The sequence below is a fragment of the Saccoglossus kowalevskii genome, chromosome 19 (genome assembly GCF_978046115.1).
Source record: "Saccoglossus kowalevskii chromosome 19, keSacKowa6.1, whole genome shotgun sequence".
Classification (NCBI taxonomy): domain Eukaryota; kingdom Metazoa; phylum Hemichordata; class Enteropneusta; family Harrimaniidae; genus Saccoglossus; species Saccoglossus kowalevskii.
The window spans coordinates 29,508,760-29,580,848 of record NC_140659.1 but is presented as its reverse complement, the minus strand read 5'-3'; the positions used below and the strand labels follow the sequence as shown (position 1 = coordinate 29,580,848).

At 34.7% G+C, this 72,089-nt stretch overlaps 1 protein-coding gene across 1 annotated transcript; it reads right to left on the bottom strand.

Annotated features, from left to right (window-relative positions):
- Positions 1–44,302: 44,302 nt before the first annotated feature.
- Positions 44,303–62,185, bottom strand: LOC146731463 (uncharacterized). Its single transcript, XM_085494107.1, has 3 exons — positions 60,932–62,185; positions 49,159–49,504; positions 44,303–45,307 (listed from the first exon to the last, which is right to left on the bottom strand). The coding sequence occupies exons 1-3, from the start codon at positions 62,004–62,006 to the stop codon at positions 45,118–45,120; spliced, it is 1,611 nt and encodes a 536-aa protein (XP_085350233.1). The 5' UTR covers positions 62,007–62,185; the 3' UTR covers positions 44,303–45,117.
- Positions 62,186–72,089: the final 9,904 nt, after the last annotated feature.

Below are 72,089 nucleotides of genomic sequence, written 5' to 3'. Positions count from 1 at the left end.
TGATTTGGGCTGGGCACGTTTTAAATCCTATGTACAAACCGTTTAGATATATTCTATATATTTCTGTCTGAATCTGAAAGTGCCAAATCAAGCTGTATTTCAATGAAACAAAAAAAACAAAAAAACACTAGACGTCATTCTTTGTACGTCTATGTGTCTTTTCTCTGACAAATTTCACTGTACACTATGTATGTTTAACGTTCTTCGGTTACTTTTGATCTCTGACAAATTAATACATCGTGATCTACTTCATTGTAATTATCACACTATCAATTTGAATGTCTGACTTAAATACAAACATACAGTGCGAGTTATGCAAACATATAGATAAAATGCAATTACCGTGTCTTCTCATATTTCTCGATCATTCTCTGTTTTGAATTCATATCCAGCATTACAGATTACGTCACTAGTTATAAGAGCAATTCCTTATCAATTGAAAAGGTAATAAATCGCATCATGATCACGTATATCAAAGTAAACGAACATATAAAATAGTTTTGTTTCGGAAATTAGAATTAGAATTAGAATTAGAATTAGAATTAGAATTAGAATTAGAATTAGAATTAGAATTAATATATATACTGAGCAACAGAAATGAATTCGTATCAACGTGCCGACATATATCAAAGCCACTATTATGTAACAACTAAACCTGTGTGTTTATTAGATATGTTTTCAATGAATCACTAAACATAAAGCTCCTAATGAGTGAGATACTTATACTTCATGAAACAGTGCTATAGAGTTTCAATATTAATATAGTTATGTCTTAATTCCTCTATTGAGAACTCTTGTTTTGGAATAATATATATATGCTTTTCATTTTAAATAATTGCGTTTTACTGCATTGACGTCAAAGATTATCGTTTTTAATATTTCTCTGTTTAACCTTTATTTCATTCAACCCGAAGGACATGCCGGATGTTAAAATACAATGGAAACTACATTCTCGTTTGCATGCATGTAGTTACGATTCATTAATTGTCCTCTGTAGCAAAATATACAGTTATATTGTTTTCGGTGGTAGATGTTTATTTGAGTAGTTCAATACTATTACGATTATTACTTATAATGGTATTCAACGAGAACAGAGAATTTCCAAATTTGTTTTGAAACTTTGATAGTATATTTCACCAATTTCAATAGACAGAATTAATTTGAGAGTAAATTTCTTGAGACGAAAAACACATTTTTTTTTAATTCACTAAATTCGAATTGTCGCTGAGCGTACATTCAATTATGTCGTAACGAAATATAATTCACAATTGAGAGTTTGCATTCTATTTTCACAGAATATGGCACTTGGGTAATATTGAACATATTATTGGGTATTTCTTGAAGTTGGTTTTAATCTCCTAAAACTATTAAAAGAAGTTGCATGATGAAATAATTATATTATGAGATTTTAACTATTCGTAAGAAACTAGCATACAATTCACTAATTATATAACATGAAGGTAGACAAATATAAGTTTGAATATAAGCTTCCACAAACTTGATATCATGTTTATCTCATATATATGTTTGTCACACACGTCATTTCAAGACTATATCGCGTTAGTCACATTCACCTTTTCGCGACGACACACTTACCATCAATTTACCCTCTTACAATTGAGAATTTATTTGTTTATTTACAGGATCATTATACTATTAATGGTTTTTGAGAATTAATTGGTAAAACCTGCAGCCTTCTCACGTAAAAATCGCGTAATGGTGTACCACGTCCAAATCTAATCTGCGTATGATTACAAATATGACAGGTTATGCTCTCCTTACGTATAGAAGCGGGATTTAGATTCTATGTATGAATACGGATGTGGCGGTTTACAGTCTGCGTATGATTACAAATGTGACAAGTTATGCTTTCCATATGTATACAAGCGAGGTTTAGATTCTATGTATGAATACGAATGTTGTGGTTTACAATTTGCGTATGATTACAAATGTAACGGGTTATGCTTTCCATATGTATACAAGCGGGGTTTAGATTATATGTATGAATACGGATGTGGCGGTTTACAGTCTTCGTATGGTGCCTGTGAAAGAGTAAGATATGTTTAAATTATTGTATTCTCGTTAGTGGGGAACCATTTGTAATTCTAGTTTGAAAACGTCTGCTATTCTCATTTCAAGACCTCCACATAAATGATCTTACTCTAGACTCTTAAATAAAGGCAATATTTCAATTGAAATGTAACGTCATTTCCGTTTTCCTCCTATTATGTTGCCGAGAAAGGTGGCATCAGTTAACAGAATTTGTAGCCAAGGCTTTCTGAATATCCAGCATATGTTTTATGAGCGCAGGCTTTCAATCATACGTTAAACACAAGGTTCACACATACACTTACGAAACTAGGGAAATACAACTGTACATATTTCCTCCACGTAATCTTAGTATTAATACTCTAGCTAATTCACTCCTTTGTCAGACACCAGTGACACATCGAGCACTGTTATACTAGCTAAATATGGCTGCCATGGTATCGCTTCACTAAATGGACCAAGTTGAAAATCAAACACCACATTCCCAAGGTGTGGTTCTGGACGTGTCCAATAATCTGATTTTAGCTTGTTTTTGTCACTAAAACAGTCAGCAGTCGACAATCATATACATATACATATACATGTCTGCCTTGAATGGAACAAAATGGTTACCTGTCGCCTAATTTGACTCGAATCAAATTGGCGTGCATCTTTTAACCATTATGGTCAACACATACACTAGATCTAGTTTCTGACACTTTGAAATTCCTGATTTTAATTTATTTGTACATCCAAATGGCCGACAGTCGGCCATCGAATCACGAAATCACCGGTCATTGCATATGTATTAAATAAAAAACAACTAAAACTGTTTGTAAATATAAGCGAAGTTGAACACGGGAAATTAGATGTTCTTGCTGTATCAAACCGGTGTTCCTTCTTACTAAGGTCTAAAGAAGAACACCCTGAAGGCGACTTATATTTACATTTATGTAAATTTAATGTAGGTTACGCCCCTTTCAGACATCAAGTATGAAACAACCGACACTTTGAGATATTGCTGTATTTCAGATTCTCATTTCATATAAAAATGCTACTGTTTTATTATACGGGAATATTATGGGATAGAAAGTTATATCTCAATCGATCGGGGATAAATTATATTAGTGTATTAGCTTATTTCCCTGAAACATAAATTTGTGTTTTATTACAATGGGGTGTGTGTGAAAATAAAATATTTCAATGAGACATTTATTATTGTAACTATTCACGAGTACCAGCAAGGGTAGCGGTACTTGACTTATGGTTGCCCGGCATCTCGTCATATCGTCCAGTTTATTATACAAGCAATCCATCATAACATTATACATATAGTAATAGTGTTAACAGATGCTTTATCGCTGGGCGCCCGTATTTATATGACTTATAAACAAAAAACAACGAAGTGTGTATCTGTAAAAATTATACACAGCGAACGAAGATTTCAATATGAAATTTTTTACTAATTGTGATTTTAGCTATGTAGCCGCACTAATATTTAATGAGAAATAGTATTCATATTATGGTGAGTTTAACTGAACGAAAATGTTATCAGGTCGATATGCATCAGCTGGTATGTTTTTTAATGCACGTTAATATATAGATACCAGTCATGACAGCCACAAAGAATTTGCGACGTCATTATTTAAAAATACGCTGTTATGTAATGGCTGAACTTTGCCCTCAATGAAACATTTGAGGTAGCTCTGTTGCTTCATGATGTCATTTTTTGTTTTATTAGCTATACTGTAGATCATGGTTTAATTATAGGTCTGTCGGTTTCAGCGATAAGTCCCCACATTAATCATAATTGCAAATAATCTTGTAATTTCTTAGAAAGTAAGGGCCAGTAAAATTCAAATATCTAACAACTAGTTTCTAATTAGTAAATTAGATCGTCATCATTTGAACACAGTTTATCAAAGGAGAAATGTTTACTTTGATAGCGAGGGATTATTTCCGCTCTACCAGCAAATTTAAATAAGATGACTCCACTGTTGTTGGCATGTTAATGTAATATACGGAAACAAACATGTTTCTACTAACAAAGTTCTTTATTCACCTGAAAGGTATTATCAAAATTCCACATAACGAATAAAACTTCTTCTTAAGGTAGAGATGCAGTTTACCTGACAGGTATTTTAATTAGTTAATTAGGAAACCAAGATGACCTCCCTTGTCCACAAAACTATATATTGTCGGAAAAGTTATTGTATGAATTTTAAAGTTTTGTTAGTATTTTATTTTTATGGACACTGTAGTTTGGAATATGCACAAAAATGTGCTTTTTTGGTCAAAAGTGATTTAAAAAAAATAGCTTCTAAACCATGCTTCTGTTTCCTGTCAAAATTGGTTTATGGGTACATATGTTTACTATGAAGAAAGCGCCGTCTTGAAAACTGTCTACCAGTTGTCAATTTTGTAGGGCAGCAGCTCAAATTTCACTACTTCAAGTTTATGCATAAATTAACACCCAGGCTAGTTGTCTGTACGATTGCTGTAAGACTATTCAACTAAAAACAATGCTCCGACGGCGTTTTGAAGATAAACACATTGTCAATCATTTTTGAAAATTTCAAAACAAAAGGTCAAAGCGTCTATAAGCTATTTTTTTACAGTTCTGGAATGTGCACTAAAAAGAAGCTGAGATAATTGCTAATTTGCATAACAATTCACTCAGTAAGAAGTTTGCTAATGCTCATAATTAAAATGGCTGTTACAGTTTCAAATTTAAATGTATTATCGTTTTGTAAAAAGTTAAATACAGTGCATAATATGGAGGTCCCGTCATTTCTTTTTTTCACCATGTTTTTTTTATCATTTATGTACAGCCTTGCTAAGTCTTGCTACGCATTCAAAAGAGATAATTTTGCACTTGTTATCTATATTTTAAAATCGTTTTTTGAGTATGTTCCACTATTTACAATTCTCAAAATTTCAACAGTCTATAGCAAAGACTTTTTGTATAATAAAAAGCAAAAACAAATTTCACTCCCAAGTGCCCACGAACCTGCATCTCTACCTTCAATTTGTTTATTTTTACTGACATGTTGTCAAAACAACAATGCAAATGCGTATACTTCATAGCTCAATGAGCTAAAAATATTCGTGCATTCAGCAGCGCTTGCGCAGATGTTATTGTACATCTAACAATGGTCGCTTTCTCGTTGAGGTTTGTCGGTGTATTCACATTGGGTCACCTCTAGTTCTTGAACAGATCGAACAACAGACTGTAAAATTGTCAGCTCTTCAAAACTATATAATTCACCACACTGTGTACGTGTCTGGCGCTAAAATTTGAATTTCTCGCGGTATTTCATGATTTGTTGATGTCGTATAACAATATTTTGTGATTCTATTTATTTCATCCAAGTTAGGTTATGACTAGTTCATTTGTTTCGAATGTGGTGTTTTATTGCGTTTTATTTTAGTATGTGTGGCCCTAGTTATGACTGCTTGTTTGTGTACATGGATCACGTGTAAACATTGCAGCTTTGGAAATGTCATACGGTAACCCGCATTAGTTTATACGATTGAACATCATAATGTGACAGTAATAAATACAGGGATAAATACAGGCAAACTATTAGAAGAAGGAAATTCTGGACGTTGGCGTTGAAAACTTCACCTCAGTCTGTTTCTGAATCTGTATATCGACTATCGTGACCGGGGTCAATATTTGTAAAGTACTATTTCCTAAATGCAAAAACTAATTGAAATAATAAAAAAAATAAAAACATCATTTATACGTTTTTGCTGCAATACAGATTCATACGAATACTATTGTTCTCGGACAATAATTCTCAATTTAAATAAAGAAGTAAATGAAACACTTTGTCAATACAGTGATATTACATTTTATTCCCCGCTGTTTAAACAGATAGCAGAATATCTGCTTTATTTAATTCAAAATATGTTGAACCTCAGTGTGTCTTCAACTGATATATTAGGATCACATATAACCTTACTGCACACTCTAAAACAGACCATTTTCCGTTCACTACGAAATCCCGCGTTTTTTGTGTGTGAAATAGAACGTAAAACAGGACAAATATAGGTTGTAGCATTAACGTGGTATCAAAGCCTGAGACTAGACCAACGCGAACGTATTTTAGTATCATTTAATTTATACAGCAGACGTTCGGTCAGCGCCTTACACACATTACGCGAGATCTCGCAGTGAGAAGAACATCACCAATTCTTTACATGTTGCCTGTTGCCTATTCGTTTATAATTATATACACGAATTTATAGCCTTGAAATATATTTTCTTTTTCAGTGAATACAATTAATTTCCGAAAAAAATTCTCCAATGATATATTATACCAGTATAAAATAATTATTTGACTATATGGCCTTTGAACATACAAATGATGGTTCATACCAACAATGGCGCCAACACGAACTGCGGAATAACCGTTAAACCAAATGCGCTCAATAAACTTTTGACACAAATGAGACTTCGTTCAGAGTGAGATAGCCACGAGACTCGTTTCTGCTTTAAATACCTCTCCATCCTCTCATGTCATCGCGCTTAATTCGAAGGATGAAAACAATGTTCCATTCAAGATCTCGAGGGTCGTTTGCATATGCAGATTTTACATTTGCTGTGTATTTATCTAAAGATGCATCACAAATATAATCAATTAACAAAATATCAACAAGACGTTATGTAAATTAGGTTAACATTAAGGATATTAACCTCAACCTTGACATACAATGTATAACAATATATGTATAGTGAATATGAAACGGAACAATGCCTATTCATACAGGCTTTTAAAATCCGCATGCCGTCTATTTTATGATTTACTGCTGGTATCAATGGTGATGATTGAAAATAATAAAAAAAGAACCGAAGTTGAAATCGAGGAATCTCTATACTGACAAAACAACGCTTTATTTTTACATCATTAGGTGCAAACCGATTAAAATCTGGTGTATTGTGAATTTAATTCTATTTGTAATGTCTATTTATTATTTGTTAATTGTTTATTATTACGAAATCTTTTGTTGTATTACTTTGACGCCACATTCATCCGAGTCGACACATATATAGATCACGTGATCCTTTCGGACAGGTTTAGTCAAACAATCATATCCCCTCTTCTATGATGCGCCTGGTGACGTCACCGGTAACAAAGACACTCAAATGTAATAAAGGATTCTACCGATGTTTGCAATAAAAAGGATTGAGAACAACTTATCGGCAACTTTTTGCGGTCGCGTGCAATGGAAACTGGGAGATGTTTTGTTTTTATGGCATTACGGTTCTAACTGTAAAAGGCAATTGCTCATCTGAAATTATTAAAACTATGTACAATAACTTTTTCTTCTGGCATCAATGGTGATGATTGAAAATAATAAAAAAAGAACCGAAGTTGAAATCGAGGAATCTCTATACTGACAAAACAACGCTTTATTTTTACAGCATTTTCCCCTCTTCTATGATGCGCCTGGTGACGTCACCGGTAACAAAGACACTCAAATGTAATAAAGGATTCTACCGATGTTTGCAATAAAAAGGATTGAGAACAACTTATCGGCAACTTTTTGCGGTCGCGTGCAATGGAAACTGGGAGATGTTTTGTTTTTATGGCATTACGGTTCTAACTGTAAAAGGCAATTGCTCATCTGAAATTATTAAAACTATGTACAATAACTTTTTCTTCTGGCATCAATGGTGATGATTGAAAATAATAAAAAAAGAACCGAAGTTGAAATCGAGGAATCTCTATACTGACAAAACAACGCTTTATTTTTACAGCATTAGGTGCAATCCGATTAAAATCTGGTGTATTGTGAATTTAATTCTATTTGTAATGTCTATTTATTATTTGTTAATTGTTTATTATTACGAAATCTTATGTTGTATTACTTTGACGCCACATTCATCCGAGTCGACACATATATAGATCACGTGATCCTTTCGGACAGGTTTAGTCAAACAATCATATCCCCTCTTCTATGATGCACCTGGTGACGTCACCGGTAACAAAGACACTCAAATGTAATAAAGGATTCTACCGATGTCTGCAATAAAAAGGATTGAGAACAACTTATCGGCAACTTTTTGCGGTCGCGTGCAATGGAAACTGGGAGATGTTTTGTTTTTATGGCATTACGGTTCTAACTGTAAAAGGCAATTGCTCATCTGAAATTATTAAATCTATGTACAATAACTTTTTCTTCTTTTTCTGTTTCTTCAATCAAGACAAAACGATTGATCAGGAAATGTTTATATTTTAGTTCGATTATTCAGCTTAAGGTAGCGGGACTATTATTTGCTTACTTGCTTTCATCTTCTAATTGTGACCAAATGAATACAAATAGACCTAGGAAAGTATATATTTTTAGAATCGCCAGACTTCAAGCTTTGCAAAAGTGTGTTTGCCATGCCCGTATCTGCATTCTATGACCCGTTACTTAATCAAAGGCGAAAAATTACTTTTTCTGTAAAAAAAATAATTACGCATTTATGCTGGCGATAAGAAGTATTTTTTTCACTTTTCCTAGTTGTTCAATAGTCTGGTAAATTTAATGTGTCTGGTCAGTTTTATGCAAGCAACGCGTTTTAAAAAATAGTGTGCTGAATTTCAATTACTGTTTTAGTCGCATTGCCCCCAACTCAAACCACAACTCGTTGGTAAATAATCGATGAAATAGTTTGTCTGGACACATTCAAGTTCCTCTCACTGTCACCTTAAAGCTGTGAAAATTTGCTGTTAATCCGACGACAATAAGTATACGTTATTTTTTGTTAAAGACCTTGTATTGTGAAAAACATAAACTCCTAGAAAGTGGCTGTGTGACCTTGTGTCTGACACATTCATATGCAAATGACTAATCTGTGAAACAAACAGGGGCGGAGACAAACCACTCAAATGTTTGGAAACACTCATTGTGTGTCAGATAGCTACTGATAACACATCCTAACATTGCTTTGTCTTGAGTTTATCTTTGAAACTTATAGGCACACAGATTAAACCTGTGTTATTGATTTTGGAAAACACTACTGCCTTGCTTCCCTTCAGAAAATCTACATTTTAACCAACTTACATGACATTCTATGTTATGTTGACTTTATCACATGAAAGTTTATAGTGCATTTCATCAATTAATAAATAAATGTGAAAATCGTAATTTTCAACACAAATAATAGTCTCGCTACATTAAAGCTGTTGGGGTAAAATCAGTTTGAGATTTGATTGTTAGGGGATATATAATACTAGGTGTTCACAGTTTCCTAATAATTGTGATTTACCTATGTGTTTGTTTCCATTCAGTGTTTGGTGTAAGATTAAATCCTAAACATCAGCAAGGCGATGGGTATTTAAACGAACCTTGGCTGTTGAAGATACAGCATATGTACGTATTTGTTGGAAACGAAAATATTCAACGTAATTCCAAGAATTGTTAAATGTTGTAGAATTTCATTTGTAAATAAAAAAAATAGAATTTTCTAGTAATGGTTTATGCAAGTTAATTTATTGAGCTGTACATGAATTGGTGGAAGAAATATATAATATACAGAAGACTGCCCGTAGAGTGTTGCTACTCTGAATTTATGAACTGTTGGCCAACCATTGTGACACTAGAGTAAGAACCTGGCACTTTCTCGCAGCTCAGCTACATTTTATATCATTGAAATATAACCTGTAAACTCAAAACACATTGTGATTTCTAATAACGAGAATCCAAATTCTCGCGACTCGAATTTCCCACTGATCAATGGAGTATTAATCAGAGCCCAACATATTAAGTTGGCAAGTAAAATATATTTACATGGCAGAAATCAGCAAATTATCACCTATGCCGATGACAACATAACGTCTCGCCAAACTAGAAGAAGTATCCCTCATTGCGAGTGGAAGTACTAATACTGTGAATATTGAAGAGCAAGAATTGTGTTACTAATGAGTCAATATAATACAATGATAATCAATAACGTGGTATTGATTTTAAAGCCTGTGTGACAAACGTATTTCATGTGAAGGGTCGTCTTAGAACTCACACAACATTAATTGCACAAATGACATTTTATTCATAATGTTGAAATGCCTCACTTTCTATTTAACAAGCAGCATTATTTAGGCTAATGATTCAAAAAGTCCCATGGTACATTTTCAGTTTAAGGGCTTCATTTGATGGTTATTATAATTATCCCTTTTATATGGCATCTGGGCGCTCATCGGATACAATCAGATACACGTTAATGTCGCAAAAAATATCAATTACCGTTCTTTTGCAATGTATTAAATTTTTAACAAAAACATCATTGCTTATGAAAAGAACATCAATGCCAATTCCAAATGTGTATACAAATTCACACCAGTTAGCAAATCATCTAATTTGAACATTATACACACTTTATGCGTTTAGAGATATAATGCTATTAAACCGGCAGAATAGTTTTACAGTTATAGCACATAATGGTGGGAGGGGATATAATTAATCAATCATGCCACAAGTAAATAATGCTTTTCAAAAGTGACGTAAATATCCGCCATTTGACCTAGCAAATACTACAGCTAGTGTACGAATAACGATTTCCAGATCGTCCGGATATTTCGAATGGGACCACAATATGCAATTTAAAAGTAATTAATCATGGTTTTTGCGAGATACACAATCATCAATATAAAAAAGGAATGGAGGTGAAAAGATCGATCAATGTGAAGTAAAATCAATTTTCTCCGTAAAAGCCAGGGGTAATTGAAGCTAGCTACGTACAATAATTGCTTCAAACAATGATTGGTTGGAATATTGACTGAAAGAAAAAAAAACATCGCCATTTTTTATACACTAGACCTACTAGCAAGTTATATATGAAATATGCTGTGCTTTGTTATTACAACAGAAGAGACGTATTCACTCCTATGTTTACTACAAGAATAGAATGTGTGTTTAATCTGTTACTATGCTAAATATTTATTCATTGCATTTATATTTAGATACGCTTGCGTTTCATTATAATAATGAAAAGGCAGTGTATTAGCAGAATTATGTGCTTCCTGTCATCTTTTAGGATAAAAATCGAAAATAACCCTCGCATTGAACGGGAATGGAATGGACCTACGTCGAACTGACACATCGGATGCTCATTTTTTATTTCCGTATGGTAAATGTGACATCATGGGACAATGGCATTGTCGTCGTGTGTGTATGTGTGTCTTTATTCTTGAACATTAAGTTGGGATATTCGAACGTTCCAATTTCCCATGATTAGTGTATTTCATTTTCAGTTAAAAAACGTTATTGTGTCTGAAGTGCACACTACTGCGATAATTTGCTGAGACCAGACACGCGCTTTCTTCATGTGTATTTTTGTTTTGTGATTGGTCTTACGCAGCATATTTATGTAACGTAGTATGTTGGGTTATGAATATTTATCATAATATATAATAATGTGACATACAAACTACAAACACGTGAACAAAAATAAAATGAGAGAGGTCTTACTACCGCCGTGTTTAAACACAAATGCGGCGTGTTAGCGACAAAACTTGCTAGTTCAGACAAACGTCCGGTACTTTTACTGTGGTGCCGATGATGTTATATACGAACACGATAAACGCATTACGTCGATAACGTGTAATTATATACTAGACACTGGACTCTGCAATACAAACTATTAATATTGAATATGTTTTCACAGAATGGCCAGCGCTCAGGACAGGTTATAGGCAGTGACATAACTTTGTTTTTGTTTTTTTTGAGAGGTATCTATCTCCGGGTCTTACCAACCTTGCCTATAAACACGCAAATGTGTATAGAATATTCCACTGGACGTACACTGTATTATGGGGAAACAGTTTGTGAAAATTGTATTAGAAACAATTCATACAGGGAACATGTTTCGTACGTTGTAATCGATTTCCAAGAGGCTGTCACAGTGGTGGATTACACCTCAAAATAATGGTATCTTATATATAACTGATTAGCAAATTGGCTTGCTAACGCGCTGCATTTGTGTTCGAACTCGACAGTAGCAATACCATTATTACAGTAACATATAACCATATAATCAATTTTTTAGGTTTTAATTGCCTTAATTGCTGCCGCGTTACCTTGTGTATGCCAAATATGTTTTGACATGTTATTAAAATTGTAAAAACGCCACTGTCAACATATTTTGAAAATTAAATTTTTATTAATATTTGAACATGGTACTTGCGAATAATACATATATATATAATCATATACTATAATCACGTGACAACCATCCTCACACCAAACAATGCAGCATGTTCATACATAAAGCAAGTGTATATAATGTAACGACCTAGACCATATGGTATAGATGTAATGCAACGTTATCTTTGTTTAGTTGAGAAGGCAGAGAAAAAACGGGAGTAATTCACTCAAGTGTCATTTCACGTCAAACTAACACTGATGGATACATACGGTATGGTTTAAGTACGACAGATCAGAACTAAAGTGTCATCAATTTACAAAAAGCCTCAAATCTAGCAATCACAACAGAATTAATTCAGTTCACCCTTTCTCAATTACCATGACTATACTCATTGATGATCGAATGAACCCGTTTGCTTTAAATTCACGTACAGAGTCTGGACATTAATGCACACTGCTCAATATTACATGGTTGAACAAATTCAAAATCGCTCGTGTCACGATAAGCGGCAAAGCGTATCACAGTTTTATACAAATATTTAATTACATTAAAATGAAGATATATACAGTCTCGCCAGAAGAACTATTATGAACGCATGATCAGTATGAATTTAATTATCGTCTTAGTAGTGGGCTCAGCAAAGCTGAAAATATGACTTGCGTATGATTTATGCGCAACTCACGGATCGTTCGTTCTGCCGTGGTGCCCTGTACATGTTTCAATGGTTTACAAAAGCATGCGCCTGTTGAGTCACTGTGTATATGTTTTTTTTATTTCCCTTCAAATGTGTCCTATTTTTTGTTTATTGCGGCTCTTCACAAACCGATTCATTAAAAAAAACTGTTAGCTGCCTGATTTACGCTATTTTTATGAATATGAACTGTGTTTATCAAATATGAAGAGGTAGTACTGTCACATCCCATCAGAATGTATCGATTTCTCAGTCTGAATATCTTTAACCGTCTTATTCTCTTACTGACCTTAAGAACTGCATTCGATTATTGAGACAAACACGCATGTGAAAAAGCTCAGTGTGTATATGGGTGTAACAATCCAATCCTGACTTCGAGACAAAATAGCAAAATGTGTTGATTCAGACATTTCAAACATTTACTTGCTTCTTGCACTGATCTGTGTTCTGTTGCGATATATTCAACTTCCTACGTGCCCTTGAAGACTCGGCACCCCAGGCACTCTATATAATAGCCGAGCTGCACGCCGCCGTAAAGGCAGACAGAAATCACCACAGATAATTACTTCAGACGTCTCAATCAATATTAGACACGGTCAAACATATTCCCTGTATGTCGGTAGGTTATTGACATCAACTAATTAGGGGGACTGGTTTGCAAAGCAATCTCACTACTAATCCCTATGTATGCAACGACCGGCAAGCACTAGTCGCATGAGAACGCATGTTGGTAGGACACAATGTTCCTGATTGCTATATTGTTCACGCAATACACGTAAACAAAGACAGTGTTCTTAAATGGATTTCTTGCTATACACTAAATTCTTCCCTTATTGATACTGTAAACATATAGACAACGGCGCCGAATGAATCAATAGGATAAATTCAAACATTGTTTTTGTTATTATACAATATAAGCTAAATATTGGTTGATATTCTTATATTGTGCTCAAATGCGACATTACTTGTACTGTTGTTGAGGAAATTAGATTAATAACATTAACTTCAGTAAGTACCCAAACTTACACACATTTAATTGCAAGCAAAGTAAGATGTTTATTTGACCTCAATTGCATGCCGAGTCACGTGTTAAACCTTTTAGCTTATCACATTTTACTATTTGCCCAGGGCCGCGAGACAATACCAATATGAGGACAAAATATTTTTTAGTTTTTTAACTCGCAAACAATGATACGAATGGAAAATGTTATTTACGATGGTAGGAATGCCATAGATTGACCAAGACAGGCAGTGTGTCGTGTGCAAAATATTTAGATACAATCAAGGTCTAGTAGTAGCGCAATCATTTGCCAACATAGGAAATGAACCTGGCAAGTTTACTTATCGATGTATTATGTGCAGTCGTGCATTAAATGTTGGAGTAATACGTATCAAGTACCTAGACTTACGACGTCATTCACCATCAAATTGAATTTGGCCAGTGTGAATTTTAGTTTTTCTAATCTTTTATTTGTACAAGTTTGAACATGAAGTATTCATAATATTACTGTATCCGTCACATTAAAACGTCAGGCACTGTGACCATGAATTACGATTAGGTCCAGGTATATGAACAACTCATATTGACAAAAAAAACAAAACAAAAAAAACTCACAGAAATGTTGTATATGCTGAGATAAAAAAAGAATTTTAAACATTATGGTATATAAATAGTTTTGATAAAAGGAAATGAAAAAAAAAATCAACAAAACTATGAAGTTTTCAACTGACTGCACTCGTTGACTCGAATGAGCATTACGGCTGTCATCAAAATTGCCCAGACTGTACGATGCAGTGAAGCGCACGCTAACGTTCAGCAACTGGTATTTTTGCATAAATAGATTTAATGTGATGCTATCTACTAAATAATTACGACTACATCCAGGGTCCTTTTTATTCTGGTGCGCCCAGAATACATCGATGTAATTTTATTTCCTGAATGTGAGCTTTCTGTGTTGTTTTCATACCAAAGCTTTACGTTTAAATTACCTGGATATAGTTATAACACCCCCCGCGCCGAAAACAAATTATTATATTATGTTGAGTATGTGTTGTTATTTGACCTCATATGCTCTATAGCAGACCATGTAGATGGATTTAAGGTTTTCCCTCCCAGCACTGATTGCGCATTACTAATCTGATTATAGTCAAATAGATCTATCACGCAATGTTTAATAATATTTGCCAGCTTTACATTATTGTATTATTGGGTTAGAGTGGCCAACAAAAAGTGGGAATATAATTACTTTGCATATACACATATAGTACGCGTAAGGTGAACAGTACTCTATTCATCTGCAGTCACGCACATGATATTTCAGAATCAAATTGGTAAAACGAGACAAGCTAATGTAGTGAATCAATAAATAATTACACACTGTAATTGAAGTGTACTTAAATAAAGATAGCATTACATGGATTTAACCGTTATCTGAACCGTATATAGAGGGGTACATTAAAACAGTCAAAAGTCCATTCACGGGAATCAGGTCATCCGAGCTTGGGTCAGTCTAGGTGTGAATATGTTTCTCCTTCTATCTTATGCATGGCACAATAGTTTACTACAAGTAAAGTTAACACGTTTAATCACGTTGCAAGATGACAGAGTGAGGATATCGAATTTTGGACGATCGCAAATAGAGCATGGCTATTGTGTTAATATGAGTCAAAATCATTCTAGAAACTCCTCTTAACTGAATACATCATACTAAATAATATTATCTTATTTACACAGCATGGTCCACGACGGTAATTATTGTACACAGGTACACACGTGCTATTTACTTATTGAGTGTAATTCGGCGTTGATAGACGTATATAGTTCTCTTCAGAACAGGCAGACAATTAATTTTGACTAGGAGAAATATAAAGTTTGATACGGTATATGCACATTTTGGTTTATTATTAGCTCAAGAAGCTTTCCAATGAATGAAGCTTTAGTAGACGAGTGCTGTTTCCGGCGAATGTCAGTTAAGACTGCGTGCTGATAATGTCTTCCCATATATCACGATACTTGCGTAAGATACAAACATATGATAATGTTCGATATCACCATGGCAATAACATGAATGTAACCTTCCAGGTAATTTGAAATAATCCAACTCCAAAGACGCAGTAATTTGATAATACGTCGAATAATTATTTAAATAAATCTCAATATTTGTATTAGCTGAAATATCAGGAAAAGAGACATCTAAGGCCTGCGTTATATTTGATTGTTCCATTCTAAACTTAATTGTACAATTCATAATTACTAAACATTAAACTTATGTCTCTATCTGTTGACTAAACGTCGACGTCGAACATTATTCGAATAGTGAACGCGCTAGATCTGGTTACGCGCTTATATTTTCAATGTCAGTTTCAAACTACACAATCCGTGAAAATAAATGTGTGATATCTCCAGAGTGGCCATACAATAACCAAATTTATTAAATATGTTTTCATATTACCCCAAGCTGTTAAATAACTAACAAAAGATCACATATGATATATTCTCCAATGACCCTATAAGTGACAAAATAATTTTAATCCACATTCCCTTGAATGATTGATTTAAAATAACGATGCTGTTTTACAAAAAAAATAAAAAAAAATAGCAGAGATACTAGGTCATGAAATAAATGAGGTTACTATTTTGATTTTAGTGTTGTTCATTCTAATACAATTTATATCATAAGACTGCTAAATGATGTGACGTAGTCTTTTTAATTGCATTGCTTGAAGTCACGACCGGTGATGTGACACCTGTAGAACTTTTAGTGGCACGTTTGGTGTCACGTAAAGACAACATTTGTTGTTTATTAACATTATAATTAGACTGATATGCATTTGTTTGTCTAGATCAGTGCTTGGTATATTTTCAAGCCAACAGTACGCGAGTAATAACCATATGATTGACAAAAAATATTTATATTATTCTGATTGTAACATTTGTATCATTTGTATCATTTGTATCTGAAATACAGGAAATTCTCTTGGTGTGTTTCGATGTGAGGGAACTCTGCTAACACAGTATACAAATGCGAAAACGCGGACATAAATAACAAAGTGATACATGAGATTCGAACTTGCGATCACCTAGCTAACACTCCACAAACTGCCCGTAACGCTTTATGATAGGGTACGTTTTTCACCTTATACTATTCAGATGCGAATGCAAGCGGTAATGATTTATGTATAATATAGAACTTGAAATATACAACTTTAATGTATACGAAAATTCTAATAAGTTTTTAATGATTGGTATTTTAGAATTAAAGCGGGAGAGTCGTCACCTGCGTGTCATTGTTTACAAACAAGCATATACCCTTGAGCCTTTGCGTTTTATCGTGTGTTGTTATCGTCGCTTGAGACTCAATTCCCGCGCGTGCGCAGGTGACGACCCTCCCGCTCTAAAACATATCTCAGTTGCAATAAATATATCTTGCTATCCCTAAATCATGTTTGTGTCTACTAATATTCTATTTGTGATGTGTATTTAAATGCATTCATATATATATTTGGTTGATGAATTCAATAATACACTTCAATAATTTAAATTTTGTTTGATGTTTTTTAGTTCTTCCGCGATGAACTCGTGTAACCCTTTAACCCCTAGCATCATACATTCATAGCGAATTTCATTTCAAACTCTCCGCCTGACGAAGCTAACTATGGATGGACAAGAAGGAAGCAGTTCACACCCCGCTGCAAAATACATTATACCAATACAATGAAATAAGGGTACCGTGATGCAAGGACATCGACGTATTGTTTTGCATGTGAAGTTCTTTGTATGATGAAGAAAATGAATGGCTTGATAGAAATGATTTCTAGCTCATTAAACTAATACACGACTTGACGTGGTCAATTTTAAATTGCCATAATTATTATGGAGGCACATTCCCTTTATGTACACTGGACAATAATAGCCAATAGATGGAAAACTAGCGTAATTCAAAATGAGACTACGTGTAAAAAGTGTAAGGGAAAAAGCTAGTATCGCGGCTTTTCTGGCTCTAGCCCAGCTTATACAATAGTGAATGACCACAACGTACAAAATTAATAAGAATTGTATAATTCAATTTCACCAGCATATAAAAGACAATCTTACCACTTTTAGATTCATTTTCAATTAAAAAATGTAATATGCTTCCACATAAAAAATCAAACACGTCGGATGTAGCAGTACTCACAAGTCAATGTATCAAGACTTGACGCATTTAAAGAAAGCTTTAAATCTACATCATTAGTAGAGTCATATGACTGAAAACTAATTTACTGCCAATCAAGAACTAATCTACATTTAATTTCATCTCAGCAGGTTTTCTTAACTGAAAAGACATTGACATTATTGTTCACTTGAGTATTTCACATATATGTATGTTTCTAAATGTACAAATAATATACGCAAATCACCAATAAATTACCTTTATCTTATTACAGCGGTGAATTGCTATGACTGTACGTATCGTATACCGCAGTATGCACATATATAACCTAAGGGGAATCGTTTTACGGGTTTACTGAACAGTCAAATCAATTGAACCGAACTTAAAGAGACTTGGTACAATTTTGACTGTTTTCTAATATATAATATAAGTTAGTTATTACATGCTCATTTACTGATTACGTCAAATGTATCGTTAGATGAATATCTGTGAACAATTACGAAAACATACGAAACATATATAAAAAAAAAAAACTAAAAATAAATTATAAAAATACATAGAATCACAAATAGTAGTAATATTAATTAAGTTCAAACATAAATTCAAATGACTTATTGGAGGTTTCAGTATATTGAAAAGAATATTCATTTTATGACATATTTATTAATAGAAAAATACATTCATGTTATATATTTTAAAAATTATATATTTACGATTGTTTAATAAATGTTACCAAGACGTTTTTGAAACAGACATTCTTTTCTTTAATTTGTTTAATTATAATTTATTTGGTGGCCCTCAATAAAGATTGGTCCATAATTCTTGACATGGCATTACATGTCAGGTTTCGAAATACTGTTCCGCATTAATTGTATGACAGAGATGACGCGTAATGCTCATGGTTGTTGTGCATGTCTTCAGTTGGACACGTTTTAATTCATTAAACTGCGTCTACATATAATCAGCATTAATATAGCTTAAATCACTTTCTTTGAACAAATTTTATTCCGAACCGTATCCGGAACCGGAACTGCCAAGCCTGATATGATTACATAATCGTACACAAAAACGAATTGTACTGCATTCGTGAAGTTTTTAGGCTATGGTATCTTGACGAAGATAGCAATACAATTATGTTGCTTATTTTTGTTCCTATTAACCCTTACTGATCCAGAGTATGAGTACGAGCAGAACTGCATTATGACGTTACTCGCGTACGGCCTCCTCAATATGTATAAGAATAAAATGTCACATTCAAAGGATGTTGTATTCGAATTTGTTGTGCATCAAGTCGAGGAATTATTAACATTATCATCTGCAACTGATGGGTATATGAAGATTCCTGATGTGACAAATATTCGTCAAGACGATTTCGTTAAACTCCTGTAAGGGTTTGAAAGCCCGTGGTCTCAGTGACAGGCGCCGCAACTCGACGCACAACAGTCTGGCACAACATAACTTGGGCAACAGTACTGTACGAGGCAATATTTATTCTATTTTCAATGACATTAGCGCGAACGCCATCCGGCCAGTTGCTCGCGCCTCACAACTGAAATATCGCTGTGGTTTTCTGCATCAATGTTGACAACAATTTCCTAATTGTCGTAGTAAACGAGTCGTATACAAATTATGGCAAAAATATGTCCATTATTTAACTGTGAAATCACAGAAAAAGAAAACGTGCTGAAATATCGTTTCTTATTTTTAAAGATAATAGTACACTGACATTGGAATTATTTGGATACTCTACTGAAATGATTTTGTCGGAATTGTGTTCTCAACACATGCAATATAACCCATTTACATGTATTCATGTATTCGACGCTGCTTTGAAAGAGCAGGTTTTATGTGGATTATAAGTGCATTCAACAGACGTGGCTCGAAACTATCAAACGCCACCAATATAACCAATCTGAGTATCTGAAGAAAACACATTTAAGAGGACACAGAGCTAGCAATTTGTGGAATATAAGATTTCAACATTGCAACAATATATTCTGTAGATTGACCGAACAAGATTTTTAATTCAATCCCTCATTTGATAAGCGTCAACAGTATAAGTAGATGAGGTTTGATTTGATCGTATCTTTCTTCTCGAAAATAGCCCTGTCGCAACATTTTGGATAGTAATTGAAATGCCGTTAACATTGCCATTGAGCTACAATTAAGCCTATTTTCTTTCATTCAGGTTTGCAAATCACAAATGCATTTTTTAAACTTATCGTTCGAGTGACTTACCAGCATACATATGATAGGATAAATCATGACGTTTAATAATACTCGCTAATGGAAACGTATATATACAAAACAAACCCCATGGGAAGCCACTGTCTTCAAAACACACATATGCACTTTCGTTGCAATTTTAACAACAAATAATTGTTGTAGTATTCTACGCAAGAACAATTGCCCTTCATTTTTTTTACTAATATTTCAATACTAATAGTAACGCATTTGTAGGCGATGTTATTTTGAATGGAATTTGTGATATGATATTGTCATAAGAATAGCATAAAAGAACCCGCCGAATCCGCACACATCCTGTGCAAGCCATGTGCGTGACGTATTCTTTGTCACTGTTTCTGGTAATGTGTTTTTTTCGCAGCATATTATAAGGTAACATTGGTGACGTTTACCACCCACCATTTAAACCGTGATATTTAACGTTAAATGTCAGAAATGTGATGATATGAAATTGGGATTGAATATACTATATCATGTATCAGTATTTCAAGAGGAAAGATTTTGCTCCATTGTTGGTTTATTTATTTCTCTGTTTGAATTTTTCATTTAAATTAGTTAAAACAAAAGGTAAAAAGCAGCCAAATCTCAAATGGCATCAATGTTATTGTCTGATATAAACACCAGTTTTCAAACAGAAACCAATTGATTATGCCTCAAAAATATATATGACGGGTGTCAAACGTAGAGCAGGATGTACTCACTCACTCACTCACTCACTTCATGGATACAAAGGAATACAAATATCTTTCTTTTACTGATTTGACTATGTAATGTAGTGTTTCTGTTTGTTGTTTTTCGTTTTGTGTATTGTTTCGTTGAGTGTATCAGTCTTTCTTTTTGTGTTCTTGGACTTGTAATTTGTTCTATACAGCATTTGTTTAAGAGTCTATGGCTGGATATGATTCTATACTCTAGAACGAGGCCATGGGTGTTCTGTCGTGTTATGTGGAAATACATGCGCGCAAAACAGCCGCTTTTACATATCGACTCTAGATGTCACAATGTGTGGTCTGGTATGCAAAACACAATACCGTACTGATAACTGCTGCATATGTATTATCGTAATGAGTGATATTGTCACACATACTGGAAACGTATCTATTGAATTCCAGATACACGGCATCTTATGGTAGCATACGCTTTGCTTTACAACCTAAAAAGAATGCATTATCGTATGCGAAAAAGATATTCGCCCAACTTGTATAACACAACATATGGCGCATTTCAATATGATTCCAATATTACTGTCGAGCAGTAATCATTTGATGTTTGGCGTCTAGGGTTACCGAGGTCGTCTAGTTATACAAGTAAATGAATCATACAATGTTATTGCATTTAAAAAAATATCTTCATTGATAGACCTATCATTAAATAGGCAAAATCGCCGGTAATGTAGTGATTATTGAATCGCACTGATGGTCAATGTATCCGAATTCAAATCCTACATTCGGTCGATCGACGAGATGGTGTTGACCCCCTACCCCGAGCGAGTGCGCGACAGATTGGGCAAGATCAGTCGGCCGAGATTCTTCAACGACTTTGGGGATCCATCCCTGCCTGGATGTCGCCGGAAAAACGTGTTAAATTGCCATGCTTTTGGTTGCAAAATTGCTTTATATATTATTGTCAGTAGTTGCAAACTTGTATAATGATATTCAATGAACTGTTGCCTGCCACACAATAAATTTAAACCTTCTTAGGGAGCCTTTGTCAATCAGAATGCTCCATTGCAGACTTTATTTACAATATACATTCTGTTCCCGAGTCTGACACGTTTCCACATTTCCACTCGTCACATTTCCTTGTTTTCATGATCTAACCTAGAACATTTATATAGACTGTACTAATAAATGGAAACAACTAAGCCTGGGTTCGAATTAAGTGTTCCCCTAAGAGCCCATGTGATAGATACTATCAGCTGTTTATCTATATAATGTTTCGAGTTAGATCAAGAATATTCACAAATTTGGCATTATGCAGATTATAGGGATTATCTATTGTGTAATAAATGTTCTAGATTATTTTATAGTATAAATTCGTGCATAATTTTTGACTATTGACAGGACAGGACTGAGACTTTCCTCACAATAACCATCTTTGGATGGTTTGGGGGGTACTGCGGACCCCAATTTGGCCACAGCATATTATCTCGGATCGGACTTTATTTCACAGAAAAGTCATATTGTATTAAAAATAATAACGTGAACGATTGCCGTGAAGTTAGCATATGTGCTTAATCAGTGCATTTAAGTGTGTATATAATGGTTACAAACACGCAATATTAAGTGTTTATGTTTGTGTCAATTATTCGATACAGACCAGTAGTAGTGTTTTGTTATATGTACAAAACACTTACAATTTATATCGCGATCTGGGGGCAACATAGAGAAATTATTTAGTTTCAAGGTTACTACTAATTTCCTGTTATATGCCAGGCATGAGTTCTGAAGATGTATGTTACTCAAAATAATGAATATTTCAGCAACGTAATATTTTATTCAAGATCATCGATTGTGACCATTTCATTTACAAAAGTTTAAGATTTGACCTGTTTAACACTCAACTATCAATAAATTTCACAGCCTTTGATTATGCATAGTTGAACTCGTCATAGTATTTTCTGTGCATTGGTGCTGAATTATGGTTTATGGCTTACTACAAACTGAGCAAATAAGACAAATACTTAATCCCTTCCTCAATCGTGTCCAGCCAGACAACACAAATGAACAGATTGGAACACGTTTAAAACAATGCAATATGACGCGCATGTTAGGAGATTCAGTCCAAAAGCAAGCAAGATTCAGAATCTGATCATGGACAACAAACTAGTAAAGAAGCCAATACATATACTTATCCACGCAAACATTCCTCTGTGCATGTACATTATGACCCCAACAATCTACAAGAAAAGCATTATACAATGCAGAGAATTGGGTCTTTAACGCATTTTTTAATAATTATAATCTGTTAACTATGCTTCAAGGTAATTTGTTACGTATGCGTAACATAATAATATATTCGATAACACTTTACACTGTGTGCAATGTTATTTATGTAAAATTTGTAGTATTAAAACAAGACCTGATCGACACGCGCCATGACGTTCTGTGACGTTATTGGTTATTGTCAGATCAAATCCGGATTACAAAAGCATGAAACTAGTCACTCAAGATGACATCTTAATCGAATATCACCATACATGTTTATGAAATTTACGCTCCGTCATGCGATGAATCCTTGATATCATTCGGGAAAACAGGTGGTCTATTGATTTGATTATGTTCGATTTTACTGAATGCCTTAAAGCTAAATCTAGTCACTGACTCACGTTGTCAACATGTAGACATGTAATTGGGCAAAGACGTGAAACTGGCGCCGATGTGCATTTATTAGTTCAATATAGGATAGTAAACTATATTTCCAAGAAACAATGTATTAGGGTTTCTGGACTCCTATGTGAAATATTCAACAATCTAAATTCTTGGAAATTTTGGGAAATATACGCTAAGCAATTTTCAGCGCGCCTGGTTTTATAAACATTTTGTTTCATTTAATATTTGTGACAATTCGAGAACTTTCATACCACCACAGGTTTAATTACATAAAAGTTTGTGGCACCTTGTGACAACTATTTTTTCTCTGTCTACATACTAATGAAATGTGTGAGTCTGTTAAAGAATGGTTCAGTATATCCCTTAAATTTTGTTTATCTAGTGTCCTCGTGTTCGCATAGCGTGTATTAGGTGTTTTCCTTCATGAATACGACGCTGACTTCGCTCATTTCTGTTTTATCAATACAACTATTGAATGTTGACCTGATCGACATGCGTCCATGGTGTTCTGTGATGTTATTGGTTAGATCAAGTCAGGATAAAATAAACTCGGAACTCACCAGGCATGATGGAATATTCATCGCATATCACTCCACAAGGTCATGAAAGTTACGTTCCATTATGTTATAAATCCTTGATATCAGTCACTTTGATTAGAGAATACATGAGGTCGATTGATTTGATTATGTTCGATTTTACTGAGAGTCTTAAACAGCTACAAGCTAAACTTAGCCGCCAACTCACGTTGTCAACATGTAACATGTAATTGGGTACAGACGCAAAACTGGCGCCAATGTGCATTTACCAGTTCAATATAGGACAATGTACTTTATTTCTTATAACGTAACCTTTCAATGTTGGCGATATGGCACTATGCAGCCATTCATTATTCTATCCTGTATATAAGGTGAACACGTTATAAAATTTTGACATTACGCTTTGTCCTACCAGATCTGATGTATTTATCAAATGTAATTTGTATTTCACTTTGATAAATTACAATTTTAAAATATAATAAGTAAAAGTTTGCAATTATCTACACCCATTTTGAATTTTGCATATTGTATAATGAGTGACCGCAAGGTGTTTCGGATTTCTTAAAATATATAACTGGCATGTGAAAATTTAATTGTTGAGAAATTATTTGCACATTACATAATAATAGCATGTCCAACTAATACGTGAGCTCGCTTAGAGCCGTTAGCATATCAATGCATGACGTTGTGCACAATTTAGTGTACGTAGTTTCTATATAGTTTTATTATTAGCTTTTTCTCTGTGATTCCGAATAGAATATAAAAATGCAACGTTACACTTCTGGTAACGGTTGTACAAACATCAATTAATCACTTTACGTTTCAAATATTCATAGACTGATGTTTATCATACATCGACAATGTGTGTTTAGTATCAAGTCATTTCTACATTCAGTGCTGTGCAGTTTATGATTTGATAACGTTGCGTCTTCTGATAGTAAACATACGAGTAGTTTTTAAATTCGTTTTCACCAGTTTTAGGTGATTTTCTACAAACCTCATTCTGGCTGCTGCGTACGTGTGTTATGTAACATTCTTTTACACAGATGAACAATGCCTGGATGAAAACATGACACGGCGCTCCTGATATAATGCATGTTCCATATTTCCTCATCAATCACCTCTTTAGCTACGTTGGTTTAGGAGCTACTCCCCAACTTGACTGATTTAAAGAAACACGGTTCATGTTCCGATATATGGAAATATATCTGTCTTTCAAAAGATAAGGAGTATGTTGCACTCTGATGCACGTTCATCACGAAATAACAAGTTCCGTTTGAAACTGTCTGATTGGCCAGTAAATGTGAACACTTTTGAACAAATGAACTATCGGAGTATCGCTTAAAAAAATAATAGGCATACTTACACTAATAGTGCGAGGCAAAGAGTCGTATAGTAATACTATTTTTGGACGCATTGGTGCTCATACGCTTAGTAGAACCCACCGTTAGCCGTCCTTCCTTAACAATCATTTAACCGTTTTATTGACGAACAAACAAACGTACACAATTATTATATTTCTACCTGCACATTAGAGTCGATACATACCCCATCGACAACTGTAATGACGAATGTTGATTCAGCTGAGTTTGAAATCGACAAAACACTGTCACATTGTGCAAACACGTGGAGTGTTGGTTGGAATACTCTGAATATATTCTGCAAAACAAATGTATCGATGGCTTATATATCGTAGTGACAATTGTGTGGACGTTAAGTAAACAACAATATGGCCAAAATAAATTTTGCTATGCGCTCGTAAACTCAATTGAGATCTGACATATTTGTAAATTGCGTAGCAACTTTGCGTGGACCTTCTAATGGCAATAACGGTGTTGGTTTCCTTTAGAATGTGTATATTATCTTTGAGATTGTATTTCAAGTACATTTCGTATCACAATAGATACATGATTGATAGTTTATTTTCTTCTGTCAGATCTTTAAATTATTCAACTTATTTGACGAATAGCGATTACGCCGTTACATTGAATGCAGCTAATGGAATATCTAATAGGATCTCCCCCGTGGCTTTTCAAAATACAAATAATAATCATTCCAAATCGAAACGTCCATAATCGCAGCACGTCGTTTGAGAAATTAAAGTTCTAGCATCTGTTAATGAACACACGGAATATTAAATCAGAAACATATAATTACACAAGGCGATGCAAATACATTTTTTTTCGCAGCCACGACATGGATGAAATGCAAAGCGGCATCCACGGTACGTGTATACACGTGACAATTACTCAGCACCCACTCCTCTATTCGTCCTTAGCGCTCCCAGCTTTTCTTTAAGATAATTTGTGTAAATATCAAATTCTTTATAACATTCTTAACACACATTTTAAACACATACCAGGTGCAAAGGTCCCACCTTCAATTAATGAACAATACATACTCGTCGATGTGCAGTCAATACAATATATTTACATTACTCTTGGGAAGGTGATTATTTAGTTTAGCATTTGACATCTGAGGTTAGTGATAACCGGGTATCAGGATCTTTTCTATTTCAGATAACCCACTTTAGGGCGCCACAATCTTTAATTTCTTCAGCTAAATATTCCTTTAAATTATTAATAGTATTACGTTAACAGTGTGAGGGAAAACGTGAAGAACTCATCATGTCGATGTTATAATATAGTGAATCAGTTAACAACCCATGGTGCATGTATCTAAATTACACATTGTATACGTCTCACTAATACACGAAGGGAGGTCTTGTAATATACCATGTATTGCCCATATTCGTAATGTTATGAGAACCCCGATGAGCGTCCCATGTAATATTTTTCATTATGACACACGGAACTGAAACACGCAAATTTGTCTCATACTTGACAGTATGAAATTATGATGCAGGATTCGATTTTATAAAATATCGATCACATTAGCTACAAATACACATAGCTGTCGAAAGACATTTAAGGCTTAATTGCGCTGCAAATTACGCATTCTGTTTGGGGTTCGGTTTTGAACGAGTTACGAAATTAATGTAATTGAGACATAGTTTTAAAAAAATGGACGGACTATCAGCAGTAGTGTATAAATGTCAACAACAATTTTAATATAAAAGGAAAATATAGAAACGGATTAATCATTGTGAAAACCCTCAGGGTCTCTGGAGCCTACCTTCTCTATCAGCGAAACAAGTTAATCCAGGCAGAGGCTTAGCGCATTGTTTCCGTTTAGTCATTTCAACAGATAAACGACATAAATATTACTTCAACCCGTGGTGTTCTAAAAGTTCCAATACGTAACTCCGATTTTTTAACATTGTTAACTGTTTTGTGACGAAAACGCACATTATCGTGTCAAACTGTTGGCAGTACTATTAACCTCAAATAATCATGTATAGAAACGACATATATAATCTGAAATAAGCAAAAGAAGCGCATGTCATTTATATGTACAGCCACATTTAATTGTGACAGGATGAGAAAAAAACCCACTCGACTCTACTGCCGATTAATATGATGGTAAACGAATGTCATGCTCTATTTTTAAATATTTAATGTACACATACTAATGAACCCAATAATTGTAAACATTAAAGATATCCACGCATACTTAACAATGGAAGTACAAAACGTCCTTTGCTCACTGCTGTTCGAAACGAATGAACATCGGGGTAAATAGACAACATAACATCTGGTTGATTGACAGAGTGATGCGTAGTGATAATGAATGTTGAATTCATTGATGCGAACAATGTAATGAACGTAATTATTAGATTTCTTCAATGCCGATTGCAACGCATTTGTGGTTATCCATTAGGGAAAGATAACCGTGAATTGCACCATTCATTTTGATGAAGTGCCATTATAAAGTGTACGAAACTGTTATGACTCTGGGTGTAGGATTATGTCAATATGTTTCTGAGAAGAATTCATAATAAGCGGATGGTATTAGAATTAAAAAAAAACCTAACAAGTTAACTGACTAAATTTAATATTGATCTTCGTGTCAATCTCTCATTTTTCTGCTAGCCTATACTTATACAATTCATTCGTCTATGCCTATATGTATATTGATACGTACAGTACTGGACCACACCTTTTCTATGTTATCAAACAACCGTGTTTGACCATGTGCCATAACACATTCCAGTTACTAAGCTGAATGCCTCTGGAGGTAGATGTGTAAACCCTATCTAGTCATCCACGTATGCATATATGTCACATCGGCATTGAAGTTTGTTCGTCACATTGCACTGTCAAAATTTAACATTGATAACTTTACTGAAATGATGTCACACATGTAAGATAGCCGGTCCAGAATATGAAAAGTTGATCTTTAACATACTAGAATCTTCGTCAATAAGCCTCACTACTAATACAACTAAAATTAAGAATAGTCTGATATTAGTGGTTGAAATGTTCGAAAAAACAATATATAATAGCTTTCTATCATAATGCCAGTGTGGTAGACTCAACTATTAAATCACTATGTCTATTTTGAAATTTCTTGACAACAAATTTGACTGAAAATGAAAATGTCCTCTGTTCACATCGCCGGAAATTAAAGTCTAACAAAAGCTGGATATGTGACTTCATCGCTAAGATATTAACAAATCACCAAGGCAATTTTGTCTCGAATTATGTAAGAGAGTGTCAGGTGATGAATGGAGACATTTCATCAGAAACTTGATGGATAGTAGTCCTTGCAAATAACCATGGTGTTATCTGAATGGATGGCGTGGCGACTGTTCATTCCTTAGCTAATTTGCTGAAGGGAATGATGGTGATAGTGTGTGGGAAGGGAAGATGCGAGGGATGGATGAGTGACCTTCTACAATTCAAACATCAGCAATCAGAGACGAGCTTATGCTTGTTACAGCCTTGTAATTCATCGCACTTGTTTTCTTAAATATAAACTCAAAATGTGTTACAAAACAACAGGAAATGTGTAGGTTTGATCGAGCTCACTCGCCATAGCGTTTTGCTTTTGCATGATTGGGAATAGCGGGATTAACTAGAAAGTAAGGTTATGTTGTAATTTACGTTCGCCTCAGGATTAATTTCAAGCAACATCAGTCATGGTGTACATACTTTCTAGGCAGTTCACACAAACGATAAGATAGTTTGAATAATCACACATCTAATATTACCGCGGGTATGGAACTGTATGCAATCATTGGGAATAATTAATTTACTCAATTTAATATACAAAATGATCAAAATGCGGGGTTTATATTTATTCTTCGTAACTTACTTTCCGAACATATTGTCAATCCTGGACTGACCAAACCGATTCGTTACAAGAATTCAATGTATGAATCACTATGACTGATACAATTAATATTATGACCACTATGACTGACACAATGAATATTATGACCACTATGACTAACACAATTAATATTATGACCACTATGACTGACACAATGAATATTATGACCACTATGACTGACACAATTAATATTATGACCACTATGACTAACACAATTAATATTATGACCACTATGACTAACACAATTAATATTATGACCACTATGACTGACACAATTAATATTATGACCACTATGACTGACACAATTAATATTATGACCACTATGACTAACACAATTAATATTATGACCACTATGACTGACACAATTATTATGACCACTATGACTGACACAATTAATATTATGACCACTATGACTGACACAATTAATATTATGACCACTATGACTGACACAATTAATATTATGACCACTATGACTGACACAATTAATATTATGACCACTATGACTGATACAATGAATATTATGACCACTATGACTGACACAATTAATATTATGACCACTATGACTAACACAATTAATATTATGACCACTATGACTGACACAATTAATATTATGACCACTATGACTGACACAATTAATATTATGACCACTATGACTGACACAATTAATATTATGACCACTATGACTGATACAATGAATATTATGACCACTATGACTGACACAATTAATATTATGACCACTATGACTAACACAATTAATATTATGACCACTATGACTGACACAATTAATATTATGACCACTATGACTGACACAATTAATATTATGACCACTATGACTAACACAATTAATATTATGACCACTATGACTGACACAATTAATATTATGACCACTATGACTGACACAATTAATATTATGACCACTATGACTGACACAATTAATATTATGACCATTATGACTGACACAATTAATATTATGACCACTATGACTGACACAATAAATATTATGATCACTATGACTATGACGTTGCCTCGGATTATCATATAACCCGTAAGAACATTAAGATACAATTGTTGGCAATCATAATCCATCACGTGGTAACATACTCTTCATCAATAGTAGAGCTGTAGGGTAATCACGACAAACTGAATTTAGACCATGACGCCATTAGTGCAATGACGTCACCCAAGATTTACATCACTCGTGTTGACCAGCTTTACGAACACTTGATCGTTATTCCTAACATTATACAACACGTATATGTTATGCGATTAGTAGGAGTGCATATAAATCGATATATTTTTTTGCAAAACATGTTTAATCTTCAAACACGTCACAAAATAACTATTGCCATGCCAACAACATCTCAACATATTCCAACGAAATTATTATTATTATAGTAAATATATCTATCTGACCGAGGCTTTTCAAAATCACAAACAATTTGAAAATATTCTCATATTCATAATTATATTTGTTCAGCTGTTGCTTTCACAAGGGGTACCGTTGTGCATCGGTGATATAATCAATACTACTAATAATTAATTGTCGGCCAATCTTTTAATACGACCATGAGCCGAGGTCAATAATGCTCTCTGATGGCCCGCATACCTGTATATCGACCGAAGCTGGGGTCAATATTTGTATTATTATATCAAATAAAACTAACGTTTTGTAAAAGAATGCATTGCAAGATTTCTTCTGCCCAAGTTTCCTATGACAACATCCAGAATCTTCCCTATTTCACTAATAGCTGTGTTATCACACTTCCAATAATTCATATGGATTTATATTCCATAATAACTACCAAAATTACGTGTGGTTGTTCGACATTTCAAAAGCCGCGACGTTTACACATAACGTGTGCGCACATAGACAAATCAGCACTGAACGCGTGCCACTCACTCGGACACGAATAACACGAAATATAACAACACATTTCCGGTCAAATGAACAATTTAATGAAACCCATGATGGGTGTACAATACGCAATGAGTAATAACGTTACCTTGATAAAAACAGAAACACTATACGTCGGTATACGACGTCAACAAATCCTAGAATACCGTTATTTAATAAGTTATCAGCGCTAGCTACGTTCACGGTGCGGCGACTACGGTCGGACCGACCGATGCAGTCGTGTTGTTCGATGATTATCTTCCGATTACAAGTATCCACACAGAACATAACTCGTCCACGTAATGCAAGATACCTTGTCGAGAAGATAAAGTTACAGGTATTCGACCTGTTCATAAATTATAGGTGATTTTCCGAGAAAACGCCGACAGACCTCGACGATGAATCAGCATTTTAAATCATAACGTCCACTCAAGCGCAGAAGCCTAGTATTATGTCTTTGATCGCTGAGAAACCAATATGCAAATATATCGACAATCAAATGCGTGAATCTGATTGGCTATGAGTTATAATAATATATTATGCTTGTGTTATTTGGCGTATTTGGAAGCTGTGGTTTTTTATACATTATATATCCAGTAGCAACTAAGTGATAGCTCAGAAAATACAATCTACTCTCACAGATACTGCGATTATATTATAGATCATGTGCTCGAACATTTTAGGAATGTTTTATACTGAATTAATTAGTAATACTTTGTTAGTCAGTTTCAATTGATATCTCCTTCCAGAAATTCGGTTACCGTATATCAACATTTGCAATATTTTTGCACTCTGCATAGCTCAGCAACCAATTTCAATTTTTAATAATGTCAAATTACGGCGGCGGTAATTACTCTAGTTTTAAATATGCATGTTCCTGTCAATAAACATCTAATGGGCAACGTTGTCACAACAAATCGCGAACCACCGTTGATATGAGAACGTCATTTATTATCAGACTTTCGCATGCCGGCCAAACAATGCGACTGCCTATAGTAAGATTAACTGAATATACAAATTTACAATTTGTGATTTGAACTTAATACTAATGTTATGTTGTTAACATATTGCTATAAAAGGTATTTAAAAACCTGTTTAATCTCTATGTTGTGTCACAGATAGATAACTTTAGATGGATACCATCCCTTTCGCTTTACATTCATAGTCATAACTGATTTTTTTTCTTTTGTGTTTACTGTACTAATCTTTCTTTGCAGTTCCTTGCATGTAAAGATTGATATTGTCTCAAAATATGTATATTTGTTGGATTTACTGCCTCTTACCGTTTTAAATAATTAATAGATCTATGATACCTGAATCGTTTCCTCGATAATCAGTTATTCTTCTGTAAATTGGAAATGTGTGAATGTGTTCTGTTTTTGAATTAGTGATATGTTTTTTTTAATGCAATCACTTCTTTTATTGACAAATAGCAGAGAACGAGAATACAGAAGATTGTACATTTTTAAATATCCCTAACAGTTCAAAACATTTGATCAACCGGTAGCAAATGGAAATGTCGTAATAACATACCCAACACAAAAAAGTCGGATAAGAACATTTACAATTCCAAGAACACAAAACAAAACCCACAAAAGCAATTATTTGTCAAATATACACAGCATAGTTAAATCAGTACGAGACTGATATATAGACTCAATGGTATAAATTGTGATGTCAGGTGTTTTGATGAGAGTGATCACATCCTACACATGTGGCACCCGCCATATATCTATGACAGGGTTTTGTTTAATGTAGAAACTACTCATACAATTTGAGAAAGTTTGTCATAAATTACATGACAATGTTCATTGGTTTATTATGTACAAGCATAAAACTATTGTCCCATGGTACAATGAAATAGCATTACGTTTTATGTTACAGTCGTCTATTTTAAGGGAATTGTCTTACTAATTTTCAAAAATTGTTATTTTTAGAACAACTCCATGGAACACAATGTTAAAGAGTACTTGCATTTGTAACACTTTATTAAATCCAGATAAAATAATTTAGGACAACAAAAGGTAAACCATCATTAACAATATGTGATTGTTTCCACCTTATGTCATAAGCCTACAATTTGAGATATGGCATAATATCTCTGCTATAGGAACTTATGGTATAATCGTTATAATAGTGCCAAAATAGTCACTAATATACAACTATTGTTTTCTCGAAAAAAGAGCAGGTGACCCCAACTTTACAAAGTCAATATCCTTATATTGCTATGAAGTACTATTATAAAATGAATAAATACTGTTATTTTTCATTTAGTAGGCAACATCGAAAAAGTGGCATTTATGCCATCATTCGTGTAACATTGTTACTGTATTTAACACCAAGCTCATTATTTCAATTTGATTCAAACATCAATTACAGAAAAATGTGTAAGACGTTACATCAAAATTTTGGGAGGCTTTCTGACCATAATGAACCTAGAACAAGGACGATTACTAATGCATTCAATAATAGTACAGGCAACAATTTGACGAGAGATCAAATAAACCTGCATACCTGTTATGATATCGAAAGCCCTTCAATTGTTGGCAAGTATGAATATTATATTACTGACTGTATGTCAAATTTAGATTGACTGCTTGGTCAGAATTGTTGAAAACTAGTTAGATTCAGAGCAGAAAAGATCACGGTTATGTAACAGTGAGATTAGATAATCTTCCCCTTTGTTATCTGTTTTTGTAACCTGGCTTTCCGTTTTTACTCATATACTATATACTCATCCACTATTTGAATGGCCATGACTCCATGATTCTGCCCAAGGCGTTTCGGGTTGTGAGGCACTTTTTACGAGCACATTTACTTTACGGTGAAAAACTCACATAAACTATCAATATATTATTTTGAGTCGTTATATAGAGTTAGAGTTACAACCCATATATAATTCTCATTAAAAGCTACTAAGTCCAGAAACTATAACACGATACACATTAAATGAATATAGTGACATGATCAGAATGCATAAACAATGCTGTATGCGTGTACCCCAATATATTGAATGTTATAATATGACATGTTCGGGGAGTATTGAGTGAGATACGTTGTAATAAATCCCATTATCGTGAACCGAAACTGTTAAAATCATGATGATATTAATAATATAGCAACACTATGGCATTACCAGCGTGTACATCCAAGCATTAAGCATCAGGGTAAGAAAACACAGTTTAACATGCAGTGTATACGTCGAACGGACGCGTCGCGTAAATATATCAACAAAATCATCTGGTCGATACCTTGATATATTTCTCCCTCCCTCCACCATCATCTTGCATCATTTGAAACACAGACAATGTTTTTCATTTTTTTACATTTTTACATTTGTCACGCATGTCTCCGATTGCATTGAAATATACGAATCGTGGGTGGTGACACGCCACCTCATACACTTTCTAATGCAGATGTTCCCAATTCTCAAATCTACTCAATGAGAGATTGCTCATTGAAAAGGCTTACCTTGAAGCCTTTTAATGTTAAAATGCAATTAGTTTTGTCTTCGTTGCTTGTAATTTCTTTATGCTCACAGAGAATGTGAATTGCTGCTTTAATACAAGTGCTTCCTAATTTACCTGAGGTGGACATCAGGCAGGAAGTGCTTACTTATTTTAAAATTAATGCCGTTCCTGTGTGTTGACCTTCATTCATGATTGTCACATCTGCCGCCAAGCTCCTTCGTGATGCGTGGCTTGCAAATCCGGCAATTATTCCAAGATTTTTCACTGAGTAGTACAATGTACGGATTATGTGACGTTCTTATAAACGTAGCTACATGGATTATATACAGTCTAAAAATGACTATTTCAAAATCAGTGACAGCAGCTGTCAGACGATGAGATGTATTTGCAAGGTCAAATCGAACATGATGTTGATCGATATGTTTTCTCATGTAACAATGTTTTTCTTCAAATTTTCAATAACATTAGAAACAACATATTTTTCGCAGTTCAACTTAAATGATGACTCTGAAACCAATGTCTTGAAAATATTATCATTTTATTTTTCACGACGTAACTCTCTGTCTTCTACTTTACTATGGCAATGTACACATATTTTGATATAGGTGGAAAGGTACGGCCTTGTTTTCTAACAGTGTATGCAAGCGTGAGTTCATCGACCAAATATAAGAACACACCATAACGATGCGATGGCAAATACATTTGTAGTTTGATGTCACCACTGTATATAATATTCTCAGGGTTTCCACATTCTTTTTCTATTATTGCCTAGCTTTCAGTTATTGTATATATTGCGAATGATAGATAGAAAATAGCTTACATAGCAAGATTTAATTAAAGATCAATTCACTGTGTAAGTTACCCGGAAATACTGGTCACAGTAATCCTTAAATTATGTCCCTGTATCAATATTCTCTTCTGAAACGCCGTTGTACCATATATTACTAAAACAATTATGATATCCTTCATTCTGAATTAGTATGCAATGATTAAAATCGTGTCATTTGTATGCCATTAAAATATCCTAGTCATAGCTAGCTTTGATTAATATCATAAACATCAAATAAATATGTTGTACAATGTATGAACCACGACAACGTCTAATACTAAATATACTCCAAGATTTACTTGAAAAAAACAAAAAACAAAAAACAAAATAGAATATTTAACATTATTAGATTTAACCATGAACAATTATGCATTTAACAAGGCCAATGCAACAGGAAAAAACATGACTTCTGTTGTACTGAATTGACGACATAAAATGACCAAAATTGGAACAACTGTATATTACATTATATCATAAATGTACCATGCACGTCACAAATAATATTTTATTTCATTTAATATTAAAAATGAAGACACTCAATATACCGTAGTTCACATTTATTCAGTCCCACACACGGAAATTGTATTTGTATTTTTATATAATTTAAAACGTATATATATATAATGATATTTCACTATACACAATTGCTTGCCTGTCATGAACTATTATTAAATAGTCTAGAATATACCGGTTCGCAAATTGGCAAGTTTCACAGTAAGTGGCACACTATTAGACTTTTTCTTCATTTGATTTTATCAAAAAACTCTAATCCTGAATGACTGGACATCAAAATACAAAGATTAAATCACAACAAACCGGACTTAATAAAAGCGTGGCCTTGTTAATCTGCCTTCTTATGATACGAATTTATGTACATCTTAAGTTAACATATCTACGTTATTTTGTTATTAGGAAAACTAGTTTTAAATGCTAGCTTAGTGTGCTGAAATACATGCAAAAATCGAATTACATACGTGAATGAATATTTCTGACATTTATAGCCTGCGATGTGCTAAGTGCATTTGTGTGATCTCTATCTCGTAATTAAACGAATCTGTAAACTTAGTTAAACCAGTATAAATAGATTTTACTCGGATGTAGACGCATTTATGGAATTCTTGAAACATTATAGAGTAGAAAATTTATGCTACGAAAGAACAGTGGTAATGTAACTTTATGCTGCATTTTAACATGTTTTTTGTTATAAATTAGTTAGGTATCAAAGTATATAGAAGACTGGAATTAGAGAAAATATCAAAATATGCATCTTCACTGAAACTGTATAGCTTGTTTTGCGCTATGGAAAATTTTAAAAACCAATTCGACAGATGTTTAGATGTTACACCAGATTGCTGACAACTGCATTAAATATTCATGAGACAAAAAAAAACTGTGAAGTACAATGCCAAATGAAAGCTCCACAATTTGGGAAAGACGATTATTGATAACAGGTCATTGCGTGTAACATTCTGAAAAGCTGTTGTCAGTACAGATGCTATTGGAGCTTGCATGTGGCTGTGTAAAGCGGGTGGATTCGTGTTAACATTTGTAATGCACAACAGAGTGCTTTGAAGAGATTTTATCAATTTGGCAGACAGCTACTTACCTGCATTCTGTGGTAATTTAAACACTCCGTGAAATGAACAATCTGAAATATGCTGATGCTACTGTGCTGGTGGCCGCATGTTTGTAGCTTAACCCAGTAAATTCAAAACAAAAACATATTGAAATAAAACACAAAATGCATGTATATATCATAATCAAAAGCCTATCAATATTTGTTATTTAAAATGTAAATAATAAAATTAGAAATTTCTACACTCCCTATTTGGTTTTCATTACAGTAGCATTGTACACTTGACGCAAAACGTTGAAACGGGTGGGGGGGGGGTGCACAAATCTCTGATGCATCATTCATACTGAAAATGTACCCAGGTTGTAATACCAATTGTATTTCAAATAACGTTGAATAATCGAGGCCAGACACTTGATCACGTGACATTATTAACACGTGGATGTGTAGGTTTAATTAAATTAGATTTCACTCATACTTCCAACCCACGCCTAATAGCCATAACAACTAATCCGCGTGTTTCATTTGTTATATATTGGGACTTAAATGACTTAGCATGTTCAAGTTGATAGATTTATTTTTTAACGTGATCGTTTTATTTTTGACATGGCACGAGAGAACACCATTATACAAAACATATAGACTTTGATCATTTTTAGCACAGGTACTGGAAAAAAAGTGAAAGTAAACGAGGTCACAGAAATATTGATTCAAATATATCAATACGAGTATGAAACAATATAAAATGAATTATATATTTCAAACATTATGAAAGAGGAAGACCCTGATTTATATAGATTGGTCTCGACATACTGAAATGATCGTTGTATATAACTGACAATCTCTCACACTAGTCAAACAAGCAACATCAAATTCGAGTTAACAGCCAACTAATTTTGACCATCCAAAAACATGTTTGTTGGGAAATATCTGCACCACCGAATAAATTTGACACAATGGAATTACAACACTTCAGAAACGTCGACTTAAAAGTTTATTTTTACAAGAAAATTATCAAATAAAGATAAAAGTATGCCTAAATTGTTGCATTTATGTCAATAAATACATATAATAGAAGAAATACTTGGTAAGAAAAAAACTTGCAAATATTGCAATTGTTTTATCTAAACAGCTTATTACATGCGTAAGCTAGATTCATTCCAAATGTTTTAAGAGTAGGTATGTGTATAGAAATCAATATTTCGTGCAAAACGACAGTACCGTACAAGTCGTACATGTTGCACTGAAAAAAATATATAGTGTTATTTAGGACATTCAAATCGTAGACGTAATACATCATAATTCGGATTGTTATTACGCACATTGTCAGTACGTGAATTAATATTATACTACTTCGCTGATAAGCGTCATCACAAAAGCATATAGTCGTAAAACGGGATATCCTGGAGGAGGCATGCGAAGATAAAGGGCCAGAAATAATGCATGACACTTCCAGCTATATCCATGTTTAAGAGGTTCTTATCTTTGATTGTGAATATTTAATACTTTGCTGTTCGCAATTGTCATGTTTACCGATAACAATTTTAAATTTCAACAATCTACTGGTGTGATAATTTGTATTTCTCGGCAAATTCATGTATCGTAAAATGCACAAATCTAGTACATGTATAATTTAATACGTCATCGGTTAGCTGACCACATTCTGAATCAAGCTTCTGAAAACGTACATAAACCATCTCGATACTTCAAGTTTAACATCGAGTTGTGATTTGGTGAATACTATTGTCATGATTATTTCATTATTTCAGTGGTTTGAACAGAAACTAAACAGAACAAAATGATTTTTTTTATTGTATGACCTACTTCAACAAAAATGTTGTATATCAGCGAGAACGCATCATGTCACATGACTTAGAGACTTGTAAATGAACACATAATATAAACATATATGTTAACTAACACATCTATCTTATACTGCATGGTGCGTACTACCCAATCCAGTCTTGAGACGTTCTGCCTTTTCATGGTTCGCGCCACTGGATGATTTTGTTTACGTTGTACTTCGACAAATTATCACAATAGGTAGGTAACATTCTTTAATGTTGCTTGATTAATTATTTATAATTGACATTCAGAAAGAAAATCCATGGTAAAGCAATTATTTTACAATTGTGAAATTGCCACGGCGGTAATACAGATTAAGTTCTTATATGTGCTTTCTTAAAAAGGTTCAACACGCATGACTGATACGGAATTACAGCAGACTTGCTAAATCCTTTGACGTGCCAACTTAGGTTAATATATATTAGAATAATTACGTTGTGCATATATAATCGAGTGAACAATATTTTACAGTGAAAACATTCTGTTACCTGTCAGTCAAATGATATGTGTGTGTTAGTCAATATGGCGATGAAATTATGTGGTAAAATTACTGATATGACCTGCAATTAAACGGTAAGCTATGAAATATTTTCAACTGACATGTCACTAATACCCAGTACCGACAGGTGTTGAAAGCAGAAAGAGCGTTTACGCATAACAAATCATATAATACCCATACTTAATGAGAACAGTGCAGCCAACATATATGAACAAAAGTGAAAGGGTATATGTATGCCGTTGTCATAGTCAATCATATAATATAAACCTGTTGATTTCTTACTAAAATTATTATAAATAATGTCACTAGAATATGCCTATATACTAATAGAATCGTGAATAAAATTTTAGTAATGCCAACCTGTTTTGAAGTGTTTGATTGACACATTTAGAAAGATTAATCGTCCTGGTCAAATTGTTTAATGTGTTGTAAATAACCGGCTACAATAACTGATGCAATGGTGTTTTTGAAATATTCTGAAACAAACATTGGGTTTTAGGCCCATTGACTTAATTATCTTTGATTTTCAAGCTGTTATTGGAAGTTTAACTGAATTGAAAGACTACATTTACATAAATCATTTTCCGGGTTTTCCTGTAACGAGATATCCACAAATACATATCATGAGTATTCGTCATTTTGGCGTCCTTCGTTGTTATAAAACTACTAACATAATAATACCAAGTATTCGATTTATAGTATCTTCAACTCCTGAAAATGTTCGCTTGAATCTTACAAATTGGGGTAAGCACAAGAGGTTGTGGGTACTTAAACGTGCGTGTAGAAATACGAAACCCTCAAATCATCCGCGCTTGGTGTAGTACATGTATGATGTAAATTCAGTAAAACATGTGGCGTGGTGATTGCAATTATGTCCAGCAATATGTCAGTTAATGTCCTAAATGAATGCTGTGAAACAGACGGGAGATAATTGTATATAACTTGATGAATTGACTGTGATTCAAGTAGTCTCATTAAACTGATGGAATTATGCATAAATCAGTTATAGACTCTCGACGTTAATACATGCATTTAAAGTACGATTGTCAAATTCTGAGTTGAAGATTTCCAAGACAAATATGGATGTACTCATGCTCCTGTATTTTTATTTAGGTCGCAACTTATGGCGTCTGTTAAAAAAGACTGATTAATCATTGGTGACATACGACAGAAATACATATGATATTCAAGAGAATATAGAATATACACATATAATATAATATGTTATATCTTGCTTGACACATTGTGTTGGTTTAATATTTGTATTGACATATGCTTTGGCTGTTATCCATGTCTGTAAATAAATAGATAAATGAATTTAGTATTATTACTTTACTGTATTGCGTGACAAATAATCTTATGCTATGTAGGCTTTCAATTAAAAATAATAAATAAAATGCTACAACCCTGGAACGAAACATGGTTTAATCCACCATGATTTCATGCAAGAGTTGTTTCCATGGCGGCTTAATACAGACATTCGTGCACTATGCTTTGCTACTGTATTTATATATTATACGATATTTATGCAAGAAATCAAAGACCTAGAAATCCGGAGATAAAAAAAGCAATTCATATTTTTTGTCAGGAGTATCACACGACATGGTGTAATTATTCATTGTACATGTATCAGTTCGCACATCAATCAATTTTAATTCAGCGTTAGGATGATGTTAGCATTGATCATGAAGTGTCAAGTAATTTTTTCAAAACATCCATTGATATCGCAATTGTACATTATTTATTACAGTGAATGCTTTGTATGACAAAATAGTCATTTTCTGACATCTAAATTATTTGTTTCGGTTTGTGTGATTAATCCGTTTGCCATGGGAATCCATCACGGAAACAAAAAAAGAATCGTACAAACCGAACACGGGGCCTATAGCGCATGCGTATATGAGAATAATTGTAACAGGGAAATGCCTTCAATTGAAACGAGAAACACATTAGTTTCTGAAAGTGGTAAACTGCGGGTAATATTCTGAAATTGACTAGCCTCAGTTTGTCTCGGAATATTAGCATGTGTATGATGTATTTGCATACAAATTCCACATTATCTGTATGATTTTCATGTTAGATACATGTACAAGTTTGCTTGACACACTCCATGTGGTTGGATATGATATGATTGTCGTGGCATTCCCTGTTACAGTTACATGTTTAAGTTAGTTTATAAGAAGCCATTGCACTTATCTGTTTCGCTGTTTACAGGAGGTAAACTCCATTGATTTCATCCAAAGACACATTTTGAGACTGTTGCGGCACCTCAAATATAAATTATATTATTTCTTGTAAAAGAGGCTTCTAATGGTATTGAACAAACTAGTACGTATGTGTTGCGTTTACCAGGATTGTCAGTAGCCCACCTATATGTATGTCAATAAAACTTCCAAATTTGTAAATTGTATGCACGTTGCAAACTCACGACCACAACAATCGCGCCTTCCCATAGTAAATATACGCACATTCCACTACGTCACTCACAACTAACTATAATGAACGCGTCCCTACAGCGACTAAATGGACGTGAGTAATCTGAATCACATCTTAGTAAACTATAATGATTTGGGACAGTTTGACACCCAATGTCTAATAGACTAATGTTAGGAATGCAAATGCATTGAAATACAAATTCAGCGTACATGTCAGAGATGCCTAATGGCATTTGTTGATTACAACCTCAGAAGATATTCTGCATATGACGGATACACATGTATCTCGCACATGCGCACTCCGCCGTCGTTGTTTATCAGGTCTGGCAATAATAGAAATCATATATATCATATATATATGATACTCCTCGTAGCAATAACATCATTATCTTCAATGTATAATTATTTTGATCAACACCTATTCTATATTTGAAAAAGGTTGTTCCAATCTCAGCTAGAGTGATTGAGGTGCCAATTTAAAATATAAGCTGTGAAAAACCATTCACGTGATTACACCAAGCATTTCATTAATTTGAGGCACATGTGGGTGATTTATAACTATTGAACACAAAATACACACAAGTGCCCCACATAAGTGTATCATGGTCAAGGTGTTACAGATAGCGTGTATTTACGTTATTCAACATGTTGTTGTTGTTGTTGTTGTTGTTATTGTTGCTGTTGCAAAGATAGTTAAGTGCTACAATTTAGAATGATTGAAGTGAATATTCTAATTAAACTGCCAGCAAATTAATTAGTAAAATAATTTATGAATATTCCTACCTTCCTGAATATTCACATTCGAAATGTTTTTATCGAAGTCTATCAAGCCAGGGACACACACGACTGACTATCATCCATCAATGAAGTAATTCATTCAACAATTTGTTTAAACAAATATAAATAATACACAACAAAAGCCACTCGCTACAAACAAGGTATGTTGTTCACGAGTACATACGCATTCTTTCATAAAGACAAAGCTAATTTACATAATTATAAACTAATCAAAGGTCATACATATAATTGAAACGTTTCAAGCAGTCTTAGCAATAGCGGAACTATTTAAATACCACAAAATACATCATCTGTTGTCAATCTTATATCGCTAGGCGTTTTCCAAGACTGTATACCCGATTAGAATTAAATTGGTAGATACCTAGTTGGAGTTTGTCATCATAAACAGTCAATATTGCCCTGCCTTAGCAACTATGGGACCAGTATTTCATCTGTTGTTATATACATGTATTTCTGTATAGCTCCACTGACTAATGACAATGATGCTACAATGCACATAGCTGGGCACTGCCCATGACCATTATCCCCATGATTTAAATGTCTGTCACACCGATACGTCCTATTATCATGTTCACAGTCGATCCCTCATTTCAGCCGGATATTAGACTTTCTCATGTATGTCCCCTCAACAAGTATGTAATCGTCATTCCGCACTGTTGCCTAGCAACACGTGGTCAATATGGTTGTATGCTGCACATGCGAATTTATGGGGGGAAATTGAAATCAGATGTAGATGCTATTCGGATGTTAGTATGGTTGAGATGAAGTGTTCTTGTCGGTTATAATGAAGTGCACTCAATATTTTCCATGATAATCGTGTCGATCTGTATTGCGGGCATCGCGGTGAATGTACTTAAAGGTCACGATCTTTCACGTTTATCAAGTAGTTGGCAACTAATTATAGTAAGCGAACAAGAGCAGGGTTGTGATGAAACGGATGCTCTGAGTGAGTAAAGTTGATCTCGTATAATGTAACAGAACTCCATATTTCCGTATTCCGGTTATCAAAGCCTAATATCCTTCACATTATCATGGTATACGTAGGATACGACGATGACCCTCTATAGAAGATTACCATTATGAATCTGGCATTTAAGTTCCGACTGTTTTACCATTCACCATTTCTAAATCTGACGGTTCGCGTGAATGTTCTGCCATCTGACTATACTATCACTAAACTGTGATTGTTTGATCATTTGACTGCTCTGTCACTTGACTGATCTTGCACTTGGCTGTTCTATCACCTGACTATTCTACTGCCTATGTATTTATTTATTTGTTTGTGTATTTGTTTGTTTATTTGTTTGCTTTTTAGAATCAGCAACGTTGTGTGTCGTTAGCAACTAATAATTCTGTCACAGTAGTCGCTCCGTGTTTTGTTCGCATCGCGTCCTGTGTGATGTATATACAGCGAGTGTAAAAACATTACGGACGTACACTGTGCGAAGATTACGGTAAATAACCACATTACGTTTGTAAATCTGGGAATGAAACATGTGACGTCACTGCAAATCACCACAACGTAATGGGACGTCTATTTTAGAGACCCTAGAACAGAAACAACAACGAAAACATATACAAATAAATCAAACAAGCAACACATTATTTTCAAAAAGTAAAAAGTGTCATTCCCCTTTTTATTGAAAGAAGTAAAAAGGGACTGTAAATACAGTGTGTCAATGGTTTAAGCGACGTTATGCCTCTATCCCAAAGCTTTTCCCAACTCTAAAGGCCCTCTAAACTGGTGAAATTTAAATGCTTATCTGACACATACAAGTAGATTCAAATTCTGTGTCATACCACTGAAACATACGAACCCTTCACTCTGCTTGGCGCATTGCTATGTGCATAGAAATAATACAGACAGGACATGATCATCGATTTGGGTCCGCATCTATCCACGGGTTTGCTCATTTGATATGGATGAATAAACAGTAAACTGCGTTCCACTGAGCGGGTTTCCTTGTCTGAATACTGCTAATTATGTATGAATGCATTCCGATACATGGGCACATTTACAGCGTCTGCATAACACAGCAATTCCCTTCATCGAAGAAGATGAAGAGGCTCGAGGTAGGAGATACACACAATGCTCTAAATCAATTCAAGGAAAAGAAGCACCCCAGATATTGTGTGGCACCGACCACGTGGCTTTAAGGAAGTCAATCGAGTAGTAACATTATTATATACAACCACAAGCAGATCCAATTAAATCCTAGAGGCACCAGTAGAATTATATACATTCTGAAATTATATATAAAATTTCGTAAGCACCAATAATCATTCCACAAATTGAATCAATGACGTCACGGTGCAGATCGGCACGTGTTATGTCTGAGTTGCGATGTTCATTCACTTTCATCTGACTATTTCCGCAATTTGGTGACCTTCTGATTGCATGTACCAGTCACCGTATATCATAGTCTTGTCATTTGTGATTCGGTAACTTCGTCGCTCAAATCTTCCCCAAAATAGTATGCGAGAGGTTTCTGCCTTGTGTGATTAGTTCGAAGTAGTTGTCGATGACTAAGCGGCGCATGCGTGATGTGACTACAGGAACAATTGCATTTGCAGCCTGGATAAAGCTGGTGACGACGGTTAACGGATCTGTAGCCAAAGAAATACAAACAAATATTTAATAGTGCTTTCTCAAAGGCAGGTGTAGGTTATGTAATTTGTTGGCCTCTTTATGCCCGTAATGGTCAAAATTCGCAACATAAATGTTTATCAAACCTGCAACACACAGGAAATATGCATCAGGCGTATATCGCAACCGAAATCTCGTTTATAGCGAGAGTCTCGTAGACTTATATTTTGTCTCTCAAATAGTGTATCATTGACTCGCGCCTACTGCTCGACTAACCATTGTATTTAGGTCACTGAACGGGGTGACAGAAGACAATAGAACACTAAATCTCGCATTGGTCTCTCGCTCTCAGCGAGACCTTTGCGGCCATTTGCATTGAAGGTATATGTCCAACATTACATGTAACAACTTAGAGAACAATACAGACCACAATTTTGGTTGGAAATATTATGGCGTTCAAATTTTAATTAATAACAACAACTTGCAACCAACCATACAAGTTCTTAATTTATGAAGGACAGCATAATAAGAACGATACACTTTACGTATTTGATTACGGATACTGACTATATTGAACATTGACCGAAGCACACGTTCGTTATTACAAATTACATGTTTGTTTCCAAAACACGTTCGTCTAATAATATTAGCTATGTTTAATTTCATTTTCTGCAATAGCTCGTAATGAATGTGGACAGTTGACTCATTACAAGTGCTAATACTGTTTATATCGACCTCTTATTTGTATCACTAATGCGGCTTAGACAGCTTCACTCACAGCATCCAGCTATACTGCTACCAAGATATAACTAACGGGTTGATACCTACAATTGTGTTTCAGCTTGCTTGCATTGCCAAGAAATAAAATACAACTTAAATTTTCAACACATGCCTTACCATATTTTATATGCATTAATTTTTCAATTTAAATATAATAGTAATATAAATAATTTAATCGACATGACGACGATCACGTAATTTATATAATTTGTTGCGGACTATTTTCTCTGTGATAGCCATATGCGTACAATCTAGATAGTAGGTACTCCACATATTCGAATAATAGTGCTATTTGCATAAATAAGTGCAGAAAATTATTCAATTTTGTATTCTTTTCAATGGGACAATTTTTACATAATCAACTCTGAATTAACATCACTGTACAACTGTAGACTTTCGTCTTCAAATACTAGCATGCGTGAGAATATGTAATTGACGAGCGTGTGGCCGAATCTTTACACGCGTTAACTCACGTGGACGCCGCGCCATTTTAGATTTCCTGCACCTGATTTTTGAATTATTTCAGAATAGTTGAGATTTAGCAGTTCTAAAAACTTTATTTACTATTTAGATTAGCACTATGTACCAGCACTTTCAGATTACGTCATTTATTTCCGCTATCCATCAAAATAATCAAGAAATAGGTTATGTTCAATAATTCACGAACAATCATCTGACAAGTCGCGAATATAAAACTGGTCAACCACTGACACTGACACTTCGTTGGGACATAGGTATCCCTAACACTACGCTGCGTGAGGAGTTCTTTGATGAATCTTTCATTTATGTTTATTATTACACATCCCAGAAAATGACAGTTAATAATGTTAAAATGATTGACATTTAATTTAGTGAGTTTCCAGTGTTATAATATTTGTCATTATATATTCAAATTAGAAGTTACCTACCATAATGTATTGCATATAAACTCAACAACATTGACAGTTGCGAAATATTTAAATCTGTTACCCCCTGTTAAGCTACATTGTCACAATTTACAAAAAAAAACGTCCTAACTGGGCAACAACTGCTTTCCGCTCCGAAAAATAATAGAGTCTGGCACATTTTGTAAATCTGTCTACAAGTGTCTAGTGTGTCTAGTTACATTCAATATTGCCATGAATATATATGTGAGTTATGACACAGATCGCTATGACCAAAATTAATGGGAGTATAAAGCACAAATGAACTCAAAACAGCCCAATAATGCTTCAAATAAACAGAGAGCATTTTAATAAAATAAACGAGTATACCTTGGAGCGAATCAAACATATATAATTTCTTTTGATAGCATATATTTGAATACATGTTTTAAAAAAATTGAAGTATATTATTGTAGATTTAACCTTCTACCCTGCATATATACAATGCCCAATAAGTTGCAAGAGCGTTGGACGGCATGAATGATAATAATATATGACGTCACATATTGAATGCGCATGCGCGTCATTTGCCTTTCCGCTTTAATATTATGTATATAGTTGTATCGCTGTGTCATGTTATTTAAAATCCGTATAACGTTTTACCTCTAGCTATAACAAGCCAACTTCAATTATGGCATTATTCCATGTGACATATACGATATACAATTAATATATATTTTTATAATAAATGAGTATTGAATCACATATTCTGAAGTATCTTGAGACTCGTAAATATATTTGCTCGACGATTGAGTGTCTTTACAAGATTGCGTTCACATGCGACGTAATCCAATCAACAAAAGAACCGTACTTCCATGGAAAGATCGGTGATTAAAATCTCTGAAGTAAGCATCAATGGATAAGGCAATATACAGAAGAACTGCGTCACAATCAACACTTCTAGAAGTACTGAATTAAAGACGTGGGTTTCAGTCAGACTCCAATTTCCTGTGACAATGTACAGCGCGTTGCTTTTTGTTAGAATGACAATTGTTTGATGAAACTTCGACAAAAACTAACTTACTTTGTCAGTAAGAAAAGGATTATGTAATACTCATTTTGAATGTGTTCATCTGAAACACCAATTGAATGGCGGTTGTCGGAATTTTCTATGATGATTACGCCCGAAGACAGTGGATTTGTAATTGAAAAAGCAAGACTACGTGGCTTCATACTATTTCAACGAAACTAAAAGCCCTAGAAATGTTTTCTTCAGACGCATGTTTAGGTTTAATAGGTCTTCGGTGGAATAAGAATATTAAACTAATATGTAAATGTGTCTCAGCATGCAACACGAAATCCTTGAAATCTCCGGATGTATGCATTGATACAATCGAGTCTCTCTTTTCCGGTTGATTGCTTGAATTCTAATTTCCTCACGACAGTGACTTCGCATTGCACGCGTTCGAACTTTTACATTTACAACTGTCTATTGTTTTCGTTAATTTACAGAAAAAAACTGACTAAGCGTGGACGTGTTTATAACTTCCGATTCTCTGATGTGCTCGAAAGCCGCTTAGACTCGGAACTCTGAAGTAACGTGCAATTATCAATTCTACACACGTATCATATTTGGTACAGTAGGACGACTAGATTTGGCAAGCTTTAGATAATGTCGCGCACACGAGTTTGCATGTTTGGTTCTCATAATATAACTCTTGGTGCAGAAAAGATACATTGGTCAGTTTATGAACACTTTTGGTGCCTGCCTCTAGATTATTACCGTTTTTTATTATTGTCAAAGCTAATAGTAGTTTTATCTATTAGTGTGAACAACATAAACAAATCTGAATGTTTTGTGAGACTGTATATCCTCAATTGATACGTTCCATAACTGGATACACCAACAATGATGGCGCTTTACACTGCAATTAATTTTAATTTGTATTTATGTTTGTTCTTTTCTTGTGACTGAGTAGAAATTCCTGAACTAGTTTTTGAATTATTAAAAACACTGTATGAATTTGAAAATGTAAGATTAGGTTTCAATGTCATGAAGGTGATGACAGTGTTATTGTGTTCATAAAAATATCTGGCACCCCTTCTTTCTTTGCTTATTGTCATTTATTTAATTGCACCTTTCAATCAGTAAAGTATCAGGAATATGTCGTTCTTTTAAAATGTACACATTTTTAATTGCTAGGCGCGACCATTATTATAACCCTCACCTCATTTCGCCAGGAGAATCCTTCACATCATGCAGTTCGATACTCCCAAGTGTTGATGAAGCTTGACTGTCTGGCTTTTGCTCTCGCCGGTTGGCGGGGTGTTTGTTTTGCCGCTGTTTCCTGCGATTCCGTTTTGTCCCAGCTTGTGTTTGGGGGTCTTGAGATGGCGGCTGTTGCAATTCAACGTTTCGGGAACTTGTGCAACAGCGGTGGATTAATTTGCCAACTACAGCAAGTAGCGACACAAACACAAGTATTGGCATTAGGATGTTGATAGAGTCTGGTGTTTTTTCCTCACTAATGACAATATATGGGTATCCTGGCTTTCTGTGAGATGTACTTCCACCTACAAAAAAGGTAAAACCAAATGAAATATGTACATAGAATTAGATATTAACATATAAACGGGCAGAACACGTGATTCAAGCTCACGATCATGGCAAAGCGTCTCCCCACTAATATGAGGTTATAACGAGTTTATTATTATTTCCTCCCAGGGATACATCATGGGAATACCGAAAACCATGATGTTTAGAACAGATTTATCTAACTTATTTTGAGGAGTACGGTCAAACCCTAGGGCTGCCATGTTTGATATTATTGTTAGAGGACGCTCACGCGCGTAATCGCTCCGTATTTGGTATTCGCATTTCTTAGGATGAAAATACCCAGTGAAATACCGCACGTCATTCGCGAAGACCATACACGTCATTCGCGAAGACCAGCAACGTCATTCGCAAAGACCACACACGTCATTCGCGAAGACCACCCACGTCATTCGCGAAGACCACACACGTCATTCGCAAACACCACCCACATCATTCGTGAAGACCACACACGTCATTCGCGAAAACCACACACGTCATTTGCGAAGACCACACACGTCATTCGCGAAGACCATTCACGTCATTCGCGAAGACCACCCACGTCATTCGCAAAGACCACTCACGTCATTCGCGAAGACCACCCACGTCATTCGCGAAGACCACCCCGTCATTCGCGAAGACCACCCACGTCATTCGCGGAGACTATCCACGTCATTCCCAAAGACCACCCACGTCATTTGCGTAGATCACCCACGTCATTCGCGAAGACCACCCCCGTCATTCGCGAAGACTACCTACGTCATTCTCGAAGACCATCCACGTCATTCGCGAAGACCACCCACATCATTCGCCAAGACCACCCACGTCATTCGCGAAGACCACCCACGTCATTAGCAAAGACCACCCCGTCATTCACGAAGACCACCCCCGTAATTCGCGAAGACCATCCACGTCATTCGCGAAGACCACCCACGTCATTCGCGAAGACCACTCACGTAATTCGCGAAGACCACCCACGTCATTCGCGAAGACCACCCACGTCATTCGCGAAGACCACCCCGTCATTCGCGAAGACCACCCACGTCATTCGTGGAGACCATCCACGTCATTCCCAAAGACCACCCACGTCATTTGCGTAGATCACCCACGTCATTCGCGAAGACCATCCACGTCATTCGCGAAGACTACCTACGTCATTCTCGAAGACCATCCACGTCATTCGCGAAGACCATCCACGTCATTCCCGAAGACCAGCCACGTCATTTGCGTAGATCACCCACGTCATTCGCGAAGACCACCCCCGTCATTCGCGAAGACTATCCACGTCATTCTCGAAGACCATCCACGTTATTCGCGAAGACCACCCACGTCATTCGCGAAGACCACCCCGTCATTCGATAAGACCACCTACGTCATTCGTGAAGATCACCCACGTCATTCGCGAAGACCATCCCGTCATTCGCGAAGACCACCCACGTCATTCGCGAAGACCACCCACGTCATTCGATAAGACCACCCATGTCATTCGCGAAGACCCCCACATCCTTCGCGACGTGGGAGGTGTAGAACTACAAGTTAATGTGATCACCATGAACAATACAAAAATCAGTTTGCTCAATGTTTAGTATTTGCATGACTTTTATTTTAGAATGATCTTACAATCCAACGAATAAATAATTGAATCAATCAATTGATCGATTGATCGATCAAATGACCGACGGTCGGTGGCTCTTGCAGAATAATTCGGTGTACCTTAACACTGTAAACGTGACTTTTCCTAAACTTGTATATATAATAATAATACAATAACCGTCGTTTTAGTTTAAAATAATAAACTTGCTAAAACAATATCAGAAAGAGCACATATGTCCGCAACGTAATTTAAAGTGTGCTTCCGAGTTAGTCAAGGGGTTCTCTCATACTATGGATGCGGTGTAACCTGACAATGTTATTATGTGTGGTCGAGTTATTCAAACTTTCGTCACGTTCACGCTCGCCGTGAAACTTGCAGCATACTGAGCAATTAAATAATTACCACTGATGGTTTTTTGGTCTTGATAGCACGTACCATGCGCTAACCATTGTCCAAAACATGTAAGATTTTGTTTGGCGACAGCTGAATCTGTTATAGCACATATATGCGGATGTTTTGTTGTTATGCCGATTAATGTGTTTGATCACGATCGACAATTTTTATCACGATCGAATATTTCATAAAAACGCAATTAATTTGTTTCATCCATAGCAAACAAGACTGATATTCACATATATGGACGTACACTTCGATCCATAGCAAACATGACTGATATGCACATATATGGACGTACACTTCGATTCATAGCAAACAAGACTGATATGCACATATATGGACGCACACTTCGATCCATAGCAAATATGACTGATATGCACATATATGGACGTACACTTCGATCCATAGCAAACATGACTGATATGCACATATATGGACGTACACTTCGATCCATAGCAAACATGACTGATATGCACATAAATGGACGTACACTTCGTTCCATAGCAAACAAGACTGATATGTACATATATGGATGTACACTTCGATCCATAGCAAACATGACTGATATGCACATATATGGACGTACACTTCGATTCATAGCAAACAAGACTGATATGCACATATATGGACGTACACTTCGATCCATAGCAAACATGACTGATATGCACATATATGGACGTACACTTCGATCCATAGCAAACATGACTGATATGCACATATATGGACGTACACTTCGATCCATTGCAAACAAAACTGATATGCACATATATGGACGTACACTTCGATACATAGCAATCAAGACTGATATGCACATATATGGACGTACACTTCGATCCATAGCAAACAAGACTGATATGCACATGTATGGACGTACACTTCGATCCATAGCAAACATGACTGATATGCACATATATGGACGTACACTTCGATCCATAGCAAACATGACTGATATGCACATATATGGACGTACACTTCGATCCATAGCAAACATGACTGATATGCACATATATGGACGTACACTTCGATTCATAGCAAACAAGACTGATATGCACATATATATGGACGTACACATCGATCCATAGCAAACAAGAATGATATGCACATATATGGACGTACACTTCGATCCATAGCAAACATGACTGATATGCACATATATGGACGTACACTTCGATCCATAGCAAACATGACTGATATGCACATATATATGGACGTACACTTCGATCCATAGCAAACAAGAATGATATGCACATATATGGACGTACACTTCAATCCATAGCAAACATGACTGATATTCACATATATGGACGTACACTTCGATCCATAGCAAACATGACTGATATGCACATATATGGACGTACACTTCGATCCATAGCAAACATGACTGATATGCACATATATGGACGTACACTTCGATCCATAGCAAACAAGACTGATATGCACATATACATGGACGTACACTTCGATCCATAGCAAACATGACTGATATGCACATATATGGACGTACACTTCGATCCATAGCAAACATGACTGATATGCACATATATGGACGTACACTTCGATCCATAGCAAACAAGACTGATATGCACATATACATGGACGTACACTTCGATTCATAGCAAACAAGACTGATATGCACATATATGGACGTACACTTCGATCCATAGCAAACATGACTGATATGCACATATATGGACGTACACTTCGATCCATAGCAAACAAGACTGATATGCACATATATGGACGTACACTTCGATTCATAGCAAACAGGACTGATATGCACATATATGGACGTACACTTCGATTCATAGCAAACAAGACTGATATGCACATATATGGACGTACACTTCGATCCATAGCAAACAAGACTGATATGCACATATATAGACGTACACTTCGATCCATAGCAAACAAGACTGATATGCACATATATGGACGTACACTTCGATCCATAGCAAACAAGACTGATATGCACATATATGGACGTACACTTCGATCCATAGCAAACATGACTGATATGCACATATATGGACGTACACTTCGATCCATAGCAAACAAGACTGATATGCACATATATGGACGTACACTTCGAAATCGACATGTTATATAATGTGTACGCAGTAGAAAAAGCTCAGTAGACTTGTATATTATTAAGGAATATGGTTTCAATATTTAAAGAATCACACTACACTACACTACACTACACTACACTACACTACACTACACTACACTACACTACACTACACTACACTACACTACACTACACTACACTACACTACACTACACTACACTACACTACACTACACTACACTACACTACACTACACTACACTACACTACACTACACTACACTGCACTGCACTGCACTATTTTATGCCAGTGTGTCACTCGTTTTAATTAACGTATTAGCTAAGAAATTGATCGCGGAATGTTCGTATGTCATATTGGTGGTTCGTATGTCACACTTATGTATGCAAACTAGCTTTATAAACACTTTCATAGATCCGCGGCAATAATTACAACACAATAATGTCACGGTATGTTGTTGATATTTAAGTATACACGGAAGATCAATATACATGGTATTGTATACAAGAAATGTTAGATGTGTAATTCAATCTTAAATATAATGATTCTTATATGGTATATTACATTGCAATATACTGTATTTTAACAATGGACGGATAACCAGATGTGCACCTTTCATCTTTGTTGATATATATATATATTTAGTTGTGTATTGTTTGGAAAGCTCATCAAAGGCAAAGTGGTCGGCGACAGCCTGTGTCAGAATGACAAGGTCCCAACCTATATACACTCACGAATTGTATTCCCTCTTTAGCACCGCAATTTAAAAGCACCCTCATCTGGGTGAAATTGACAACCTCGACCACTTGACGCTATACTAGGATGGTTAATGTAACTTTTGTGATTATTGATTACGTAATATCCCGTTTGGAAACTGACTGACATGTTTATTGCGTCATCGGAGGAAATAATTATATGACATCGTATTACCTAACACTTATTATCTATTTCTAATCACAATCGTTTTATTATTTCCCAATAGATGTGGCACGCATATGTTATAATGACACGACTCTACGACCATGACGAGGACTTGAAAACTCTGAAAAATCCTTATTAACAAACAATGTACAGTGGGCGATGGCAATATGCCAGTTACTAAGTGGTTTATCTGTTTGAATTAAACTACAATTATCGCTTACGCACACTACTCAATCCCTGTGTTTATCTGCCCTATTGTGTCGTATTTTGCGTTTAATTTGTGGCTAGTATTTTCAATTTAGCTTGCCTCATCCACTAAGTTACACACAACAACAGTACTATACGAATTGCTCTGACCAGACACTGTTGATCTCAAAATACACCATTGATTAACAATTCCCAATGGCTCAAATATATTATATATCAATATATATTTGAGCCAGAAGAAATTTTATTGGCAACCCATATCTATGGTTGAAGTGGTGGGAGAACCCGTTGTACGCTTTCCTCTACATTGATATTATAAAAAGTTCAAAATAATGGAGCCGGTAAAATGCGTTTAAGCGTCCAAAATCTATGATTGAGTCTCTGTTGGAGATCGATTTTTTTTCAGATATAGCAGCTTGAAAAAGTTTGCTTAATATAATTTAAAGCAACTACAGAGCCAGACGCAATAAAATGTGTACCAACTTCACTAAGCGCTACCAAATGGTGAACAGTGTTTCATATATTATATGGAAAGTGTTTGCATAGTTATGTTTCTGTTACTAATCGCCGTGTTAATGAACATAAAACAAATTGCTATTTAGAATGAAACGCACCCGACTGTAAATTCTGAAAGATATGACCCTGAAAACAAAACCAAACTTTGCATCTTAATAAATTAAAGCGGGGGGGGGGTCGTCACCTACGCATGCGCCAGATGGCCATAGCGTGTCATTGTCTACAAACAAGCGTCTACCCATGAGCCTTTGCGTTTTTAGCGTGTTTTGTTATTGCTTGGGACACAATTCCCGAGCGTGCGCAGGTGACGACCCTCCCGCTTTAATACTTAAAAGCACAGCATCGGCGCCGCGGGTCACCCTTGTCTGGCGTTCACGATTACGACTATGTATAGTCTTTGCCCGTAAGTAAGGAGAAGTGGGAGAATCAGGGGAAAACAACTACGGGATCCTCACTAGAAGCTAATATACATGCATCAAGATTACTTAAAATGCTCATTACATGGAAATGTTGTTTAAAATAAAATTGGGTGAATTTCGAAACAAAATCGCAACAAAACTCCTTTTATAACTCCTTTCCTGGTATATACTAAAATGATACAAATAAAATCAGGTCCGAGTGGGTTTGAACCAACCTACACTCTAACAAAGCCCACGGAGTGTCACTTTATGAAATAGGAAATGCTACATAAGATATTGTACATGTGTAATGCAACGCGTTGAAAGAGTAATTATACACAAATTTCGAAAACACGTAATCTGGGATTCGAACTGAAGACCGCGTCTTAGTACACCACACTAACCGTCCTCAAACAAGGCTTGAGATGAGCTCAGACAAACAGTGACATGGCAAGTTGAATTCCTGATGTGAAGCAATTGCACAGACAACATGTTACATATTACCAACTGTTGATAAAAACGCTGACAATGTATATGTATTTTAGCGCTAGGCGGTCAATTTATGAAAAATGCTGTTTTTGAAAATGTTAACAGAATATATTGAAATGTTATGTTATTTATCAATACACAAATCGAATCTTTCCAAAAATCACTAAGCTAATATTGCCTTAGGCAGGTTTTGGAGTACGCCCCTGGGTCATTACATAATATTCCATTAACCATCACTGTTAATGGATTTAAAATAACCCTACTTGTCGATTAAAAATTGAATACGCCAGTAAGACTTTAAAAGCCTTCCTGAATTCGAAAATCGTATGTCATGTAGATAACCCTGGGGGCAGCACTATAAATACACATCTGTCGGGGGTCACTGATCCCATCGACCTCAATCAATAGTAGTATAAGCCAAAGTACCATAGCTGGTTTCAAACGGGTCTTTTCAAATTTGTTGCAACTCGTTTACTTAATAGCCTGCAAATAGTATGTGTTTTTAAAACTAAGACGAAAGCGTGACTCAGGCACCGATTCCAGTGATCTATATTATTTGATATTTATATATTATTTACATTCAATCAGAATAAATGACATTTATACTATAATAGTTTCTGGATTGACGTCATATAGTTATTGGCGCAAGATACGCTTTCTGTAACACCAAGAACAAACCATAATTATGTTGCTGGAGGCAGATCGTAAGTAGATATTGAGATATCATTGGTGTCTCTGTGGTATAAGACTGCTTGTTTGTATTAAATTTGTATTACCAAACATTGAATTTCTTGTTTTCTTTGAAATATTGCATACAATTTGTTTACATATTTCTATTCTAGTGTTTGTAACAATATACATATATGCAATAACGGTTATATTTGAAGATTACATATAAAATGCTAGGAAGTAATTGTAGATTTTGGAGATTATTCAATATAACCAGACGTTTAATTTCAGATAAACGATTGTTCTGAATTGATTAAGACTGCCAATTATTAGAGACTACAATACCATGATTGATTGCAGCTTTAAAACAAGGGACAGGAATTATTATATTCATAATATTATTGAGAAAGTATACTTCGTTCGAAACGTTTGTTAATATTGATTAACTACCAAGGTCAAAGATTACCTACTACAATTTTGTATTAATGGTTCTATTAGCTTGTTTATATTTAAAGATCAATTGATATATCTAACGTCACGCGTTTTTTTTGTTGAGAGAAGAATACCACTATGCTACCCACGTAAATAGCAATATTAGTTTGAATACCACTACAATTGCACGATTGATGTCAGCTTTAAAACACAGGGAATAATTTAACCTTGACGCAATATATATTATTATATATATATATTAGCTATTAATGTATTATCTTATATACTATCAAGATAAAAACGACTGAGGATTATGATTGTCTATAGGGAATTCACTGCCGATAATGTATAGGTGAGCACTGATGAGCACTGGATCAGGTCTATTATTGTATTGGAGTATCATTCACTCACACGGTCTCGTGGTTACATCAATATTGCAATCAACATGCGTCTCACTGTAATCTGTAGGAATTATCATTTTCGCATTTATTAGTCCTTAGTTCAGTTGTAATAAAATTCTTCAATAAATTATTTATTTTACATCAATTATTTATAATGTGAATGTTTGTAGGTTACCGTCCTTACGTTTTAAATAAATAATATACAGAGCGCTCGAGACTTAAGTCATCCAAACAAGTACATTCTTGTTGAATAATTTTAAATGACATACTGTTAAATAACCGGTGAAGATTTTAAACATATTCTGTAAAATTAAAATTGCAATTCATTCGTAGGTTCGTTGTTTTTCAAAAGTTTAACAAAATGATCTGACTTCAATTTATTAAATCCTAGCCTTAGTTTCTACTCACATATCATATATAGATACTGATCATCTTTATAAAATTTAGCTGTGGTCCATAATTGTGCATGTATTGTGCACATGATAATTTAAATAATACTGAACGTATAATAACGTATTCGACATTTTACACAACTAAATGAATATAAAAAAATAATATTTGAGAATATCAAAACTATTTATATATAATATGGAAAAAAATTATATATACATATATTTGCGCAACATTTTCTTGAAAAATAATAAACATGTTTTTGTAGGTTGTGCACATTTACCGAACAGTTTCGAACATAACTATTGAAGAAATACATTCAATTGCATTTCCGGCAATTTATACTGAGCGTATGGTGTATAGAACAGCCAAATGAAAAATAAATTTTATAGTGTTAACAATTTATTGATGTCTATGCTTGTTATTGTGTTGATGTGTGGAAAAACGTTGCATTTGATTTATGAGTTCACAAGGAATCACTTATGATATGCCTATTTACATATCACAGTGGCTCCCAGAATAATCACTAATATTTTCAACCATATGGCTATGTCAAGATTACGAGAGTGTATCATTTGTTTATGTTTTTGTGTAGCATAACATTTGCGGGTGTCAATATGTGTTTTCGTTCTAATACCCAATCACATATTTGACACGCATCAGGTGGTTGCAAATAAAAATTACAGGCATAATCCCCCGTTTAAACCAAAGGAAATGTTCAGTATAAAATACAGTATTTTCACTTGGAGGAAATTGTAGTATGCATGGGCCGTTGAGTGATTCGAATCAACTTATAACGCTGATGCGAGTTACTGTATGTAACAGAACAAAGTATATTAACGCGCACCTGACACCTGCAAATGCTGCATTAATATTGTTCAAGCTAGGTTGGCGACGTCAATTAAACCAATTTAAACACAAAAGGGTACCCTTTCTATTCATGTTACATAAGCTGCTATTAGCGTACATGTTTCGGTACAATTAGTGTGCTCGTACTTATTTGTTGACACGCATACTTAAATGAAAGAAACATAAAATCAAAGAAAAAAGATGGTTTGCAAATTTATTTAAAAAAATGATTTGTGCGTTCATAGTTGTGCACAATCGAAGCAAACTAGAAAGCCACTTCAATCCAGTAGAAATACATCGTTGTTATGAATTAGCATACGCAAACAAAATTAATATTATACCACATATTGCAAGGCGACATGTAAGACAACAAACACAGAAACACCTGTGTCAACTCAAACCATGCTAGACAATTACTGACGATATAGCTTATCGATTGACTCCCTGCGTTCACTTTCATAAAAATAGACTATTATAATTTCACAACCTGACATGCATTCATAACCTTAGATATCTATATAGAAAGAATATAAAATATAGAATAAATAGAATATATAGTAGAACATATATTATATGCATCTATATATGCAGAGTTTATTATGAAAATATTCTCATGGTAAAGTTATGTAGCAGGTGATAGACATAATGACAATTAAATATGTACAACCGTCCCATGTGATATGTCAAACCCTTTGTGTCCAATGTGACATGTCGACAATGTATCTTGTCAACATTAACGTGTCCTTGGTGATATAGATCCCTTTATGAGGCAGACCTACACAATATACACTCAATAAAGTGATATCCGAAATAATATATGGGAATGTTTTTCTTTTTCGTATGACCCCTGACATACATGTTTTTAATAAATGGAAATGTATGTCATTTCATCATGTGTTTTGTCAGATAATGTTATATGCCGTTAATAGAGATTACAAGAGCTTGATGATTACGTAACGTCGTTACTGTGAGTCACATTTGGGATTCTATGATTGATAGGGCGGATTTATTTTTGTACGATTCTGTTTTATCAGGCCTCTAATGACAGTTGTGTGAATCCTGAATGCGCAATCCACACAAGTCGCTCAATGGCATTCTTAATAATAAAGAGTTATATACGCCGTTTATCACCTTTGGGGAGCATAAATTGTTCAAGAACTAGTACCCGGAACGCGAATTACTAAGAAAATACGCGACTGCTACCAAGATATTGTCATTCAATAACAAAAAAAGCACCATACTATTAATCACATTGTCGTGATGACTCACCACATGATCATGGTGCTAATTTGATGAAAACAACCACACAATCGATTTACCGGGTTTTACATGCAATCTTCCGCACTTCCATAAGCTATGTCTCGTTACAGAGTGCACATAGTAGTTTATTTTGTAGTCGTGCTATACATTGGCTATGCTGCCTAAGACCGCTCACTGCCCGCAAAGGCCTTGTTTGCATGAGAATTACATGGAAGCTGTTTCGTGAATGCCCCGGCGTGCCCTGTTTCCCAGCAAATTGTGTTTCATAAAAAAAAAAACATAGCGACTTGTTACTTTCCTCGTATAGCCTAATTTGAATGAGTAATTATTACGTCAGAAATGATATAAAGCAATATTTCTGACTTACTCACGAGTCAGATGTTTGATCACTATATATGTATATAATATTTATTCTACACAGTAGTCATATGGGATATGGCATCATTCGCTATGTGTGTTTTATGACAAAGGTATTTTTTGTCATAATTGTTTACTTCATACTGTTTGATAGCGGGACAGTCGTTACGATGTGAGCTGGCTTCGAAAATGGCTGTAAAATGGCTCAAATTCTACCACACTATGAATGGTGAATTGCTTAAAAGTGTGTGTCATATTCTAATACGTTCATGTTATACGAGTACCAGCAACGTACGTTGTAAATGTCAAGGGCTCGTCTAACAGCCTTAGAAAAAAACGAACGTTAGGATATTTGAGGGAAATAGAACTTAGTAATGTTACCGGAAGTGACGCAAATGATTAACAAACTAACAGGCATAATTGACAATAACTGAAAGCAACTTACTAGTTGAATTGTGTTCTACGATCGATGTACCATCGCCGTTGTTCATGGCCGTAGGCTCAATAGAGCTCGTTTTTAATTCCCCCAACAAAGTTGAAGCCGTAATGCTGGCTGTGCTTAATCTAGCTTCTAAATTGATTGTTGGAAAAATACGCGTTTTTGAAATGAGATCGCTGTTGGGTGTATTGCTAACGTGGAGTGTGGTTGCCGACGAGGTGCCAAGGTTGACGTTTAAGCTGGCCGCTGAATTAATACCTGGCGAAGAAGACAAATTGTTCGGTGTTATGGCCTCGGACGTTTTATTTATTTGCATATTGCTGTTTATATTCCCAATCCGTGCCACAAGCGTTAAACTGTCTGCTATCAAAGATGTAAATGTATTTCCATTACGAGTACTATGAATTTCCGACGTAGTCACTTCCAGGGCGGTACCCACAGTTTGCTTGTGCGTCGTCAACGCCGGGGTCGGTACTACAGTTCTCGAGAAAGATAGACTAGAGACCACAGACGACGAGGGCTCAAGATTTAAGGAAGGGACGTAATTTGAAGAATAAATGCAGGAAGAGCAAAGTGTATCGACATCTCTGTTAGATCTGTGTAAGTTGTTAGTTACTGTTGAACGTACAGTTGATGCTGTAAACATTGTATTGATATTCCGTGTCTGTGAGGTCGATAAATACATATGTGATTGAGTAGGAGATATGAAATTTATAACACTACGAGCGTCGTTTTCACGGAAAACTGAGCTCTCATGCAGCACATCTCTTGGCGGATCCGTATCGCCTGATATTGAATCACCAAGAACGGGCATTGCACCACCTGTTAAAGCTACAGTTGTATGGGCAATATTTCCCGTCTGAGTCGTTGACATGACAACTGGCGATCGAGATGCATTTTCCTCCCCTTCGTATATTCGTGAACTTGCAGTCGGCAGCGCTTCTGTAGATGTTGTAAGCCGGTAATGTTTTCGGTGATTTGAAGTAGGGGGAGCACGTGCCGAAGCAAAGAAGGTTGCAAGCCAAACGGTTACAATCAACATCCTCCACTGTGTACAACGCAGCCTTCTACCAACGGACATCTCTCACAGAGCCGTAACAGTACCATATAGCACACATGAAGATACCTGTGACTGACGCTGACGGCCACTTCAATGCATTGTATGTCTAGTAATCGATGTACTGCGAGCGGCAGCGCCGACTGCTACACGAAGGACTGACACAAAATTGTGACCGCCTCCGCTACGAAAGAGTGTCCACTTTTCCTATTTGTGTAAGCAGAAATTATAACAGACTCCCTAGCTTAGTAAAAAAACATCTCCTACACTGCGTTATCGACCTTTGGTGTACATTCTATATAATGTTAACATGAGCACATCTGTTGCTGAACTAATTGCCGGCAATTGTTCTCATTGTTGCACGGCGTGCAATATTTTGGTTGTTCGAAATGCGGGTATTTATAACACACGACAAACTATCGTATAATGGCATAGCGTAATGCACATACATTATAATGCGTTTATTTTATATTTCATATCTCCACGCGGACCGACTAAACTCCCCATGTTAGCACTGGTGTTATTGACATCATCATCAACAACCACATCATAACGGATACAGAATCTTTATAGATTTTGTATTAAATAATTGCGACTGTCATAATTTAAATTAGGTAGGATTTAAATGAAAATTGATACAGAGACTCGTCAACTGTTTTCACATTAACCCATTTCTCAGTTATCGGTAAATAGCCTGCGTGCATGACTGAGTCAGCCATGTCTTAGTGTCTCTCATTCTTAATTGATGCCTTTATCGTGACGCGCAGTGCAATGAAAATCAACTCTTTGAACGTAGAAATCCCGTCAGATGTTATGTTACGCTTCACCGCCATGGTTAGATCAAGGCCTGCGAGCCCAGGGGAAAGGCTAGCTATTTATAAACGTATTAAATATTTTTACATTGTCGTCAGCAATTCAATACAACGATATTCTTATTTTATTTTGGAGAAAGCTTGTACATCCACGATTTCTTTTTAATTATAATATCGCTTTAAACGTAATATTAAACGATAACTATTAAGAATAGCATAACTTGTATTAGTGTTGTATTATTTATACGAAGTGCGTTGTGATGAGCAACAAGAAAAACGTGGGCAATAAGCAACAAACATTTCAGCAATGAACAACAATGCTAGCAATAACAAACAAACATTTGAGCAATAAACACCAAACATACTAGCAATAAACAACAAACATACTAGCAATAAACAACAAACATACTAGCAATAAACACCAAACAGACTAGCAATAAACACCAAACATACTAGCAATGAACAACAAACATACTAGCAATAAACACCAAACATACTACCATTAAACACCAAACATACTAACAATAAACAACAAACATACTAACAATAAACACCAAACATACTAGCAATAAACACCAAACATACTAGCAATAAACAACAAACATACTAGCAATAAACACCAAACATACTAGCAATAAACAACAAACATACTAGCAATAAACAACAAACATACTAGCAATAAACAACAAACATACTAGCAATAAACACCAAACATACTAGCAATAAACAACAAACCTTCTAGCAATAAACAACAAACATACTAGCAATAAGCAACAAACATACTAGCAATAAACACCAAACATACTAGCAATAAACAACAAACATACTAGCAATAAACAACAAACATACTAGCAATAACACCAAACATACTAGCAATAAACAACAAACATACTAGCAATAAACAACAAACATACTAGCAATAAACATCAAACATACTAGCAATAAACACCAAACATACTAGCAATAAACAACAAACATACTAGCAATAAACACCAAACATACTAGCAATAAACAACAAACATACTAGCAATAAACAACAAACATACTAGCAATAAACAACAAACATACTAGCAATAAACACCAAACATACTAGCAATGAACAACAAACATACTAACAATAAACAACAAACATACTAGCAATAAACAACAAACATACTAGCAATAAACAACACACATACTAGCAATAAACAACAAACATACTAGCAATAAACAACAAACATACTAGCAATAAACAACAAACATACTAGCAATAACCAGCACATATTTGAGCATTAAACAACAAACATGTGGGTAATTGAACACATAAGTTCGCCTTTGACATTGAAGTACGATCTTGAATGCGTCACCAATGCTAATTTATTTTAATTACGCATAATTAATGTATCACATTAAACCTAATGACCCCCATTACCATGGTGTAAATAATGTACAGTCACATCCTGTTGTGCCGTTCATATCAGAATCATAAACACGTTTAGTCGATTCACACCCACAAGGTTGGATTTTCACCGGCGTTATTGTAACATTTCACGTTCGGTAATTATTGGACGATCGTTGTCGTTGATCGATATTTAGCTTCACTACTAGCAAGTGATTTAAATCTATTATGCCACTCTTGACATTATTGGCATGGTAATGCCCTGAACATGTCTAAAATTAGATTGTCAGCTGACACAAAGTTACGTTAAAATTTCAAAATAACATACTGGTATATGTGCCGTGGATCAAACTCAAATACAATACAAAATGAGAACAATATAGTAAAGCGAATGTGTACAAACGATTCGCGCACGTTCTCCTTCGTCATCTGTAACAGATTTGATAACACATTAAACATTGCTACATTGGTTTCTTAAACTTCATCTAAAATATGTGATACACTTTCATTTCAATGTTAATCATTTTCTGTCAGTCGATTGATATTTGTTGTAGATTATTTCCATGGTGATAACAATCAACGTTAAATTTCACAAAAGCGTCTATGTGACTATTATCGTCACCACGAGTGCCTTGAACCATCTTGTACCACGCTCGAGGAAAATCGTAGTAGTTCTTTCAAAAATATAATTATATTTATGAATAGGAAAACATGATATGGACAAACAAGACGCAGCTGCGTCACTAGTACCTTGAGTAATGCAATACGATTGTTATAAAAAATATATGTAATTACAAGCAAAAAATCGACGTGCATATGTAATCGTTGTTCACATAAAACATGTCGCAATGATACATCGGTAAAACGCCCTGATGATGTTGACGCCGGTATTTGCATATTCATATGATGAACTCGACTCGCGTGTATTTGACTTTGTAATGTCTGGTCACATGACAGTATTTGTCGCTCATGCTCGTCTCAAAAAATCAACTTCAGTCAAATATAATGAAGGTGGGACAACATAATGGTTTAAGCAGCATGATGACTATGAACATGCACTCTGTGTTGAATATAGGTCGTACATTGTGATTGGCATTGGAACAGTTAAGTGTTTTAGTAGCTATGAACAAGAATATTAATGGCAATCTCACAATATATATATTTTTTTATATAAAGAACGACAGATAACACCCTTCATGGGTATAATAGAATTACCCACATTCTGTAATATTACCAGTCACAACTCACATACCATATTTTTCAATATTTACATATTAATAACTTTTAAATCGGTAGATTAAAAATTACATATTTTAATAACATTGTTGTATCACAACCAATGAATATCGATGTGTTAACATGAGTCAAATATAACATTGCATTGTATTTTGATAATTTTGTGCCAAATAAACATATAATCTTTTATTGACTACAATTCTCAACATCGTAGACGAAATATGAACAAAAAAAAGATAGCACAGATCGACTATGACGCTTAAAATGCTAAGTAAGATAACGACTTATAAAATGTAGAAATCGATTCTAGTTTTCTGAAACTGTCTTAGAATGAACACAGAGCACGCTAGCAGCGTGGACATGCGCAGAAAATACTCATTGCTTCGTAACCCGCATATAAACGCTGAAGCACGTCGTAACATTAAAACGAGGTTGTTGTACGTTAAACAACAACATGATAGTGTAAACATATGATATCAGTTACTACGAATCAATTCGTCGGGTATTTCGATATCTATGCACATATCCAGTTAAATAACGTTTACCCATTGCCTATACGTATAGAACAACCGACAATAATTGTAATAAATACACGCACAGCGTTTTTTGAAACCAAATGTATATGGCCTCTGTCGTGCATCGCGTTATTGTCATGTGATTGGGAGAAAAACTTTGTACAGCAAACCATTGCTGAATAGATACTTTTAAAAGTTTATTAAATGAATACGAGCTCGATTGGCAATGATTGCCGACGGGAATTGAGTTTCATTTTCTTCTGTTTCTGTGTTTCGACCTCTTAACTTGTGTCTACATGAATGTCAGTATAAGGCATAGGGGCAACCTTGATAGCTACATTAGTAGTCGATTGCATTGTGCGCGGTCGGCTTACAGTTTTAATTAAGGCGAGCTTATTATTTTATAATTGCGCGTTAGAGGTGGACAATGAATTCTTTCAGTTTAAAATTACCAGCTTTCTTAGATAATGACACCAATTTAAATAAATAAGCGCCTTCACATTACTTGTGTATATATCATAGAAAGGTATCATTTTACTAAATGCCCTTGGGTCACCAAATGTCAAAGTCAATTTCAAATGTATATGATTAAATTTGATGTATTGTACGAATGTGTGTTTTTAAGCAGGCTGTATGGGTGTTATTATTTTAAACAATGAAGTCGTAGAGCAGGCACCGTCCAAGATTGTGCAATTTAATTCGTTTATCTAAAATGCGCATGCGTCTCAAGTTATTTGTACATACTCTCAGTTCACCCGCCCATCCACAATGTGAAATTGTCATTGCATGAACCTATATAACGTTACATTTGCTGCGTATGTTCAACGATATATTACAAATGTATTTTAGTATTTCAGTGCGCATACGATCGAATAACCACCTGAATGACCACCTGAACAGGGTAAGCTCATACTACCATATTCTGAAAAGAGTGAATGTACGACTCAATTCATTTCCATAATTACGTCACTGGTACACGCTAAAATAAATGTAGCATTGATATGCACATCATTGGTACTACCCGATAATCTTTATATAAAACTAGACTGATGTTCCCTTTCATTTACCACCCAATATGTAAAACCTTTTGATATTCGTTTTATAGCATGGTGCTTCATGATTCAGAGATTCTCAGCTGGTATGTGATGTCCCTTAGGCAAGTAATCACTAATTACCCATTTAGCTGACATAACGCATTTGCTATTACTCGTACAGTGCTTCCAATTACCGCGAGACTCCTTAACTGCACATCTTCATAAACGATCGCATGGTGATTGATCTATCGTGTCCCTGGCATACGCAGCAACAAACAATTCAACGTCAGCGTTGCCCCAGGGGTCCTGCTTCAGTGTCGCATATGTGCGTCACCAAAACAGTTTTTCCGTATTTTGCAAATTAAACGCAAGTCACGCCGTACAATGCTCGTCATCGCACTAATGTGACAACATTTTACTGATTAGATCTCCTATTTTGCCTGATGATTTTTTAATAATTTAAACATTTAATTTTAGGCATGTTCTATTCCTTTGAAATAATTTCCACTGCTATAAGTATCCTCTAATTATTTATTAATAACAACTAACAATGAAATACGAGTTTACAGCCTGATTAAAGCCAGTAATAACTTTATAAGTCCAGAACAAATATAAGTTACAGTTTTAATAATTCATACAAATATAATTGGTTTATTTTTTATTAGCAATATGTCATTACAACCAAGCAACCGAGTTGACTTGACGGCGCGTGCGAACATTTGTAATGCTCTAGTTCCCAGCAAAAAACATTATATATTATATAAAGAATATTATAATGGGAGTATTATTTTGTATTTTTAGTAAATGTTATTGTTGTCTCTGTAAATGTCAACTGCACGAAAAGTACGCTACAGTCATTTAATGAATTGATTGGTGCATAGGGTTTGTTTTGTACGAGCCGTGATGCTGTAACACATTCGACGACCCCACATATCCAATATAAATTTTGTGTGATATTTTAACATTATACATAATCATAGTATTATATTGCGTGATCTAAATAGACGAGTAAGTATCTATGACAACAATTTTAATAAGCCGCCTTTCGGAACCCTTGATGATCAACGCCGAAGGACGGATGTTGCGTGTTGCCGCGTAAATGGCAAGCCGGGCCTTTGTCTTCAAAAGACTGTAGTGTTCTAAATGTTATTTGTAGGAAGCTGCCCACTGACGCATTATCTGATTCTGGTGAATTCACAGCACTGCTTCAAATTTGTAAACTTTTCATTTCCATATTCAATTATCGGAAATGGAAATAGGCATTTTTTGTTGAGAGCGGGTATATACTTTATCTACATTATTAGAACAATGTTGTATAAATACTAATACAATATACTAATACAATATAAATATATTATTATTATTATTATTATTATTATTATTATTATTATTATTATTATTATTATTATTATTATTATTATTATTATTATTATTATTATTATTATTATTATTATTATTAATATTTTATTTCCATTTCTCTATAGAAATATACCCCACTAACCTGGGGGAACAGGTTACAATGCGAAAGTTACAGGCGTGACTTTAATCGCCTCAATAAAATAAAGTATTATATATATACACATACACACACATATACAACTCATCTATTGGAGAACTCACACTAGCAAATTATATCTAATCTGAACAGATGTGTATACAAATCTTGCAATACTTTGGATGATTTCATGGTTATCCTGAGAAAAAATGTATGTAAGTTTACGGATAGGCGAAAGGAACTCGAATTGTGGTTCAATGCGGTTAATTCGATCAAAAAGCGGTTTTCGAATATGGTTATATGCTGGACAAACTACCAGAAAATGAGTTTCATCTTCAACAGCATCTATACATATTTGGCAGGTTCTATTTTCCACTGGAGTTCCATAATATCTACCGGTCTCAATGTGTAACTTATGATTAGAGCACCGGAGTTTAGTTAAAGCTTGTCTGTACAGGGGAACACGAACGATATCCAAATAATTCTCATAAAAAATATTTGTTTTAAATTGGCGAAACGTTCGTAACTTATTTCTACTGTTTGGGGATCTACGAACATCGTCAAATAACGCATCTTTCCAACTTTTGAAAAAACAATCCCTCTCTTTCTTTCCAATTAACAACGTTGTTTCATCGATAATTTGGGAGATAAACCTATTCTCCCAAACAGTATGCATATTGTGTTTAATTAATAATTTCTTAATAGTTAAAGCAAAACATGGCTTTAAAATGACTATGAGCCAGTTTACATGTGGGATTCCCTGTATCACGAGAATGGCATTATGGTGGCGACAGTTTGCATGCTAGTTCACCGTTTTGAAAAGTGTTCAACTTGACGAGTTATTTCGCTCGCCAGAACAACCATATTTTGCACTCAAATTAAAAAATATATATATATAAATAATAGCAAACAACTTGTATAACTATCATTCCTAATGGAAGTATTGTATTGTATTTTAAAAAATAAGTTTGAATTCAATGCTTCTATTAAATGTCTTAACATAACGGTAATATTAACCATTTATTTATCGCTAGAGAGTCTTATAAAACGTTAACACTTGTTTTTTTTCTCTGTTCGTATAATTTGTTTTCAACCACGTAAATGGCATTCAACTACCTTTGAACGGATTTAAAGAAAAACTAATTAAATAAAGATGATCAAATAATATTTCATACATAATTAGAAAAGCAGAAGTGCGAGAATCTCAGGAATGTTAAATTTGTACTATGTTTTAGGCCAATGCATTATAAGATACATACAAAGTGAACTTGATGCCTTAGTTCCAGTAGATTATTATTCATGCAGTTTATTCTGTTGTTCTAATTTTTAATTGATTAATAATTAATTAGACGTTTTATGTATTTTGGGATGATTTCCCTAGAGTATTCATTATATCTTTTATCGTGGTAATTAGTTTTACGTATTGGCATCGAGGAATGGGCGAGACTTTTCATCAAAGGTATTTATTATGTTCACCGAACACGGGTGTGTGTAATACATTGCTATTTTAAAGTGATACAACATATAAGGCAGATACTATCCACTTATATTATATAAACGGTAACATCATGACATTGAATCTTTCTATTCTCGGTCAGGATGTGATTATCTCATATTGTGTAGAGGTTACTTGTTCGTTCGTTAAGTATTTTGTAATAAACAAGTCCGACTACGCTTATCGGCCTGATAAGAAAAACAAAGATAAAGGGCACAGACAAGAGAAATATGAATTGTGAATTAAAGTACTGTCATATCATAAACTATTGTTGCTGCAAAGTATTTTTCACATTTGATTCTAGTTTTTGTAATTTATAGATTTGAAAATACTAATTACGTAGTATACATATATTAGAAATTGAAATATAATTGTGTGTATTTAACATAAATCTTTAAATGTTAAGATTGATTGATACTTTTGTGTCATACGTAGTTGATTTACCGCAAAATTACATATTTATCAAAGCTTTTCTCAAATCAGCACTCGTTAATTCTTGTTCGTGTCGTGTTTGTATATTATTACATAATAGTATGTGTACTATTTACTGTACTGAAACCAGTGCAGTTGTATTTACCTAAAAAAGTAGTCGCAATCGACATGATTTTCGAAAAAGATAAATCGCTGCTTTAAACTATGAAATTAGCATATTAAAAATATGTGTTGTCGTGTCTTCATGTACAATGTACTCCATTTCACATTCTTCTAATAAGCAATTAGTATATTTTATTGACTCACTCCAATTCCGACATTCAAGCACTCTATTTACTCGATTTAACGTTTTTTTGTAATTACAATGAACTATATGCGAATCCTCTGGAAATATTAGCGAGATTCAATATGATTTACCTTTGAATTCATGGTGCTTTGTATATTGTAGCTGTTTCGCTTTTTCTTAATATTGTTTGCATACTGTCGTAAACTACATGTCTTTAAATGCAAAGATCAAAAAATAGCAAATAGCAAAATATAATTAGGAAAACGAGCAAAATGCAATTATACTTATTTATATTGAATCAATTATACAATAATATATAGAAATAAATATACTCTTGAGGCAAACGATTGCAGTGATCTCGTTGAGAGTGAGAGTGAGAGAGTCACGAGATATTCTTCCATTTTATCTCATCATCGCATACACTTTCACTGACCTACTTAGCCATAATATTTGAAAAAATGGACGCGATGACGCGGGACAAATGGAACACGACTCAAAAGGTAAAACGGGCCATTTACGTCTCAGATTCATTGTAGGTGATACAGGCAGGTATAAATAAAACCCATCTGTCATTACAACTACCGACACCATGGCGGCAAATATAATTTTATCAGCAATATCACACATCGCAATGTCCAGGTGTTTATTTTGAAAATGAATATTCAATTTCCGTGCAAAAATATTAAATGCATGGTTTGTTAATAAAAAAAATATCTAGCTTATAAAATAAAAAAAATAGTTATTAAGACAATGATAGTATGTGACAAGACTATGACGCATGTTACTATATAAATGCAGAACGATTGCTCGTAATTATATAATTATTAGGATGTCAAAGAGGTATATATGTTGTTAATAGACTGAATGTATACTTATAGAATCATTAATCATTTTTTAGTTTAGTCAAGGAAAAATTAGGCATGTTATTAATTATTCAAAATAAAATTGATTCCATTTTTTTGGAGGACGATAATGACTACCCTGAACACTTATTAGTGGTTTCAATTTTGATGTATTACATAAGTGCTTCGTTCACTATAGGTGTACTCGTTTCTCTATTAGCTCAATTAATAACTCACCACGTCCGCGCTTCAGTGTTATAAGGTTACGTCATTTCTATTTTTAGTATATCAATAAACTGCTTAAAGCGGAGAGTCGTCATCTACGCATGCGTCAGATTGCCAGAGCGTGTCATTGTTTACAAACAAGCGTCTACCCATGAGCCTTTGCGTTTTTAGCGTGTGTGTTATGGTCGCATGGGATTCCTGCGCGTTCACAGGTGACGACCATTCCGCTTTAATTTTGAAATAGTAATAGAAAACAAATGACAATACCAAAAGAACTACCAACGCAGTTTGCTCATGTAGAATCACTCATTAACAATAATACGTACCTTGTGATTTTTGTAATTAGTTTGTTGTTAA

Bases quoted from the DNA above. Each gene is read 5' to 3' on its own strand.
- LOC146731463 (XM_085494107.1), bottom strand. From the start codon at position 62,006: ATGTCCGTTGGTAGAAGGCTGCGTTGTACACAGTGGAGGATGTTGATT. The intron at 49,505-60,931 runs GTAAGTTGCTTT...CCTTTTTTGTAG, and splicing joins CGTAGAACACAATTCAACTA to GTGGAAGTACATCTCACAGA. The intron at 45,308-49,158 runs GTGAGGGTTATA...CTTTGGCTACAG, and splicing joins GATTCTCCTGGCGAAATGAG to ATCCGTTAACCGTCGTCACC.